The sequence below is a fragment of the Oncorhynchus masou genome, chromosome 1 (assembly GCF_036934945.1).
Source record: "Oncorhynchus masou masou isolate Uvic2021 chromosome 1, UVic_Omas_1.1, whole genome shotgun sequence".
NCBI classification, from domain to species: Eukaryota; Metazoa; Chordata; class Actinopteri; order Salmoniformes; family Salmonidae; genus Oncorhynchus; species Oncorhynchus masou.
In genome coordinates, this window is record NC_088212.1 from 40,654,484 (window position 1) to 40,725,676 (window position 71,193).

The following is a 71,193-nucleotide window of genomic DNA, read 5'->3' on the forward strand; positions in this document are numbered from 1 at the left end:
GTAACTGGGACGTTTTGGAGTGCCAACAGAAGAAGATCTTCAAAGGTAAGGCATATATTATATTGCTATTTCTGACTTTCCTGTCGCAACCCCCTGGTTGACAATGATTTGTTATGCATTTGTGTGCTGGACGCTGTCCTCAGATAATCGCATGGTTTGCTTTCGCCGTAAAGCCCTTTTGAAATCTGATTAACAACAAGTTAAGATTTATTTTTATGTATATCACTTGTGATTTCATGACAGTTTAATATTTATAGTAATTTAATTTGAATTTGGCGCTCTTCCATTTCACCGGATGTTGGCCAGGTGGGACGCTACCATCCCAAGTATCCATAAGACGTTTTAAGAGCCTTCCTCGCCTCAGCGGCCTCCTGTGCTAGATACTACACGTTCTCCCACTACACAGACACCAGACAATAAAACCAGTGAAGTAGTTCCCCCACTACACAAAAAAGCAGTGAAGTAGTTCTCCCACTACACAAACAATAAAACCAGTGAAGTAGTTCTCCCACTACACAGACACCAGACAATAAAACCAGTGGAGTAGTTCTCCCACTACACAGATACCAGACAATAAAACCAGTGGAGTAGTTCTCCCACTACACAGACACCAGACCTTAAAACCAGTGGAGTAGTTCTCCCACTACACAGACACCAGACTATAAAACCAGTGGAGTAGTTCTCCCACTACACAGACACCAGACAATAAAACCAGTGGAGTAGTTCTCCCATTACACAGACACCAGACCATAAAACCAGTGGAGTAGTTCTCCCACTACACAGCCCCCGGACATAAAACCAGTGGGGTAGTTCTCCCACTACACAGACACCAGACCATAAAACCAGTGGAGTAGTTCTCCCACTACACAGACACCAGTCCATAAAACCAGTGGAGTAGTTCTCCCACTACACAGACACCAGACCATAAAACCAGTGGAGTAGTTCTCCCACTACACAGACACCAGACCATAAAACCAGTGGAGTAGTTCTCCCACTACACAGACACCAGACCATAAAACCAGTGGAGTAGTTATCCCACTACACAGACACCAGACCATAAAACCAGTGGAGTAGTTCTCCCACTACACAGACACCAGACAATAAAACCAGTGATGTAGTTCTCCAATACAATACAGCTGAGCCAGCAGCACTGGTGGAAAGATCTTTACAGCTGGACGACTGACCATGAGAGACATTGGAAGAAGTTAGAAGTTCCTCTTAACCAACAGTACTTCAATTTGTGTCATTACGGTATAGAAAATGTCTATTAAATTAAAGCCATGCCTATTGGATGGAGAGTAATCAATACATTGTGTTTTCTGCATACACTTGATTAGGTCAGTATCTCAAATGGCATCCAATTCTCTATATAGTGCACTACTGTAATTTTGACCACAGAGGGCTCTGGTCAAAAGTAATGCACTATTAGGGAATAGGATGCCATTAGAGACACTGCATACCGTAACCTTGGTTCATTGATTTGATTGTGTGGCCTGACTGACTGAAGAATTATGTGCTTTGAGAGACTAGTCAAGGACCATATCACCTCCACCCTACCTGACACCCTAGACCCACTCAAATTTGCTTACCGCCCCAATAGGTCCACAGACGACGCAATCGCAATCACACCGCACACTGCCCTAACCCATCTGGACAAGAGGAATACCTATGTAAGAATGCTGTTCATCGACTACAGCTCAGCATTTAACACCATAGTACCCTCCAAGCTCGTCATTAAGCTCGAGAACCTGGGTCTCGACCCCGGCCTGTGCAACTGGGTCCTAGACTTCCTGACAGCCCCCCCCCAGGTGGTGAGGGTAGGTAACAACAACACCACCCCGCTGATCCTCAACACTGGGGCCCCACAAGGTTGCGTTCTCACCCCTCTCCTGTACTCCCTGTTCACCCACGACTGTGTGGCCATGCATGCCTCCAACTCAATCATCAAGTTTGCAGATGACACTACAGTGGTAGGCTTGATTACCAACAACGATGAGACGGCCTACAGGGAGGAGGTGAGGGCCCTCGGAGTGTGGTGCCAGGAAAATAACCTCACACTCAATGTCAACAAAACAAAGGAGATGATCGGAAACAGCAGAGGGAGCAGCCCCCTATCCACATCGACGGGACAGTAGTGGAGAGGGTGGCAAGTTTTAAGTTCCTCTGCATACACATCACAGACAAACTGAAATGGTCCACCCACAGAGTGGTGAAGAAGGCGCAGCAGCGCCTCTTCAACCTCAGAAGGCTGAAGAAATTTGGCTTGTCACCAAAAACACTCACAAACTTCTACAGATGCATAATTGAGAGCATCCTGTCGGGCTGTATCACTGCTCTGCACATAACCATAAGGCTCTCCAAAGGGTAGTGAGGTCTGCACAACGCATCACCGGGGGCAAACTACCTGCCCTCCAGGACACCTACACCACCCGATGGCACAGGAAGGCCAAAAAGTTCATCAAGGACAACAACCACCCGAGCCACTGCCTGTTCATCCCGCTATCATCCAGAAGGCGAGGTCAGTACAGGTGCATCAAAGCGGGGACCGAGAGACTGAAAAACAGCTTCTATCTCAAGGCCATCAGACTGTTAAACAGCCATCACTAACATTGAGTGGCTGCTTCCAACATACTGACTCAACTCTAGCCACTTTAACAATGGAAAATTTGATGTAATAAATGTATCACTAGCCACTTTAAACAATGCCACTTTTTACAATGTTTACATACCCAACATTACTCATCTCATATGTATATACTGTATTCTATACCATCTACTGCATCTTACCATCTTGATGTAATAAATGTATCACTAGCCACTTTAAACAATACCACTTTATATCATGTTTACATACCCTACATTACTCATCTCATATGTATATACTGTATTCTATACCATCTACTGCATCTTTCCTATGCCGTTCGACCAACACTCATTCATATATTTTTATGTACATATCCTTATTCATTCCTTTACACTTGTGTGTATAAGGTAGTTGTTGTGAAATTGTTAGATTACTTGTTAGATATTACTGCATGGTCGGAACTAGAAGCACAAGCATTTTCGCCACACTCGCATTAACATCTGCTAACCATGTGTATGTGACCAATAAAATGTGATTTGATATGAGCAGCGTGCCACCGTCATCACCACATCTTAATTACTCGGGGGCCAATTGGCCATTTATGCTGCACATATCGCATGTGAGCCAGAGGGGCTCTCTGACTGGAGCTGCTTGCTGCTGTGCTGTGACCCACATACCTGCCTGGCTGCCTGAGGGAACTGCTTTGTTTTCCCCTTAAAAATTGATGATATGGGAGGCTGTGATTTGGAGGAGAAGGTGGAGTTTGGGAGGCTGTGATTTGGAGGAGGAGGGACGGGGGATGAGGAGAGTGCTGTGAGGATGGGGGGGGGGGGGGGGGTGGCACATCAGATAAATAATTATTTGAAAACGGGAGGAAGGCGGGCCACAAAAAAAAGTAATATTGCTAGCTATCGCTACTGCTCTCTCAATCATTATTTTTTTACTTTCTCTACCAGGGGTTCTGTATGGACTTTATACGCTTTATGATCGAGTGTGTTTCTCTTTCTTCTGAAGGCTGACATACAGTATTCACACCCCTTTTACTTTTTTCACATTTTGTGTCACAGATCTACAGAGATCTGATCCCGATGCAGCTGCATCTCAGTGCTATAGGCGTCACTACAGACCCTGGTTCAGTCCCGGGCTGTATCACAACCGAATGTGAGAGGCTGGTCTGAGGGCTTGTAGGCGGCATTGTCACAGCATCATCGGACTGAGCCTATTGTCAATACAGGCAATCTCAATGCTGTGTGTTACATGGAAGACATCCTCCTCCCTCATGTGGTACCCTTCCTGTAGGCTCATCCTGACATGACCCTCCAGCATGACAATGCCACCAGCCATACAAATCAAATCAAAGTTTATTTGTCACTTGCGCCGAATACAACAGGTGTAGAACTTACAGTGAAATGCTTACTTACAGGCTCTAACCAATAGTGCAGAAAAGGTATTAGGTGAACAATAGGTAAGTAAAGAAATAAAACAACAGTAAAAAGACAGGCTATATACAGTAGTGAGGCTATATACAGTAGCGAGGCTACATACAAACACTGGTTAGTCAGGCTGATTTAGGTAGTATGTACATGTAGATATGGTTAAAGTGACTATGCATATATGATGAACAGAGAGTAGCAGTAGCGTAAAAGAGGCGGGTGGTGGGACACAATGCAGATAGCCCGGTTAGCCAATGTGCGGGAGCACTGGTTGGTCATCCCAATTGAGGTGGTATGTACATGAATGTATAGTTAAAGTGACTGTTCATATATGATAAACAGAGAGTAGCAGCAGCGTAAAAAGAGGGGGCGGGGAGAGGGGAAGCACACACTGTTTGTTCTGTGCGTGATTTCCTGCAAAACAGGAATGTCAGTGTTCTGCCATGGCCAGCGAAGAGCCCGGATCTCAATCCCATTGAGCATGTCTGGGACCTGTTGGATCAGTGGGTGAGGGGAGGGCTAGGGCCATTCCCCCAGACGTTTCCGGAAACTTGCAGGTGCCTTGGTGGAAAAGTGGGGTAACATCTCACAGCAAGAACGGGCAAATCTGGTGCAGTCCATGAGGAGGAGGCGCACTGCAGTACTTAATGCAGCTGGTGGCCACACCAGATTCTGACTGTTACTTTTGATTTTGACCCTCCCTTTGTTCAAGGACACATTATTCCATTTCTGTTAGTCACATGTCTGTGGAACTTGTTCAGTTTATGTCTCAGTTGTTGAATCTTGTTATTTTCATACATATACTTACACACTTTAAGTTTGCTGAAAATAAACGCAGTTGACAGTGAGAGGACGTTTCTTTTTTTGCTGAGTTTATATATACAGTATACACACACACGCACGCGCACACGCACACGCACACACACACACATTATATTCTGACATTTCACATTCTTATAATAAAGTGGTGATCCTAACTGACCTAAGGCAGGGCATTTTTTACTAGGATTGAATCAAGAATTGTGAGAAACTGAGCTTAAATGTATTTGGCTAAGGTGTATGTAAACTTCTGACTTCAACTGTAGTGCACTATAAAGAGAATAGGGTGCGCCATTTGGGATGCAGCCTTAGTTTGGTTATTTCCAGATATAGAAGCTCCCTAGTCGCTGTATCACCTGCCTCAACCAGTTTCGGACTCTATGTTTCACATTGATCTACTCCATGCATGACCCAATTACAGTATTATATTATATTGACCCCTCAGTCACATACCAATCCATGTCTCCATCTCTCTGATCCAATTTCACCTAAATAACTGTCTATCTAATCAAAGTTCTGTTTGTATTGTGTGTTTTATTCCTGAGGGGGAATCATTAGTTCTGTATGTTTATAGCCTTAAAAACAATGGGAATATCAAACCGAGCCATTAAGCAAGATGACCACTGCCCCTCCCGTACTCTTCTTTCAACTCCCCTACTAGTTCATCTCATCACCAGATTCTTTCATATTCAACCACGGTTCCATATCCCCCTCTCCGTCTTACACACTCAACATTTCAGAATGTTCTGCTTAGTGCCACCACCCAATGGTTTATGAGAGGTGCAATCTCACACTATCACACTCCAGCGCACTGTTTTTCCACGGTTTGAATATATCCCAGATTATGTATTTTATGAATTGCTGTGTCAAAGTTTGTAAGTGTTACCTAATTGCAGAGAGGGCGGAGAGATTGTAAAAACATAACTTTGTATTAACTAGACCTTACTCTAATCTCCCTGATCCTTAACATAGCAGTAAGAAACTCAGGTATGAAGTAGACAACAAAGAAAGTCATAAAACCAAACTATGAGTCTGTTTATTATTCCTCAGCCTTACTCCCTGTAGGATGTAGAGGGCCACAGCTGTCAGGCTGTCTGGTCCTTCTCTCTGAAACATGCCTCTAGCTCTTCTTGGTGCCCCTCGGGGCTTTCTTGGGTTGGTGGGCCTCGATCAGATGGAGACTGCGACGCTTGATCTCCTCGCGGGACAGGGCGCAGTCCTCCTCCAGACTGCGGAACTGGAACGTGTCTGAGACAGAAGAAGGGAGCAGGTGATAGAGGAGCTATTAGACACAACAAACCAGAAAACACTATTAGCAAAGCACTAAACAGCCATTATGCAGACATGCAGGAATGGATACCAGCTGTTAATAAGCTGTTGTTTACAATAGACTTAAAGCCATGCAGAACAATACATCCAAGAAAAAAAAACATACCTTCTGAGACGCTGTTGTACACTGGGCTGCTGGCCCTTTTGAAGTTTCTGGGCTCCATCATCATGCTCTGCTCCAGGAAGCTCCACACCTGAGGTGAGAGGGATGAGACCAGAGGGGTGAGACCAGAGGGGAGAGACCAGAGCGGTGAGACCAGAGGGGTGAGACCAGAGGGGAGAGACCAGAGGGGAGAGACCAGAGGGGAGAGACCAGGGGGGTGAGACCAGAGGGGTGAGACAAGAGGGGAGAGACCAGGGGTTTGAGACCAGAGGGGAGAGACCAGAGGGGAGAGACCAGAGGGGAGAGACCAGAGGGGTGAGACCAGAGGGGAAAGACCAGAGGGGAGAGACCAGATGGGTGAGACCAGAGGGGAGAGACCAGAGGGGAGAGACCAGAGGGGAGAGACCAGAGGGGAGAAGGGTGAGACCACTGGGGAGAGGGGTGAGACCAGAGGGGAGAGAGGGGACCAGAGGAGGAGACCAGAGAGGAGAGACCAGGAGGTGAGACCAGAGGGGAGAGACAGAGGGGAGAGACCAGAGGGGAGAGACCAGAGGGGAGAGAGGGGAGAGACCAGAGGGGAGAGACCAGAGGGGAGAGACCAGGGGAGAGACCAGAGAGAGACCAGGGAGGTGAGACCAGAGGGGTGAGACAAGAGGGGAGAGACCAGGGGTTTGAGACCAGAGGGGAGAGACCAGAGGGGAGAGAAGGGGGTGAGACCACTGGGGAGAGGGGGGGGGTGAGACCAGGGGGTGAGACCAGAGGGGAGAGGGGGGTGAGACCAAAGGGGTGAGACCAGAGGGGAGAGACCAGAGGGGTGAGACCAGAGGGGTGAGACCAGGGGGAGACCAGAGGGGTGAGACCAGAGGGGTGAGACCAGAGGGGGTGAGACCAGGGGGTGAGACCAGAGGGGAGAGAGACCAGGGGGTGAGACCAGAGGGGAGAGACCAGAGGGGAGAGACCAGAGGGGAGAGACCAGAGACCAGAGGGGTGAGACCAGAGGGGTGAGACCAGAGGGGTGAGACCAGAGGGGTGAGACCAGAGGGATGAGACCAGAGGGATGAGACCAGGGGGGTGAGACCAGGGGGGTGAGACCAGAGGGGAGAGACCACAGGGGAGAGACCACAGGGGAGAGGGGTGAGACCAGAGGGGAGAGGGGTGAGACCACAGGGGAGAGGGTTGAGACCACAGGGGAGAAGGGTGAGACCACAGGGGAGAGGGGTGAGACCAGAGGAGTGAGACCACAGGGGTAAGAACAGAGGGGAAAGGGGTGAGACCACAGGGGAGAATGGTGAGACCACAGGGGGTGAGAGGGGTGAGACCACAGGGGTAAGAACAGAGGGGAAAGGGGTGAGACCACATGGGTGAGGGGTGAGACCACAGGGGAGAGGGGTGAGACCACAGGGGAGAGGGGTGAGACCACAGGGGAGAGGGGTGAGACCACAGGGAGAGGGGTGAGACCACAGGGGTAAGAACAGAGGGGAAAGGGGTGAGACCACAGGGGAGAATGGTGAGACCACAGGGGAGAGGGGTGAGACCACAGGGGTAAGAACAGAGGGGAAAGGGGTGAGACCACAGGGGAGAGGGGTGAGACCAAAGAGGTGAAGCCAGAGGGGAGAAGGGTGAGACCACTGGGGAGAGGGGTGAGACCAGAGGGGAGAGGGGTGAGACCAAAGAGGTGAGACCAGAGGGGAGAAGGGTGAGACCACTGGGGAGAGGGGTGAGACCAGAGGGGAGAGGGGTGAGACCAAAGAGGTGAGACCAGAGGGGAGAGACCAGAGGGTGAGACCACTGGGGAGAGGGGTGAGACCAGAGGGGAGAAGGGTGAGATCACATGGGAGACAGATAAGGGATGAGATTGAACTGAGACCACAGTATCTGAGGTGAGACCAGAAAGAAAAAGTGAGAACTCGAGCTTTGAGGGGAGAGTTGAGAGACTCGGACTCAGAGAAGAGATAGACAGAGATGAGAGCTAGGGGAGGACAATCAGAGCTAAGGAAGGAAATTAAACCAGTGTCACCTTCTCATGGTCAGCAGTATTTTCCTCAGTCTTCTCTGAAGCGGTGGTCTGCAGTGTGAGCAGACGGACACCGATTTCCCTCAGCTTCTCGGTGGCATCCAAATCCCCCAACTCCCTGGGAGAGTCCTAAAGCAAGATAAAAAACTTTTGCTTTAGAATCCTCTCTATTCCTGAATAACATCACCAAGGGCTACAGAGCCTTGAGGAATGCCCAAAAACATTTTCTGGCTGATAGGTGACCAGGGGAATGTTTTTCTTGGTGACCACGAAAGGGCCAGATGAGACTGAGCTGTCCATCTAAAATGACTACCATGACATGCACACAGCTAATCCTGAAGAACAGGTTGTTGACACCCTGCTCCACGCCATACAGCACAGATTGGGCCTTGCCCAGCTTGGCTTCCCATTGGCTGCAACGATCCTCTTCCTGCTCAAGCTCCACCTGCATTTCCTCCTTCAGCTGCTCAAACCTTGAGAAAAACACAGAGGGTGAATCTCAATTGTGTTTCCTCGATTCCTCACATGCCCTCTCCTCGCCTCCTTTTGCAAAACCCATTGGAGAGGAAGGTCTGAGGCCTGAGATCTGAAGGACCTTCAGATCTTCTCCTCTATTTCTATGGATGATACAGAAGTATTTTTTTTCTGCTGTGGCTCGACTGTACCTGTCGGAAGCGGGTCCGGCGCTGAACTTGAGTTGGGCGTACTGGAACTCAAGGGTAGCCAGGGTCTCCATGCTCTTTCTGATCAGCTCCTCACACTGGGTTATCTGGGTGTGCAGTTGCTCCCTGGTGGCCTTCTGAGAGGCCAGCCGTGTCTCCAGCTCCTAGACAGACAGGGTGAAAGGTAGACGACACATACTCAGCTCAGAGAGACTACCGGCACCAGTATTTCTAATATTGAGTTGCAGCCCCCTTTTGCACTCAGAACAGACTCAATTCATTGAGGCATGGACTCTACAAGGAGTCGAAAGCCTTCCACAGGAATGCTGGCCCATGTTGACTCCAATGCTTCCCACGGTTGTGTCAAGTTGGCTGGATGTGCTGTCGGTGGTGGATCATTCTTGATACACTCGGGAAACTGTTGAGCGTGTAAAACCCAACAGCGTTGCAGTTCTTGACGCACACAAACCGGTGTGCCTGGCATCTACTACCATACCCAGTTCAAAGGCACTTAAATCTTTTGTCTTGCACTTTCCCCCACTGAATGGCACAAATACACAATCCATGTCTCAATTGTCTCAAGGCTTAAAAATCCTTCTTTAACATGTGACATCAATAAGGGATCATAGCTTTCACCTGGATTCCCTGGTCAGCTATGAAAACTCAACTGACATTTACTCCTGATGTACTGACCTGTTGCACCCTCTATAACCACCTTGATTATCTATGAACGCTTGAACATCTTGGCCATGTACTCTTATAATCTCTACCTGGCACAGCCAGAAGAGGACTGGCCACCTTTTAGAGCCTGGTGCCTCTCTGGCTTTCTTCCTAGGTTCCTGCCTTCCTAGGGAGTTTTTCCTAGCCAGTATGCTTCTACATCTGCATTGCTTTCTGTTTGGGGTTTTAAGATGGGTTTCTGTATAAGCACTTTGAGACATCTGCTGATGTAAAAAGGGCTTTGTAAATAAATCTGATTTGAGTCAGTCTATGCTGTGGATAGCGCACATGCTCCTAATGTTATGTACACCGTGTATATATGCAGTTAAAGAAAATGACTTTTTACTCCAAACATTTTCCCCGACACCCAAAAGTACTCGTTACATTTTGAATGCTTAGCAAGACAGGAAAATGGTCCAATTCACGCACCTATCAAGAGAATATCCCTGGTCATCCCTACTGCCTCTGATCTGGAGGACTCACTAAACACAAATGCTTAGTTTGTAAATTATGTCTGAGTGTTGGCTGCCGGTAAATAAATAAAAACGAGAAAAATCTGGTTTGCTTAATACAAGGAATGTGAAATTGTTTAGACTTTTACTTTGATACTTCAGTATATTTGAGCAATTACATTTACTTTTGATACTTCGGTACATTTGAAACCAAATACATTTAGACTTTCACTCAAGTAGTGTTTTGCTCAGTGACTCACTTTCACTTGAGTCATTTTCTATTAAGGTATCTTTACTTTTACTCAAGTATGACAGTTGGATACTTCTTCCACCTCTGGCAACGTGTGGATGACCTTTTTGTTCAGCGAGACTGTCAGGTCAGGTACCATGTCACGTTCTGACCTTTATTTCCTTTGTTTTGTCATTATTTAGTATGGTCAGGGTGTGAGTTGGGGTGGGCAGTCTATGTTTGTTTTTCTATGATTTGGGTATTTCTATGTTTTCGCCTAGTATGGTTCTCAATCAGAGGCAGGTGTCATTAGTTGTCTCTGATTGAGAATCATACTTAGGTAGCCTGGGTTTCACTGTGTGTTTGTGGGTGATTGTTCCTGTCTCTGTGTTTGTTTTCACCAGATCGGTTGTTTAGGTTTTCTCACGTTTATTGTTTTGTAGTGTTCGTGTTTATCTTTTTTTATTAAACATGAATCAATATAACCACGCTGCGTTTTGGTCCGCCTCTCCTTCACCGCAAGAAAACCGTTACATACCAGGCCTAGGGTGTGTTTGAATACCTTTGTATTTTCTGTAATGTCAAACCTACCGTAAGTGCTCCAATATATTACATTTAATAAAAACTACAACACCCCAGTGTGGTTGACATTACTGCAACATAACTCAACAAAATGAAACAACAACATCAATGCGTCATGGGAAATAACAAAGGGCTGTTTGCAACAGTGGCTTATATTAAACCGTTAGATGAATGATAGGCAACACAACATTAGAAGTTGTGTATATAGTAGGGCTAAATGATCCACGTGGACCACCATACCTGCAGATCAGTGCAGCTGAGGGCTTCTCTCAGAGCATCAATATCCTCCACCAGTTTGAAGACGGGCTGTGTCGTAATGGGGGCCGTGACGGTCTGCTGGGCTGCAGGGGAGAACACAACACAGGCACACATCATTTCAGCATCAATCCCAATGCAGAACATGGGGAAATACAATGTGAGCACCTGAAAACCGGCAACACGATGAATATGGATATACTGTAATTTCGTTTTGCCCCTTGACATATTGCAGGCTTTGATATAAAACTGTATTTTTTTTCCATAAAGTGAAGAATAAACATGCAAAGTTATGTATGATTCAGCCAAAGTTAATACTTTGTAGCGCCAAATCCTTTAAACTGCTGCGACTGTCTTTTGCACATCGAGAGACTGAAATTTTTCCCATTCAAGATAGAGTACTATTTGGACATTGGTGAACTGATATTTACTGTATTTATTTTAATACATAAGTGTCTGTGGTGTAAGATCATCTGATGTAATACCTCTGATAGGGGCTGTATCTTCAGCCAGTCCTTCTCTGGTAGACGACCCTCTCCAACCCTATAAAACAACACTCACTGACTGCAATAGGCATTTAAGTGTCCCTCTTGACTAACATGTTCACTTTCAATCTTTTCTTACATTCTTCTGTTCTCTCGCTGTTTCCCACAGGTCCATTCCTCTAACTCTTTATTTCTCTCTCTCTCTCTTTGTTTCTCTGTTCCACACAGGCCCATCCCTCTCCTTCCCTTTCCCTCCCTATTTCTCTCTTCCTCCATCTCACACTCTCTCCCTCCAGCTCCCCCTTCCGTCTCTCTCTCCGTCTCTTCATCTCTCACCTGCTCTTTCAACTTCTGAGCGACTCTGCTGCTCCGTCGCTCTCCCTCCCTCTCTCTCTCCAGCCGACCCTCCACCTCCTTCTCTTTCGCTCCCCTCCTTTCAGTCAACTCTTTCTCCATCATTCTGCGTTCCACCATTAGCTGCCTCTCCACGTGAACCAGCTGACTCTGGTGACGAAAGACAGACAGACAGACACGTCATACAATTGTAGTGGAAAAATACATACTGGAATTCATGAAGAGTCATGGCTGGTATTCAGATGAGCCTGACCTTTTTTCTCTTATTTTCTTCCCAATCATACAAAGACATGTAGCCAATGTGTGTAATAAAATTGATAGCACTTACAAGTAAACAGCACACAGTGGGCAAGTGGGAGCTAAAAGTTAACGGTCCCCCAGATTTGCCTTACCTTAGTGCAGTCCACTGCAGCCACTGCGGTGTAAGACATGTGCGCCACCTTTCCTAGCTCTGACTGCCCGCCGACCACTGAGTTCTGCAGCTGATCCAGAGCCATGGGCATCTCACACACCTCCTGAACCAGGAACAAATGACCCAAACACGGGTCATAGTGGAACTAGATTTGTCTGCTTCCCAAATAAATTATATTCCCTATATAGTGCACTACTTTTGACCAGGGCTCATAGGGCTCTTGTCAAAAGTAGTGGGGTCCCATTTGAGACACAACTGTGCCAGTCCTACATAGTCACACTAACTGCAGCATATCTCCCAAGGGAGACTTGAATTCAATGTTGACAATTTAATTAGATTTAATGTCCACAAAGAAGGGCTGATATCTGTGAATGTGTAAGTGTTGCACACCCGATGTAGGTGGTCGCAAACTCGCAGGTAGGTTTTTTGGATCCTCTCAGCCTCTGTGATTTTGATGGTCATCTTTTCTAGGCTGTTCTCCAGCTGTCTCACACGCTACCAGGGGACAATAGAACAGAAACGTCAACACACAAGACAAATCTTAAACATGATGTCTAGGATCTAGGATCCAAGCTTTTAAACTGCTCAGACTGAGCAATTTAAAAGCTTGGATCCTAGATCCTAGACATTATTCACTTGAGTCTTGAAATAAGTCAAGGTCACTCAATGTCAACTTTAAGCACCATGGACAAGGCCATTCTCACACTAACTCCACTAAGCAGTCAAAACTGTGTGTGGTGCTGTCCATGGTTCTGAAAGTTCACACTGCTTGCTTCCACAGTAGGTTTTTGGGAACAATTGAGTCTGTGAGATGCTAGCTCTTTAAAGGGGATGTCGCAAATGGCACCCTGTCCCCTATATAGTGTCACCTGGTCGTAGTGCTGCTCGTCATCATCCAATATGGAGTCCAGCTCCAGGGCCTTCATGTCCTGCTCCATCTCCAGCAGCTGTGACTCCTTGGCCCTGACAGCAAACCTCAGCCTGTTGTGCTGCTCTATCAGACTACACTGTCGACACTTCTCCCGCTCCACAACACTCTACACACACACACACTGGCATATTATATACAAGTTGGCCTGTACAACTGGGATATTACAAAAATTAGATGCCTTCACAAAACTAATATTGTCTATGCACGGGTCGCTACAAGCTCGCCACCTCTCTCTCTGCCTGAGCTCAAGTTATGTAGGCCTACCTCCATTGATGGTCCAGGCTTGGGCAGTGACCTGCCCTGGGTGCATCTACCTTGTGGAGCTTTCTGATTATTCTCTAAGATCTCCTTTGCAGCATGGTACTCTGCCTGGGTCTGCAGCTCTGAACCCAGGTGGATATCAAACAACATACACAAGAGGGGTGATAAATATAATCACTGCAATCTATAGAGCATTTCACGGGCAACAGAGTACATTTTCTGTATCATATATTCTGCAATACAATGATGTCAAGGTGTGACTGATAGCCATTCTCTCTCATATACATACAGTGCCTTGCGAAAGTATTCGGCCCCCTTGAACTTTGTGACCTTTTGCCACATTTCAGGCTTCAAACAAAGATATAAAACTGTATTTTTTTTGTGAAGAATCAACAACAAGTGGGTCACAATCATGAAGTGGAACGACATTTATTGGATATTTCAAACTTTTTTAACAAATCAAAAACTGAAAAATTTGGCGTGCAAAATTATTCAGCCCCTTTACTTTCAGTGCAGAAAACTCTCTCCAGAAGTTCAGTGAGGATCTCTGAATGATCCAATGTTGACCTAAATGACTAATGATGATAAATACAATCCACCTGTGTGTAATCAAGTCTCTGTATAAATGCACCTGCACTGTGATAGTCTCAGAGGTCGGTTAAAAGCGCAGAGAGCATCATGAAGAACAAGGAACACACCAGGCAGGTCCGAGATACTGTTGTGAAGAAGTTTAAAGCCGGATTTGGATACAAAAAGATTTCCCAAGCTTTAAACATCCCAAGGAGTACTGTGCAAGCGATAATATTGAAATGGAAGGAGTATCAGACCACTGCAAATCTACCAAGACCTGGCCATCCCTCTAAACTTTCAGCTCATACAAGGAGAAGACTGATCAGAGATGCAGCCAAGAGGCCCATGATCACTCTGGATGAACTGCAGAGATCTACAGCTGAGGTGGGAGACTCTGTCCATAGGACAACAATCAGTCGTATATTGCACAAATCTGGCCTTTATGGAAGAGTAGCATAGAGGAAAGCCATTTCTTAAAGATATTCATAAAAAGTGTTGTTTAAAGTTTGCCACAAGCCACCTGGGAGACACACCAAACATGTGGAAGAAGGTGCTCTGGTCAGATGAAACCAAAATTGAACTTTTTGGCAACAATGCAAAACGTTATGTTTGGCGTAAAAGCAACACAGGTCATCACACTGAACACACCCTATCCCCACTGTCAAACATGGTGGTGGCAGCATCATGGTTTGGGCCTGCTTTTCTTCAGCAGGGACAGGGAAGATGGTTAAAATTGATGGGAAGATGGATGGAGCCAAATACAGGACCATTCTGGAAGAAAACCTGATGGAGTCTGCAAAAGACCTGAGACTGGGATGGAGATTTGTCTTCCAACAAGACAATGATCCAAAACATAAAGCAAAATCTACAATGGAATGGTTCAAAAATAAACATATCCAGGTGTTAGAATGGCCAAGTCAAAGTCCAGACCTGAATCCAATCGAGAATCTGTGGAAAGAACTGAAAACTGCTGTTCACAAATGCTCTCCATCCAACCTCACTGAGCTCGAGCTGTTTTGCAAGGAGGAATGGGACAAAATTTCAGTCTCTCGATGTGCAAAACTGATAGAGACATACCCCAAGCGACTTACAGCTGTAATCGCAGCAAAAGGTGGCGCTACAAAGTATTAACTTAAGGGGGCTGAATAATTTTGCACGCCCAATTTTTCAGTTTTTGATTTGTTAAAAAAGTTTGAAATATCCAATAAATGTCGTTCCACTTCATGATTGTGTCCCACTTGTTGTTGATTCTTCACAAAAAATACAGTTTTATATCTTTATGTTTGAAGCCTGAAATGTGGCAAAAGGTCGCAAAGTTCAAGGGGGCCGAATACTTTCGCAAGGCACTGTATATATATATATATATATACAGTGGGGCAAAAAAAGTATTTAGTCAGCCACCAATTGTGCAAGTTCTCCCACCTAAAAATATGAGAGAGGCCTGTAATTTTCATTATAAGTACACTTCAACTATGACAGACAAAATGAGAAAAAAAAATCTGGAAAATCACATTGTAGGATTTTTAATGAAAATCACATGAATTATATGTGTATATATATATATGTGTGTATGTATGTATATTATATATGTATATATACACATATACATATAAATATACACACATATATATATATATACAGTTGAAGTTGGAACTGTACATACACTTAGGTTGGAGTCATTTAAAATTGTTTTTCAACCACTCCACAAAATTACTTGTGTCAAGCACAAAGTAGATGTCCTAACCGACTTGGCAAAATTAAAGTTAAAGTATTGGTTCAACTGATCGGATCAAATGCATTAAGAAGGAAAGAAATTCCACAAATTAACTTTTAAGAAATGGATTCCTGGTTACTACCTCATAAAGTTGGTTGAGAGAATACCAAGAGTGTGCAAAGCTGTCATCAAGGCAAAGGGTGCTACTTTGAAGAATCTCAAATATAAAATATATTTAGATTTGTTTCACACTTTTTTAGGTTACTACATGATTCCATATGTGTTATTTCATAGTTTTGATGTCTTCATTACTATTTGACAATGTAGAAAATAGTAAATTAAAGAAAAACCCATGAATGAGTAGATGTGTCCATTCTTTTGACGGGTACTGTAAATATACACAGTATATAGACTACAATGGTTTGTGATAGGACTTCACGACTAGTAGAGTAGGCCTTTTATATTTTCACTGTGGAATATTACATCACTAATTCTTAATTCTATTATATGTACACTAAACGTGTCCTTTATAGAACTATTCGAAATACCGGTGGACATAACTAGCTATGACTTTACCTAATTGTTGTACGCAGAGCCGCTGCTCTTGCAGAGTCAGCATCTTTGCCTTTGTATCCGCCGACTGCATATTGTCCTGCCTTTCGCTGTAATATGCATTTTTGTTTTATCGGCGCTTTTCAATAGATTATTGTCACGCATAGAAGAACCGTGTCATGGATTGATATAATTCTTCGACGTCATAATAAAACATAGATACGTTTTATTACCTCCGGCACGTGAGGTAGTCATTTAAAGAAAACAGTTGCCTATTGGCACGACTTCCGCCGAAGTTCTCTCCCCTGCCTGTTCGGGCGGTGCTCGGCGTTCGTCGTCGCCGTCCTACTAACCGCTACCGAACCCTTTTTGGTTTGTCTGTTGGTTTTGTCTTATTAGTTTCACCTGTGTTTATTTTGGTTTAATTAGCTTCCCAAAATGTAGTAGTTTGACCCGCCTTTGCTTTGTGCGGGATTGTCTTAATGTTACGCGTGTGCATGTTAGGTAGTGGTGTATTTTCTTTTCTTTACACCCTGTTGTTTTTGGGTTGTCTTTCATTGTGTCCTGTATTTTGTTGGGATTATTATTTTGGTGTGCAAGAGTAAAGCACTTCAACTCAGTTACTCTCTCTCTCTCCGTCGGATTCCTGCACCCACCTAGCCCCGCGTGACACCCATCTTTAAATTGTATTATATATCAGCATATGACTAGAACTTGAGCACTAATAGGAATAAGGATAAGTAGAAGTCAGTGCAATTTATTAGCCATTACATATCTCACACATGAATACTAAATTGGCTACTGACAGCTTTATCTCATTCCCAGACACCTTTTCCCAAATGCGCAATAGCCCGAGGAAGAGGTTCCTGGCAGCATAACATAGTGAAAGGCTTTAAACAGAGTAACAGTCTATCGTTCGACATTGATTGTTAACTCGTTTTTGTCACTAATATATCAAGGTTTTATTATTAGTTAGTCTGCCTTGTATACAATCGCAGCTAAAAGCTGAATTGCAGTAGACAAAAAGACATAACAGTTATTTGAAGAAGAATCGCCCATTCAGTCAACCAGTAATTAATTAATAATGTAATGAATTCATAATCAAGTCATTATTATTTGAAATCGGTTTTCAAATCATAAAAGACTGAATCCACTGGTCACAGATGTCAATTCAACCACTATTCCAAGTAATTTCAATACAATTTCATTGAAATTACCTGGACATATTGTTGATTCAACCAGGGTGAGCTCAGTAAGAAGCGTGTCAATAAAATACTATCAAAGTACGATCTATTTTCTGATACTCCTCCACCTTTTCTTCTTAGTTGTGTACCACAGATATTCCATAACCCTGACTAGAATAAACACATACAGTATGGTATCACTGACACATCCCTGCTAATACGGCGCTCACGTTTCCTCCTAACAATGCAAATAACAATACTTCTGCTACATTCCTTAAAGTGACAACTAGGGCTGTCAGAGTCAGTCAGTAATAACTGATAACATTTACTAATCTATTACGTAAAGTGACGAGGACATACATACACTCTGAACAACAATAACATCACAATACTATACAATATGATTGTTTTGCAACCCAATCTAATGAGATTGATTGTAATAAGGAAATATTCAATCAAATCAAATCACTATCAATCAGTCAGTCAAAAAAAAAGGAGCTGTTCTGTAAAAACCAGAAATGTGAAAGGCACATATGGCAACTGAAAAAAGGGAGTATAATTAAAGATGCATGGATATGCTTGCGTGACCATGATCATCTGGAGTTCATATAGTTTCACGTGTAACCACAGTATACTGAATGAAATGTAAATGCAATGACCTTGATCATAATACAACCTAACCTAAACATATCGGCTGAGAAATTATAAATAGTGTAGCGACCTTAACCCGACACCAAGAGCCTACCCCCGAATTCGCTACAATAGGGTTTTGATCAACAGCATGTGCAAACAGCAGCACATTAGAGAAGTGCTCTCACTGTGTATGTGCAGGTGGGTTTGTAAGGATGGGACCCAGTTTATCATGGTATAATACAGTTGAAGTCGAAAGTTTGCATACACTTAGGTTGGAGTCATTAAAACTTGTTTTTCAACCACAACACACATTTCTTGTTAACAAACTATAGTTTTGGAATGGTGGTCAGGACATAAAAAGAAATCAGCCAAGACCTCAGAAAAAAATTGTCGACCTCTACAAGTCTGGTTCATCCTTTGGAGCAATTTCCAAACGCCTGAAGGTACCACGTTCATCTGTACAAACAATAGTACACAAGTATAAACACTATTGGACCACGTAGCCATCATACCGCTCAGGAAGGAGACGCGTTCTGTCTCCTAGAGATGAACGTACAAAAGTACCTATATCCACAGTGAAACGAGTCCTATATCGACATAACCTGAAAGGCCGCTCAGCAAGGATAAAGCCAGTGCTCCAAAACCACCATCAAAAATAAAAAAGCTAGACTACAGTTTGCAACTGCACATGGGGACAAAGATCACTGGTCTGATGAAACAAAAATTGAACTGTTTGGCCATAATGACCATCGTTATGTTTGGAGGAAAAAGGGGGAGGCTTGCAAGCTGAAGAACACCATCCCAACCGTAAAGCAGCACATGGGTGGCAGCATCATGTTGTGGGGGTGCTTTGCTGCAGGAGGGACTGGTGCACTTCACAATATAGATGGCATCATGAGAATGGAAAATGATGTGGATATATTGAAGCAACATCTCAAGACATCAGTCAGGAAGTTAAAGCTTGGTCGCAAATGGGTTTTCCAAATGGACAATGACCCCAAGTATACTTCCAAAGTTGTGGCAAAATGGCTTAAGGACAACAAAGTCAAGGTATTGGAGAGGCCATCACAAAGCCCTGACCTCAATCCCATAGAACATTTGTGGGCAGAACTGAAAAAGCGTTTGCGAGCAAGGAGGCCTAAATTCCTGACTCAGTTACACCAGTTTCTGACCCACTGGAATTGTGATACTTGAATTATAAGTGAAATAATCTGTTTGTACACGATTGTTGGAAAAATGTATTGTTTCAAGCACAAAGTAGATGCCCTAACCGGCTAAAAACTATAGTTTGTTTACAATAAATTTGTGGAGTGGTTGAAAAACAAGTTTTAAATGACTCCAACCTAAGTGTATGTAAACTTCCGACTTCAACTATATGACTTGTGCTTATTTTGGCTCCCCTACATGAACTCACAATTCACATTGTACATTCCACACCTCCCCTCTAGGTGTGTATATGATACGATATTAGTGATATAATATAAATCTCTGCTCCCTGATTGGGAAAATCCTTTTTGATGTCAAAGAGGACAAAGTGTACATTTGTCCTTCATTCATGTTTGGACATACTGTAGAGCATCTGCTAAAATAATGTTTAAAAATAGTGCATTTTGAAAAGTCTAGACTGGCATTGAGGACCACTGCTAACTGGACGGATGCATCATCAACACAGTCTGACGGTTTGGTGACATCGGACCTTGATCTGAATCTCTTCATCCTGAGAGAGAGAGAGAGAGAGAGAGAGAGAGAGAGAGAGAGAGAGAGAGAGAGAGAGAGAGAGAGAGAGAGAGGTAGAAAGAGAGAGAGAGAGGAAGAAAAAGAGAGAGAGAGGTAGAAAGAGAGAGAGAGAGAGAGAGAGAGAGAGAGAGAGAGAGAGAGGTAGAAAGAGAGAGAGAGAGAGGTAGAAAGAGAGAGAGAGAGAGGTAGAAAGAGAGAGAGGTAGAAAGAGAGAGAGAGGTAGAAAGAGAGAGAGAGGTAGAGAGAGAGAGAGAGGTAGAGAGAGAGGTAGAGAGAGAGGTAGAGAGAGAGGGGTAGAAAGAGAGAGAGAGAGAGAGAGAGAGGTAGAGAGATAGAGAGAGGTAGAAAGAGAGAGAGAGGTAGAAAGAGAGAGCGAGAGAGGTAGAAAGAGAGAGAGAGAGAGAGAGAGGTAGAGAGATAGAGAGAGGTAGAAAGAGAGAGAGAGAGGTAGAAAGAGAGAGCGAGAGAGGTAGAAAGAGAGAGAGAGAGAGAGAGAGAGAGAGAGAGAGAGAGAGAGAGAGAGAGAGGTAGAGAGAGAGTGAAAAAGAGGTGAGTGGTTAAAGCAGCCTGGTCTCTGTCTACTGTAGAAGATCAAACAACACAACATCTCTGGAAGATTCCTTGGTATATTGTTTATTTACTAGTTAGCATAATTTCCCTAAAGGTAATCCTGGACCCTGCTTCAGTGGGTATATGTGTGCGTCCCAAATGGGAATAGGGGGCCATTTGGACTTCAACCTTGTACATACTGTGTCTGCAGTCTCCTCCCCCTCTGTGTGTTCCGCTCCACTGTTGGGATTAGACATGTCAAAGTCAGAGAGAGCACTCTCTATAGCCTCCTCATCATAGTCTGTTTGGTATTCATCTGATAACTCTGAGGGAGAAAGGAAGACAGAGAAGGTGTAGAGAATAACACAGGAACCAAATAGGTACAGGAAGTGTGTGTGTGTGTCCCTCTCACCTGCCACCAGGACTGGTTTGACAGGCTCAATTCGAGAGACAATCTCTGCCAGGTCAGTGAAGGAGGCATTGGGACACGTGACCACCTGAAAAACACACACACACACAGACACACACACACACACACACACACACACACACACACACACACACACACACACACACACACACACACACACACACACACACACACACACACACACACACACACACACACACACACACACACACACACACACACACACACACACACACACACACACACACACAAATGCCAGTCAACAGTCTAAAGGAACATTTATTGGCAACTGTAAATTAGGAAATTGCCACAGTCCATTTCATAACTGCTAGTATTGGAAGCAATCAGTCAAAAACGACACACAAAAAAACATGTTAAAAAAAATCCTGAACCAATGAGATGTGCAACCAGGGCTGAAGTGGGATTGGAATAGCTGCTGCAACATCTGAAATAGAAACAAGGTGTGGTGCAGTTGAGAACTGGTCTGTGTAACTAGCTAACTCACATTGCCGCTCTTCGTGTTATGAAATTCCTCTTGATGTCTGTCTTTCATCATCTTGTCCACAACTCCACTACGACTCCACATGTCAAACACTGTCTTGCAGTGCTGGTAGCCCACTTCCTGAGACAGAGAGAGCGAGAGACAGAGGGAGAAGGAGGGGGGGGGATTAGGTGAGATTATGATGAGACAAGACAGATGGAGAGCCATGGAGACAGTGTCTGGGTCCCCAATGGCACCCTTTTCTCTATATAGTGCACTACTTTACGGGTTGTGGTCAAAAGCAGTGCACCATATAGGGTATCATTTGGGACGCACACAGTGAGAAAAAGAGGGCTACTCACGGCGATCTCATCGAACTTGCCAAACTCTAAGGTGCCGTAGTGATCAATGGGTGGCCGGATGTACTCGCAGTACTCGCTGTCTTTAACTAACTCCAGCTGACGAACGCAGCACACATACGCAAGCCTGGTCTGGATCTCAGCCATGTTCAGGACCTTATAGAGGATTAGAAGAATCCAGAAATAGATCTGAGTTCAGGTAGGCCTCCGTGCCTCAGCAAACAAAGGAGAGTAGCAGGGGTCCTCAACAACAATAGGGCTTACCCAGGAAAAGTATCCAAAAAGGACTAATATGGTCAACAGGAGTTGGAGCACTCTAAAACAGGCTAGATAGATCCGTTGTGATCAGCAGATATTAATCATTGTGAACTAAATGACCACAAGGTATTCTCGGTTGTGAGCATGATTTTTTTTTACATCCTCCTGACTCACCTGGACTTTCTTTGCCAGGGGGTTGAAGCGTTTCCATAGCAGCCACCAGCCAGACAGTGAGTCACCGTAGTTGGTGAGGTTAGTCTCGTCCTGGCTGCCCACATCGATGGCTATTACTACTTTGGCTCCCATGGAGCGAGCTACATCAGCTATATAATATAAATATATATATTATAAATAAAGTGAAGGTGAGAGAGAGAGATAGAGTGACAAACACTGACCAATAGCCATGGCATCTACTGTGTACATCACATGCAAGGTAATGTCTCTAACTTGTACAGTATAACTATTCATGTATGCTGACTTTTAACGTCATGTTTTATAGTTGTTTGAGACATGGCATATACATACTGACCAGGTAGGTTATTTATGTAGCCACCGTCCATGAGTAAGTGTCCGTCTTTGGGGTCACAGAGGGGTGGCAGGTACCCAGACAGTGACATGCTGGCACGCACATACCTCCATAGGGAACCTACAAGAGGAGGGCATGCTGAGGTTCAATACCTCAACAGAGTCAAAGGTCCCAAATGGCAACGTATTCCCTACATAGTGCACTACTTTTGACCCGTATCAAATGGCCTCCTTTTCCCTATCTAGTACACTAGTTTTAAACCTGAGCCCTACGGAACCCTGGTCAAAAGTAGTACACTATATATATAGGGAATAGGGTGCCGTTTTTGACATTGAGAATAAAGCCAGACAGACCGTCAGTGTGAACCCTCATGGATGAAGCAGTGATATCTGTGGTGATGTTGAAGTAGGGGATCCACAGGTCCTAGGAGAGTAGCACGCGGGGGAAAGAGAGAGAGGAGAAGAAATGTTTAGCTGATGAAAATAAACTATGAGCTGACCCGGTATTGTCGAGATCATGTTGAATGGATGCCATAAGCCAGCAGTCATAAGTATGGGTCAAATCTAGGGATGAATAAATAATACGGATTTTTAAACTGATCACTGAGGCCTAATTAAAACCATCACTATTCACAATGGGATCCTGTCAAGTGGAGTGTGGACTACAACCCCCTGTCCTCTCACCTCGATCTGTTTGCCCTTAAATACAGCGCTGACGCTGTTGTTAAAGGAGGCCCCAGAGAACATGGAGGTCACCGGGTACGTCAGGTCGAACACCTTCTTGAAGATGGACCTCATGTCCTGGTGTTGGAGAGAGGTGGAGAGATACCTTACGATCAACTTCTCTGGAGCCAAAGACAACGGCTACGTCTTAAACCCTATTCCCTATTTAGTGCGTTACTTCTGACTAGTGCCCTGGTCAAAAGTAGTGCACTACATATGGAATAGGGTACCATTTGGGATTAGGAAAACATCCTCTTATGCAGTGAGCCCAGCTTCGGCCGTCCTGTATCTTCTCACCATGGCCCACTCGCGTGCGCGGACCCTCATACGGCTGTTGCTCTTCTCCTCAGCGTACAGCGCCCCCATCAGGGAGCCGATGGAGGTGCCGCCCACCATGTCCACAGGGATGCCCGCCTCATTGATCGCCCGCAGGATGCCAACCTGACAGCAACCCCTGGAGGGACACGGACCACAGGTAGGTTACACAAGAGTCCAAAACATGACACTGGACAATAAAGCACAGTCTGTGTGTGAGTATAAGAGGGGGGACGTTTAGCCTAAGGAAGCGTTTTAGTGGACAGTCAGAGGGAGCAGTGTTGACGGGACTAGAGAATATACCCACCGTGACCCAGCTCCTGGACATGCCAGAGCAAAAGGGAACAAGAACAGAAAGCAGAAAAGAAAGACAGAAAAGCCATTATCGAAAGACAGAGGCCTCATAGCAAGGTAGACAGAGGAAAGAGGCATCCAGAGAGAACAAGGACACAAAACAGCCACACACTCTCTATACTAGAAATATGAAAATGATTTAAAGTTGGGCAAAAAACAGGAAAACCAAAACCAGGGACTATAATCCTACAAGAATGTTTGAATAATTGCAGTTGTAAAAATCTGCGGCGTAAAAATCGTAATGTGACGACTGCAGATTCCAGATCTAATCCGCTAAAAAGTTACTACTGATTGTGCAGCATGTTACATCGGAGTGTGAGGTCTGGAAAGAGATTAGCAGCACCTTGCACCCCCTCCCCCCAGCACCAGGGCGATGGTGTTGCCTGTCAGGACTCTGGCCAGACGGCTGAAGTCAGAGTGGCGGTCTGGAGGCTTCTGGAACACACGCTGGTACATCTCTCTCTGAGGACAACCACAGCAGGACCACAGGAGCACAGCACCACAGGAGCAGAAGTAGAGGGGAAGAGTCAGCAAATGTGTGATTCGTCTCAATTGGCACCCTATTCCCGAGTGCACTACTTTTGACCAGAGAGCTATACATTATATAGAAAATAGGGTGCCATTTGGGAAGCAGCCTAGGTCAAGATTGTTTTCGGAAAGCTCAGTAAATGTTATCTAAAGGCTTCCTTCTGAGACGTGCATCATACAGAGGCAGAGTGAACCAAGCTACAGGTCAAAAGCCAAGATTGAAAAGGTAGGTTGAATACTGTCTAGTCAGTGAGAGGAGCTATGACTATTCTGGCTGAGGTGTGTGTGTACTAGCATGGACAGGCTACTACTGGAAAATACCACATTTGGGTAGGACGGTGGTGTATATATGTGTGCCTTCCTGTCCGCGTGTGTGTGCGTGCCTGCCTGTCTCTGTTCCTGCCTGCGCATGTGTGCGTGCCTGTCTCTGTTCCTGCCTGCGCGTGTGTGCGTGCCTGTGTATGTGTGTGTATATAGGGTACCAGTTTAGGCAGACTCCTCTTGGAGAAGACCCTGTGTGGACAGGAGAGGTGCAGGTGTCTGGAGATCCAGCTCCTCATGTTGAGCCACTCCACAGTGCCCTGAGGCGGGGGACCGTCCTCCCTGTGCAGCAGGATCAGCTGCTTCTGGGCCCGCACTGCACTGCCCTCCAGCATCCGCTCCAACTAGGGGACAGAGGCCACAGCACAGGGACAACAGCGTCACACCCCCAGTGAAGGAGGCCTAAATTAAGTGTTAGTCCCAAATGGCACACTATAAGTAATGCACTGTAGAAGAGGGGATTGGGTGTCATTTGAGATTTGTCCTTCATGTCAATCAGACAGCAGAGTCTGAAAGAGACAAGCCTTGATTCTCTTCTTCCTCATTAAGCTTCAATCATTTAACCCCTAATAAACTGTCTTACTAATAGGGGTTCATCCTAGCGAAGCTAATTAAGAAGCTTAATCCCACATACACTCAGTAGGCCAGTTATCCCACTTCATAGAGACTGCATAAAACAAAGTAAGCCCTCGACTTTCCTAAAACCCATTAGGCAGATAGGGTTCTACAGCTATATGTTGTTTCTTATCGAGCTGCCCCTGTTGGCCAGGTCTCCCTTGTAAAAGAGGTATTCTGACCTCAATGGGACTTCCCGGATTAAATAAAGGTTCAAGAAAAAAGGCAGAGGTGTTGGTGTGCATTTTTTAAACGTTATACCTCGCCCACGGTCGGCTCGGCCTCTCCCAGTCCCACTATGATGATGCAGTCGGCCTGGCGGATGCAGCGCTGTGTCCAGGGGGTCAAGGTATCGTCTGATTGGTAGAGAACGATGCGGTGGATATCCTCCTGCTGCCCCAGCCAGCTGGACAGGCGGTACTCATGCACACTACAGAGGAGAGGGTTGAGATGTGTGTATCCTTTCAAATGTTTCCTTCAACTATGACAACCAGCTGATCTTGACACAAATATGCTAACGCAGACAACAGCGTGCATGCCTGAAATGATTACGTCATTCCTACCTGTCCAGTGCGGCAGCACCCAGTCGCTGTTTGATGATGTCACTGGTCAAGAGTAAGGTGGGACCTAAAAGTCCAACAGAAATAAAATAGTACATACTGAATGTAGACCAGCAAGCTATAGTGAAAAATAATTAGTAGTCGTAGTTCACTTTTTAGTCCAACGACATCTGCTGTTTGTGTCACCGGGAGTGGTGAAGCAGGACTAGTAGTAATGATATGTACCAATGGCACTGAGTGCATGCTGCAGCTCCAGTGTGAAGGCTGTAAGAGGCACCTCCTCTGACACAGGCAGGATGGTCACAGTGGACAGGTTAGAGGCCGGGCTCCCTGAATCCCACTTACTGCTGGGGGGTTGTAGCGTCAGACCACGGGCTACAACAGAGGCAGGAAGACAGAGGCATCGCTGATACACCATGGGTGGTTGACACAGACAGAATACAAGAACACACACACACACACACTATCCCCCTGACACATACATTTTAAATCTACACCACCGTTCAAAAGATGTGGGTCACTTCGAAATGTCCTTGTTTTTGAAACAAGAAAAGTCCATTAAAGTCCGTTAAAATTGATCCGAAATACAGTGTAGACATTGTTGATGTTGTAAATGACTATTGTAGCTGGAAATGGCTGAATTTTTTATGGAATATCTACATAGGCATACAGAGGCCCATTATCAGCAACCATCACTCCTGTGTTCCAATGGCACGTTGTGTTAGCTAATCCAAGTTTATAATTTTTAAAGGCTAATTGATTATTAGAAAACCCTTTTTCAATTATGTTAGCATAGCTGAAAACTGTTGTTCTGATTAAAGAAGTGATAAAATTGTCCTTCTGTAGACTAGTTAAGTATCTGGAGCATCAGCGTTTGTGGGTTCGATTAGAGGCTCAAAATGGCCAGAAACAAAGACCTTTCTTCTGAAACTCGTCAGTCTATTTTTGTTCTGATAAATAAAGGCTATTCCATGCGAGAAATTACCAAGAAACTGAAGATCTTGTAAAACGCTGTGTACTACTCCCTTCACAGAACAGTGCAAACTGGACAAAAAAAATGTGATTTTCTTTCCAAAACAAGGACATTTCCAAGTGACCCCAATCTTTTGAACGGTAGTGTACACTAACCTGCCAAGGGGCCGTGAACCTGCTGCATATTTCCAAGGATCTTCTGTCCCAGCAGATGGATGAGTCTGGTCACTACCTGCGGATACCTCCTCTTGATGGAGCTGAGGGCCCCCTCAGGCAGCTTGGCTAGCTCAGAGTCCCTGATGGCGTGCACTGTAGTGGCTCGGTTCATGTGGGTCAGGGCCTCCACCTGAGGACACCACACAAGTTCTATGAATAACAGTTAATCAATGGTTCCATCTCTTGAAGTTAAATTAGCCTGGTCCCAGATTTGTTTGTTCTCTTCCCAACTCATTGTCACTCTTTGTCAAGCCACGACAATGGGTGACAAGGAATTTACATGATAGCACAAACAGGTCTGGGACCAGGCTAGAGTTAAATACATCAACCATAAAGAATATGGGATTATAGAGCACTCACCACCCCTATGAGGTCACCGCGACCATACTCTCCGGCCAACTCCTTCTTCCCATCATCCTTTGCGATGACAGAGCGCAGGCGGCCACTGAGGACGATGAAGGTGCTGTCCGACTTGTCTCCCTGCCTAGAAACGGTTGGATGCAGCAGTTAGACAGAGAAACAGATAGGGTCAGAGTTGAATAGTCTAGTCTATGTTTTCTGTTCTACCTGATAATTCATTGCATCCACCTGAAGTCCCAGGTCTAAATCAGTCCCTCATCAGCGGGGAAGAATAAAAATTTAAAAAGCATTGGAACTGGTTTCGAGGTCCAGATTCAAATTTGAGGGAGATAGAGGATATGAGACCATTCAGCATAGAGATCCTATAATTCCCTGACCAAGATGGATGTTTTTTTGTCATGTTGCTAGGATGCCTATGTCCATTCTAGTGTTCTATATGTACTTCTATGCTATTCAGCAGGTACCTGTAGACAGTGCGGCCAGCCTCCACAGCCATCCAGTCCAGAGCAAAGTCTATCTGCCTGACGAAGCCTGACACCCTCTTCACCACGGTGTGAGCCACATTCAGCACCACCCGTGGCTCTTCGCGCATGATCCTACATAGACCCACATTCACAGATTCAGACAGCAACTACTGTGCACAAAAACATGCACACCAACAGGGTGTGGGACAACAAGGTCTGGGACAAATATGAGAATTACAGTAACAATACTGTCATCAGCCATCGAGTGTGTGTGCGTGTGTGTGTCTCTGTGCCTGCATCTGTGTGTCTGTGTCTATACACAAGGAAAACGGCATACTCATAGAAGGCAGCTTTAGAGATAGACAGGAAGGTGCAGTCCCTGTGTGCTCGGACGCTGAAGATGAGGGGTTCACCAGTCAGCACGGCCAGATGACCCACCATCTCCCCTGGGTGAGTCAGAAACAGCAGGGTGTCCTCCTCGCGGTCGATCGTCCGCTGGTACACATGGAGCGCCCCCGAGATCACAAACTGCACACTTGCATCCTACCAGAGGGAACAGACGGCCCAGGGAGATACAGCTATACATAATGTCAATGGGCGAGTCCCAAATGGCACCCTATTCTCCATATAGTGCACTACTTTTGACTAGAGCCCTGGTCAGAAGTAGTCCACCCTATAGGGAATAGTGCCTTTTGACACACATAAATGAACCACTTATAAAATGATGCAAAATAACAAATGACGTTGACTGTTTCTGGCCGTGCTGCTGACAGGGAAGAAGCAGATGTTTTACTGAGGTGAGCTCTAGCCTCAGGGCTAAAGGCTATGTCTACCACTACCAGGCAGCATGCAGACAGACTGACTGACCTGGTCCCCCTGGCTGTTCAACACACAGCCAGCTTTGACCTGACGCAGAGTCACCCTGCCCTCCAGCAGACTGGGGTCCTGACAGAAAGCGGGAGAGAGATAGGGAGGTAAGAAGAGGGTCAGAAAATATGTCAGGAATGTCCAAACTCCTGCAGTGTGTGCAGCTTCTGTTCCAGCCCAGCTCTTTGGCTCTCCGGGGCCACATACATTGGCTCTCCGGGGCCAGCCTGCTGGATGTGTTCTAGTTTATACGGAGACCCAGAGAGAGCCATCCAGTACCTGTAGTTGTATGAGGCGCTGCAGGTCCTTCTTGGCAGCCTGAAAGATGGCGTTGACCTTGCTGTGGTGGATGTGACATGACTGACCTCCTCCAGCCTCAGAGTAGTGAAAGACAGCAGAGGGAGTGTGCACCATGGTCACACTCTTCTTCAGAATGGACTGATGAATGAAAGGGAGAAAGGGGAGGGGGGGGGGTGAGTATGGCCTTGCTATTGAGAGAGGCTGCCATAGCCTATCTTCTCTTGAGAGCCAAGTCTGCCTATGTGCCCACTGCCCACAAAATGACGTGGAAACTGAGCTGCACTTCCTAACCTCCTGTCAAATGTATGACCAGATTAGGCACACATATTTCCCTCAGATTACACAGACCCACAAAGAATTTGAAAACAAATCCAGTATTGATAAACTCCCATATCTATTATGTGAAATACAAGTGTGCCACCATAGCAGCAAGATTTGTGACCTATAAATAAATCAACTATACGTATCTCCTTATTTATTGTTACAACACTGTTACATAGCCAATAATATAACGTTTGAAATGTCTATATTATTTTTAACTTTCGTGAGTTTAATGTTTACTGTTGATTTCTGATTAATTAATTTCCCTTCTTCATTTCCCTTTTGTTTAATTGTCAATTTCACTTGCTTTGGCAATGTAAACATATTTTCCCATACCAATAAAGCCCTTTGAATTGAACTGAATTGAGAGAGGAAGAGTCAGAGAGAGAGTCAGAGACATAACTAGGAATGTCTCTGACTATGTATCTTATGGACGTTGTTACACTGACATGTGTCTGGTAAATCTGCAGTGCATCACAGACCTTGTGTGGGACCTGAGGACTTGGTGGCGGTGTGTCTGCTTTAGCTGCTTCTTCTGTTATTCTGGCTCGCTGATATGCCATGTTGAGGTCAGCCGATGTGGCACCTCAAGAGTGTGAGGAGAGAGACAAAAAGCATTCAGACACACGGACCAGGGCTTGTACAGTACAGGGCCGGATTCACAAAACACTACTTATGCAAAAACATAACAAAAAAAAGAAGATTGTTTGTAAGTGCAATTCCTCAACAATATCTTAAGATTTACAGTACAGGACAGGCCACTACTATGTGGTCTGACCAGTGTGTGTGTGTGTGTGTGTGTGTGTGTGTGTGTGTGTGTGTGTGTGTGTGTGTGTGTGTGTGTGTGTGTGTGTGTGTGTGTGTGTGTGTAATGTATGCTTACTTGACACTGCCAGAGGAGTGGACTGGGAGCGAGACCTTTTTCCTTTAGTGGTTGGGCTGCTATTTGAAAGACAGGACTTCCTCTCTCCAATTTCTGAAACAACACCATACAACTATGCCATGAGTATGTCCTGCTTTCCAGCAAGCCATCATTCTTCATAGTGACATAACATAACAACCTCCACACTTATCCATCTGGATTCATATTTTCATGATATGGTAATCCAAATGTAATCAAGACATAATGCAGACTAGGGTTGCACATTTCCAATAACTTTCCCCAAATTGCCAGGTTTTCCAGAAACCCCACTTGGAGGATTCCCAGACATCCTGTTAATTCCCTCCTGATTCCAGGAATCTTCCAAATGGGATTTGTTTTTTTGGGGGAAAGTTACCGGAATGTTTGGAACTGTATGCAAAACCAAAGCTAGAATTAACATTGGTTTCTATGCTGGCATTTACCAGTGAGATGACCATCCCATAATAACTGACCTGTGTCGCTGGGCCCCTTCTCATGGCCAGACTCATCAGATCGAGATTGATGTCTGTCTCGACCCCTATTTGGGTTGGCTTCACCTATCACACTGTGTACTGCCACAAGGGGGATCGCCTGTCTCTCCTGAAAGACACACATGGAACACACACACAGAACCATCAGGAGTATACATCCCCTTCAAAGATGAAATACCCAGTCGTGTGTGTGTGTATGTGTGTCATACTGCATTGAAGAGCTCGGTGGTAAGGCCTAGGTAGTTGTGAAGGGCTAGGAAGGTGACTCTCTGCAGGCGTACCATGATGATCTAGAAAGGACAATAACAAAAAAGCAACAAATGACTCCACTGTCTTTGTAAAGAGAGCAGAACCCTGAAAATGTCTGAAAATACAAAATCCTCAGTGATTTAGTTTTTTGGGTTTAGCTGTGTAACTACAGAATAATGTCATAGTTGCCTACAAACCAGGCAGGAGGTGTGATCTCCAGTATTTGAGTGATATTATATAATGGCTGATTTCCCTGGGTACAGACCACATCCCAAATGGCACTCTATTCCCTTTTTAGTCCATTACTTTTGACCAGAACTATATGGGCCCTGGTCAAACGTTGTGCACTTTACAGTGCTTATAGAAAGTCTACACCCACTTGAACTTTTTGCACATTTTGCTGCTTTAAAATTCAATCTAAAAAGGGATTAAAACAGATTTATGTCCTACAGATCTACACAACCTACTGCAAGACAACATGGCAAATAAATTAACTTTTTGGCTTAAATTTAAAACTACAGGGTTGGGTCAAATCCAATATTGTGGTGGTGGCAGCAACATGTTATGGGTATGCTTGTCATGGGCAGGGACTGGAGAGTTTGTCAGGATCAAAATAAATATGAAAGGAGAAAACCTGCCTCTGTCTTCTGAAAACCTAACTTTGGGATAGAGTTTTTTTTTCAGTGAGACAATAACACAAATTTGAATGCAAAAAATACACACCAGAATGGCTTTCTAAGAGGTGTTGAGTGATTTAGTCTCAGTCCTCAATTAAATCTGCTTTTTAAAATTTATTTAACCAGGCAAGTCAGTTAAGAACAAATTCTTATTTTCAATGACGGCCTGGGAACAGTGGGTTAACTGCCTGTTCAGGGACAGAACGACAGATTTGTACCTTGTCAGCTCAGGGGTTTGAACTCGCAACCTTCCGGTTACTAGTCCAACGCTCTAACCACTAGGCTACCCTGCCTCTTAAAGAAAAAATCAGAGACAAGGTTGGAATATTACTGTCCATCAGAGATTCCCAACCAAATATTATGAGCTTCAGCAAATTCGACAAAAACAATGGATATATGTTGCCCTAAGAGTTGTGCAAAGTTGGTCAAATCTTATTCCAAATGATTCACAGCTGTAATGGCTGCTTAAGGTTTTTCCACCAAGTATTAACTCAGGGGGGCGGAGATTTATCCAATTAAGCTATTTCAGTTTTTATTTATTTTTTATTAATTTGAAAACACTTTGAAAATGTGGAGTAAGTTGTGTAGATCTGTAAGAAAAAAAATCTAATTTAATACATTTTTAGATAAGATTTTAAGGCAGCAAAATGTGAAGAGAAGAAGTTCAAGGGGGTCTAGACTATCTATAGGCACTGCACAGGGAATAGCGCACCATTTGGGATGTATCCTAGGTCAGTCTGTCACTGATAGTAACAGTACCTGGATAACACGGACCAGGGTCTCTGGGTATTTCTCAAACACAGAATGGAAGGCAGCAGCTGGAAGACGCAGTATGGTAGAAGGGGTTGCAGCTCTGGCAGATACAGTCTTGTAGGGGGCTGAGTGACCCTAGGATGCATAGGGGGGTAGAGGACGAGAAGTGGTGGCTGGTCTCACTTTAAATCGGAGGACAGGCTCATTGTAATGGCTGGAATAGGATAGTCTCAAACACATGGTTTTCCATTCCAGCCATTACTACGAATCGTCCTCCCCTCACCAGCCTCCTGTGTCTTAGGTACTTATCAGAGTGCAGTGGACAAATAAACATGCACTAGCTGAATCAGAGGGTAAATGAGAGTGGAAAGCGTAACGTACAGTGATGACATCCAGGATACTGAGCAGACTGTGGACACTGTCTCCTGGAAACACCTCCTTTACCACCACATCTGTCCCATCCTATAACAACAAAATACATGTTACTTTCATTTGACTATCAAACTTCAAGTACATAATACAAGTAGTTGTAAATGCAGCGTAACGGGTGAGACCACGTCCCCTCATGATCTTTTGGGCAAAACTTTTGTCAAAGATGGAAAACAATTTCCTTTCTATCTGAGTGCGGGCCTTCTTCATTTTCCTATTCATGATAAGGTTGCTTCAGCAACAGATAGATATAGCATGTAGGGATCTTACACTCTCACGTATGCAGAGCTCCAGACGGCCGTCTTGCACCACATAGATGCTGTCGTCGATGTCCCCGGGACGAAAGAGTGTCTCCATCTCGTGGAGCTGCACAAACACCATGTGACGGCACAGCTCCAGGAACAGAGGCTTCTCAAAGTGGCCCAGGACCCTGGTCACAGCACACAGACAATAGTGGGATAGATTACACAGGGGTTATCATTTATAGGGCTTGCTAAAACAACTGTTGGTAATGCAGCGCCTTACAACATGCCAACCCATCATTTACTCAGTCTAGGTGCGGGACACTCAAATCTGAACCTCGGGTCCAGTTACACTTCTGGTTTTAGTTTTTACCTGGTAGTTAATTGCACTCACCAGGTATCCTGGGTCTAAATCAGTCCCCGACTAAAGGGTAAGAATTAAAAATCATCAGTGGAACTAGACTGGAGGTCCATATTTGAGTGTCCCTAGTCTGGGTGTTTACGGTTACCTTACCTGACGTTCTTAAGCATGTAGAGCACCTCAGAGGGCAGGTGAGAGTTCTGCACGTCAAACTCTGTGAGGTCAGCCTCCAGCAAAGAGGGAGGGGGCTCCTTAGCCACCAGGGTGGGGGGCTCCCTCCTAATGCGCAGTATTCTGGGACACAAAGTGTTAGGGTGGTGTTTAAATGTATCCTTAAAACATACAAAACCCGTACAAACCTTTCACCATCAGAAAAAGAGAGGTTATCACTACAGGTATCATCGGAATACAGTGTAGTCATGACTCACTTTCGCGCTATAGACAGGACTTTAGTTCTCTTCCTGATTCGCTGCTTCTGTGACTCGGAGGTAGAGGTAGGGGTTGAGGTAGAGGACAAGGTCTGCACCTGGTACGGTAAAAAACAGGGAGAGATGTTTTAATTTAAATCAATTCAGTATAGCTAGCCTTGTGAAACCAGCCTGATCTCGTGATAGCTCACATTCTAACGAGTGAAGTGAAATGAAACCTGGTCAGTCTGCTTAACCAGTGGTCGGTCTGCTTAACCAGTGGTCAGTGAAACCTGGTCAGTCTGCTTGACCAGTGGTCGGTCTGCTTAACCAGTGGTCGGTCTGCTTGACGAGGCTACAGTAGAGCCTAACATACAGGTAATTTACTGTATCTCTATGTGCTATTTATATTGAAAATGACACAAAACAATTATGGGAGACACGCTAGACAAAATGTGCGAGGGATTGCCTGATGGCGTGGAACTGACCTTTCTCATGATCTTTCTGCCATAAAACATAACTTTGTCTCTTTTCCTGAAGCGATAGTGAGGCTGCTGCTCCTCTGAAAAAAAAACATACAGCACATACTGTCATGACACATAGGCCTATATGGCTATTAAAGCTAAATGACTTTCTTTGTTTTATTACAACTTGACGAACTTGAACAATGTTCACTATTTTACTGGTTTGAAATATTTGCCTGTATATATTATTATTATTATTATTTTATAGATAAAGGTAGGTCGGTACACCAACTGATTCTAAATAAACACAAACAAATAAATCAAATAGTTCTTCATTTATGAGAGAATGGAGGCAGGAAGTACTGACTGTACTGTTTGTATCGTCTGTAGAATAAAAACACAACCATGCCGATGAGAGACACTGCCAACACAGTCAGTACAGCTACGACCAGCACACCAGTCCACTGGGAGGGCAAAAGAAGATGATTATTAGACGTGGACCAAACCACAGCCACAATGACATCTAATATATTGACTAGGAGTTCATCCCAAATGGCACTCTATTCCCTATATAATGCACTGCTTTGGGCCAGAGCCTTAGTAGACCAACACTTTATAGGGAATAGAGTGCCATTTTGGATGCAGCCTCAGTGGGCTGCTGGCATGGTGATCTAAGAACAGTCACAACAGCACTGTTCACAGAGTCAGTGCTGGAGAGGAGAGTGCTGGGTAGCTACCTACCAATGGCAATGGCATAGCAGTCTCTGTTCTGTCCTCCATCCAATGTTGCATCCTGGCCTTAATTTCACTGCCAAGTGGCACCAGGCTCTACAAAACAAGCAGGAAACCAACATTCAACAGATGTCTATTCATGACCAGGCATCAAGAAGGTTAAGCCTAGATGGAGAAATGGAATCGGACACTGTGTAATAGACAGGGTAGTAGACCTATTGAATTGGTGGGAGACTTAGAACGGGTTTTATTACCGGGTATATACTGCAGCTGTCCTCATCTTTGTTATCCACCTTGTCATCCATTCCTAGCCAAAAAAAAGGCAAACCGTATACATGCATTTTCCAAATCACAGTGGAAGAGACTGTAAAAAATAAAATAAAGTATTCTTCACACGGTTTGAGAAATGGTACCAGAGGGCAATGTCCTAATTATTCCACACACTGATAGGCCTAATCAAAAGGAGCACTATGTGAATTCTTGAAACCCTAAAACCAATATGCCAAAACATCCCCTAACAAAACAGACACAAATGAGAAGAAATAAATATTACTAATGAGAACACTGGATCACTCACAGACTGTAGTCACAGAGTGTACTGCCAGTGTGTCTGTCTGCACCTGGTCTGCACTCTGTAACCAGAGACACCCACTGGCCATTGCACACGCATACTTGAATAGACTCACCCACAAGCAAGTAGAAAGTCTAGGCTACTACACTACACACCCTGAACCTGTATGTGTGCGTTAGAGACATCTCGCACAGATATAGGTTCATACACACCCCAGTAAACAGATTGTTCATGACAGGAATCAAATAGGGCCTAGAATCCTGAGTATATCAAATTTGCCTGATCTAGCCTAGATCATTAAATACTGAGCAGGTGCATGGCCGGCTTGATTTCAAGATCTGGATGTATGATATTTTCCTCTAACTGTGCCCTTATATTGATAAACAAACCCATCACGGACAGACACACAGTCAATTCGCACCGGTATGACATTCTACTAACGTTGCCTTAAATAGCTATAATGTATCTACGACATAAATATGGAAGACTACGAACACATTTCCAATTAATTACGTTTAATCACAGTTATTAAATTGGTGCTCATAGGTTCAGGCAGTCGACGGTTATATGGCTAGATTTGTATCACTGTCACATAGAGCTAAATGGGCTGACAGGCAAACAGACAAAGTCCCGTTATTCTGACATGCCCAATGCCCAATGATACCCCCGTCTGCATCCATGCAGTCAAATAAACACAAATTATTTACACTGCACTACAAGATTAAATGGAAATATTAGCTACAATAATATACTTACTGGCTCGTATTACCTAACGTTCCACTATCTCCACTGTCAAAGTTTTATGTACACATGCATGTCTTTCTATCACTGATGACTCGCTGCCAGTATCTGGAATTCCAATTGGCTACCACTGACTGAATCAAACCAATCGCAAAACGTTTTATTCTGACGTCTGGCTCTTCGAATGTGTCTATCTTGTTGTTGGCGCTGCTCAAGGTGAGTGTAGCTATAGATTTGACACATAGTATCGCTAAAGTTATATTAATCGCCATGTAGTGCTTATCTTGCTTTCTACTTCAACAATGACTGTACAGCTATATAGAAACGGAGAGTCAAAGTGTCGTTGACCCATGTGTTTTGCTAGCTAGCGAACTACTGTAGTGCTAGCAAAACACATTGGTCCAAAACCAAGCTAATTAACCTTAGCTAGCTAACAACAGCTACCAACAAAGCTATGCGTAGACAACAATGCTCAATACGTTTTTTGCGATGAATATGTCTTCAGGTAGCAACAATTACAACATGTTTAATGTGTCACGTTTACAATAATATTGTGTATAAACCCTGGCTTGTTAATTAATGCTATATATTGGCCAGTGATAGGCTTTGAAACTACGGTATTGGCACTCTCCAGAAGAAGCCCATGTTGACTCCAATGCACCCTCTATAGGAATTAATGTAATTCTACACTATTTCAATTAGTGGCAATATGTAACTTTTCGGTCGACCTGGTCAAATCTGCATAGACATTTTAGTTTTAGATAAATCATTCTACTTGAAAGCAAGTCTAGCTGTTCTATGTTCAGTATTTCTATGCTACCGTTAAGTTTTGTTTTTGCTCTTTTACCTTTGTACACCAGCTTCAAACAGCTAAAACAATGTTTTTGGTTATGGAAACTATATTTCACAGCGGTTTAACTGGTACAATGATTATCTACACTATACTAGTTTATGTAGTGTAGTGTTGTGATGTGTGTGTTGTCCAATATTTTTATAAAAAAATATTTTCATCCCATCCCGCAGGAGGCGTTTTTGCCTTTTGGTAACCATCATTGTAAATAAAAATGTGTTATCTATATCTTGCAACAGTTTGACTCACAGTTTCAAATGGTCAATAGTTCAAATGCTTATTTTAATCTGTTTCTTTATCCCAGTCTCATTTTACTTGATTGAAACTAATGTGAAAGAACTGATAGAGGTAGGTTCCGAGCAGTGAGGAAATAGTGAGTTAGCTATGTTTACTGTTGTTAGCTACCAAAGTACCCATTGTTATCTCACCCATTTCATTGACTCCATACAGATTTGCCCAAAAGTTTGAGTCCAAAACTCTTCGATGCGATGGGTGTATTGAATGCTCTTCGACGGGGCATTGTGAGAGGAGCTGATCGTATGGCTGAATTCACCAGCAAACGTGGCTCAAGGACTCACTACAAAGGCAGAGGGGCACAGCCAACAGGAGTACTAACCTCCAGCAGAAAATTTGTTCCAATACAGGCAATGATCCCCCAGTTTGTGGTGCCTGACTTGGAGGGATTCAGACTCAAGCCCTACGTGTCGTACCGCACCCCGGTTGGAACGGAGCCCGCTGTCACCCCTGAGGGTCTGTTCTATGAGGCTGTGGCCCAGCAGATCCAGAAAGACTTTGAGGAAGGCTCCTTTGATAAGGAACAGCTGGAGAAATATGGATTTGAGCCCACGCAGGAGGGAAAGTTATTCAAACTATACCCAAAGAACTTTATACGATAAAAAGGCCACCCAATCTGATATATCTGGAACTCTGGCTTAGTATCAAGGATCGTTAACTAATTTTGTTTGTTAACTAATTTTGTAAATGGTTAGCAAGTAGTTGCTAACCATTTGAGACCGCTGAGCTGATCATATGTTACTGGACCGTGGTGTATTGTGAATGTGCTTGCTGAAAGTACTAGTATGTGGTATTCTAATTAAAAACAAATGTATTATATGGAGTTTTACTACTTTATTTATTTGATTATTTATTTTTTAAACAATCAATACACATGTTGGATACATGTTATTGGATGGGTTTTGCACTAAGCAAAATCATTATGGTCAAATGATCATAGTACAGATATATACGATGATATCCAACGAAGCTTAGATGTTTACCAAATAGGCTTTCACAATGTTAACAGAACAAGAGAAGCCTGGTGATCCAAATACAGTAAATGCCTTGTTCAAAAATGATATACAGTGCATTCGGAAAGTTACAAGTTACAGCCTGATTGGAAAATGGATGAAATATTTTTTTTCCTCATCAATCTACACACAATACCCCATCATGGCAAAGCAAAAAACAGTTTTGATAATTTTACAAATTCATGAAAACATTTAAAACAGGGAAAAAAAGTTTACATAAGTATTCAGACCCTTTACTTCAGGCTTGGACAAAGGCCGGCCCCCGGAATCATGCTAGGATCACAAAATAATTTTGTTATGGTAATGTTTTGAAAAACGTATTTGTTGTTCAAATTAAAAGGCCAATGAATACTTGCCTTTGTGTAATGATTCAACTCCCACCGCTTGTGGAACATTTATTTTGAAGGCATGTAAAAAAAAATAACTGCACATGGACGGACGGTGACTTCACGGTCTGACACGTCAGTTAGAAATAGCTAGCTACAAATTGCGCAAAAAAATGTTTTTCAAAGAAAGGGAAAGTAGACACTGACCGTAGGGTGTTCCAGCAAGAGTGAACATTGAAATATGTCTTTATTGAGGAATCAGGGAAAGCTGTGTGCTTACTATGCAAAGAGAGCATCGCTGTCTTGAAAGACTACAACTTGTCCCGACACTTCCAGACGAAGCATCCAGAGAAATATAGGAGTATATCTTCTGAGCAGAGCGCAAGTGCATCGAAAGAGTTGCTTTCTCAGTTACAAAAGCAGCAAGGACTTTTCACAAAACTGCATTCAGAAAACAACGGAATTGCGAGAGCTAGCTATGTACTGTCCCACAAAATTGCTAAACATAGCAAGCCATTCGCTGAGGGCGAATTCATTAAAGAATGTTTAATTGACTGCAGCAATACTTTGCCCACCAGGAAAGAGCATGTTGAGGTGACACGGCGTGTTGAGGACATCGCTGAGAATATGGAACAACCGTTGAAAGACATGGTAAAGGATTTCACCTATTTCTCTTTGGCACTGGATGAGAGCAGTGATGCACATGACACGGCGTAGTCGATATTCTTACGAGGCATAACCCCAGATTTTGAAGTTACAGAGGAGCTTGCTTCAGTGCAGTCAATGAAGAGCACAACCACGGGGAAATATTTATTGGAGGTTAATAAGTGTGGCAAAGCGGGGACTGAGTTTTGAAAAGTTATGCAGTGTGACCACTGATAGGTGCCCAAACTTGACAGGAAAAAACCATTTGCCTTTTGAAAAAGATCCAAGATCAAGTAGCTGAGCTGAACCCAGATCAGAATATTTTTTTTCCTGCGTTGCATTATTCATCAGGAGGTGATCCGTTAATGTGTTCTGAAAATGAGCCATGTTGTGGATACAGTCACTAAAGTTGTAAACTTCATTAGCAAAATCTTTAAATCACAGGCAGTTTGTCTCACTGTTGGAAGAGACTGAGTCGGCTCATGCAGATCTCCCCTACCACACAAACGTGAGGTGGCTGAGTTTGGGGAAGGTGCTTAAAAGAGTGGGGGACCTGAAGTCAGAGATTGCTGAGTTTTTGCAATTGAAAGGAAAATATGTGAATTTCCCTCAACTGCAAGATATTATTAGCTCAGGCCTGCTTTACTTAGTACATTTGCATTACATTTACATTTAAGTCATTTAGCAGACGCTCTTATCCAGAGCGACTTACAAATTGGTGAATTCACCTTCTGACATCCAGTGGAACAGCCGCTTTACAATAGTGCATCTAAATCATTTAAGGGGGGGGGGGGGGTGAGAAGGATTACTTTATCCTATCCTAGGTATTCCTTGAAGAGGTGGGGTTTCAGGTGTCTCCGGAAGGTGGTGATTGACTCCGCTGTCCTGGCTTCGTGAGGGAGTTTGTTCCACCATTGGGGGGCCAGAGCAGCGAACAGTTTTGACTGGGCTGAGCGGGAACTGTACTTCCTCAGTGGTAGGGAGGCGAGCAGGCCAGAGGTGGAAGCACCTTTGGCAGCGATTACAGCTTTGGGTCTTCTTGGGTATGACGCTACAAGCTTGGCACGCCTGTTTGGGGGGTTTCTCCCATTCTTCTATGCAGATCCTCTCAAGTGCTGTCAGGTTGGATAGGGCGCGTCGCTGCTCAGCTATTTTCAGGTCTCCAGAGATGTTCGATCAGGTTCAAGTCCAGGCTCAGGGACATTCAGAGACTTGTCAAGGATCTCTCTGTACTTAGCTCAATTCATCTTTGCCTCGATCTTGACTAGTCTCCCAGTCCCTGCCACTGAAAAACATCCCCACAGCATGATGCTGCCACCACCATGCTTCACAGTAGGGGTGGTGCCAGGTTTCCTCCAGGTGTGATGCTTGGCATTCAGCCCAAAGAATTCAATCTTATTTTCATCAGACCAGAGAATCTTGTTTCTCATGGTCTGAGAGTCCTTTAGGTGCCTTTTGGCAAACTCCAAGCGGGCTGTCATGTGCCTTTTACTGAGGAGTGGCTTCCGTCTGGCCACTCTACCACTCCACAGAGGAACTCTGGAGCTCTGTCAGAGTGACCATTGGGCACCTCGTCACTTCCCTGACCAAGGCCCTTCTCCCCCGATTGCTCAGTTTGGCCGGGAGGCCGGTTCCAAACTTCTTCCATTTTAAGAATGATGGAGGCCACTGTGTTCTTGGGGACCTTCAATGCTGCAAAAATGTTTTGTTACCCTTCTCTAGATCTGTGCTTAGACACAATCCTGTCTCGAAACTCTACCGACAATTCCTTCAACCTCTTGGCTTGATTTTTGCTCTGACATGCATTGGCAACTGTGGGATCTTTATATAGACAGGTGTTAGTGCCTTTCCAAATCATGTCCAATCAATTGAATTCACCACAGGTGGACTCCAAGTTGTAGAAACATCTCAATGAGGATCAATGGGAACAGGATTCACCTGAACTCAATTTTGAGTCTCCTAGCAAAGGGTCTGAATACTTATGTAAATAAGGTATTTCTGTTTTTTTATTTGCAATACATTTGCAAACATTGTCGTTATTTGGGTATTGTATATAAATTGATGAGGAGAAAAAAGTATTTAATACATTTTAGAATAAGACTAATATAAACAAATGTGGAAAAAGGTAAGGGGGTCTGAATACTTTCCGAATACCAATGCTTTTCCTGGAACATCATTTCTCAGCACAACAGTTGTAACAAATCCATGATGCACTCATCAGGGAAGCCTAAGTTCAAGGGATAGTTCACTCAAACATATTTTAGTATTTTGTTCATTTGTCCACTGTTGATATGGTTGCCAACAATGGGGCCATGTCAGAAGTAATGCCTCCAAGATATAGCACTTTCAGTAAAAATATACATGTGAATATGTATTTTCATCACTCTTTTTGCTTTTTACCAAAAGTGTTCCATCTTGAAGATTTGACATTTTCAAAAATGCAACAAAAAAAATAATTGGTGCTGGTTGTTTTGTGTTGGTTTTTTTTAAACATTGAAATAAGCGAGGCAGTTAGGGTTGTGTGATATATAATATGCATTCTTCTGCCTCTGCCTCCAGAGGGGTATACTACAAAGTGGGATTAATGAGTTAGCCAGCTAACTTGAATAAATATTCGGAAATCACTTTTTATTTTTTGAAAACTAACTTGATATGGCCATGGTTGAAGTGACCCATCCAAAAGCACATACAATGCCGTCAAAGTATTCAGACCCCATGACTTAGTCCACATTTTGTTGCCTTACAGCATGAATTATAGATTCATTAAATGCATTTTTGTATCACCCATCTACATACAATAACCCATAATGAGAAAGTGAAAATATGTTTTTAGAAGAAATGTTTGCAAATTTCTAGAAAAATTAATACAGATCTCTCATTTACATAAGTATTCACACCTGAGCCACTACTTTCTGGGTATGTCTCTAAGAGCTTTCCACACCTGGATTGTGCAACATTTGCCCATTTTTTTTCTTTTAAAATTTCTTCAAGTACTTTCAAATTGGTTGTTGATCATTGCTAGACAACCATTTTAATTTCTTGGTAAACTGGTCCAGTGTAGATCTGGCCTTGTTTTTAGGTTATTGTCCTGCTGAAAGGTGAATTAATCTCCCAGTGTATTCATCTAGGATTTTGCCTGTGCCTCTTGATACTCCCCATCCCGGATCCGGGATCGTGAATAAAGCCTCAGGCTCATTAGCATAACGCAACATTAACGATTTCTGAAAATCTCAAATAAAATGAAAATAATGCGCCTGCTCTCAAGCTTAGCCTTTTCTTAACAACACTGTCATCTCAGATTTTCAAAATATTATTTTGAACCATAGCAAATCACTAATTTGTGTAGCGTATGCTAAGCTAGCTTAGCATTTTGAGTAGCATTTAGCACGCAACATTTTCACAAAAACCAGATAACCAAATAAATAAAATCATTTACCTTTGAAGAGCTTCGGATGTTTTCAATGAGGAGACTCTCAGTTACATAGCAAATGTTCAGTTTTTCCTGAAAGAATCTTTGTGTAGGAGAAATCGCTCCGTTTTGTACATCACATTTGGCTACCGAAACAAACCGAAAATTCACTTACCAAAACGTCAAACTTTTTCCGAATTAACTCCATAATATCGACCGAAACATGGCAAACGTTGTTTAGAATCAATCCTCAAGGTGTTTTTTCACATATCTCTTCATTGATATGCAGTTCGTGTAAGCCTGCTTTCCCCTCAGAATAGCATGGAAAAATACCAGCAGCTGAAAAAGACGCACCAATTTCGACGGAGGACACCGGGCGGACACCTGGAAAATGTAGTCTCTTATGGTCAATCTTCCAATGATATGCCTACAAATACGTCACAATGCTGCAGACACCTTGGGGAAACGACAGAAAGGGCAGGCTCATTCCTCTCGCATTCACAGCCATATAAGGAGACAATGGAAAACGGAGCCTCAAAAATCCTGCTGGTTTCCTGGTTGCCGTTTCATCTTGGTTTTGCCTGTAGCTCCCGTTCTAGGGCACCCACAGACAATATCTTTGCAGTTCTGGAAAATTCAGAGTGTTTTCTTTCCAAAGCTATCAATTATATGCATAGTCGAGCATCTTTTTGTGACATATCTTGTTTAAAACGGGAACGTTTTTCATCCAAAAATGAAATAGCGCCCCCAGAGTTTCAAGAGGTTAAACTTCATTCCGTTTCTTTTGTTATCATTAACGATTACAAGCATTATTTGGGCTTGCCATCACAAAGGGGTTGAATACTGTTTACTTTGTAAAAACATAATCCCATATTGTGTTTGTGTAGGCCAGTGACAAAAACATATACATTTAATCCATTTTAAATTATGGCTGTAACACAGCAAAATGTTGAAAAAGGTCAAGGAGTGTGAATACTTTCTGAAGGCAGTAAGTTTATTTTTTTCTGGTTGTTTGTTAAAGTTAGCTGGCTAACTCATTGATCCTGCGTTATTATACCCCTTTGATTTTGTGTGCTTGACCAATGACACAAAACAAGTCTCAAAATAAGCCTGGTGGTGGTGCTCCTGCCTGGCAATCGTTGCCCTCGTCCGTTGCTCCTCTCCCTCTCTCATCCCCTGGGCCTTCACGGTGCAGGCTACCTCCTTTGATGCAGGCTACCTCCAGTACCAGCGCCATACATGAAGCATGTGGTCATAGAATGAGCAGCTGGCTATTAGGCAGGACACTGCAGTGCTGTCTTCTGAAGGGTTGGAATAAGGAGGTGGGCCTCCCACAGAGCTAGCAGGTGGCGGGGATATGCGCCCAGGTATGTAATGTCCTGCGTCATCCTCCAAGGAGGTGTTGAAGCTGGGAGCTGGAGATTCATACCTAATCCTCATGGCTCTCTGTCTTTGCTCTGTGGTCTACAGATGGGAGCAGGGAAGGAGGCTGTTCCAGGGACAAGTGAGACCAGTCTGCCCCCGTAGGCCAGGTAGTTGTGTAGTAGGCTAGGACGGAACATGCTCTTATGCTGCCCTCTAGAGGAACAAGTGAAAAATCCATGTTTGACACAATGACAAAACATTACCAGCTCTTAAACTACAATTAGTTCTATAAACCTTTTCTGTTGGATTGCCCCTTTTAAAAAACAATCAGACATGGTAGTTGTAAAGGGTTAAGTTTTCATGTGAGTATCATGTCACTGTCTAGCCTCAGCTCTCACGCTTCGCTCGAATGTGTGGTGAAAGCCTGTGCAGGCTAGCCCCGTTCAGACTCCCCAGGGCTTGCTTGCCTGACAGTGAAGGATGTGGCAGTCGCAAGTGCTCATGGGTAGGATGCCACTTCAGTCACCACACTCCTCCACCCAGGGCATTCTCACTGAGATGCTAGCATGTGTTCCTCTCGTCCCACAGCAACACCTGCTTGTCATAGATACAGATACAAGATCATAGAATACTATAAGCTTACTATAGAAGACTTACACTGAGTGTTCAAAACATAACAACCCCCCCCGCCACCAGATCAGCCTGATTTCGTTGTGCCATGGAGTCTACAAGGTGTCAAGAGTTCCACAAGGAAGTTAGCCCATGTTGACTGTATTGCTTCCCACAGTTGTGTCAAGATGACTGGATGTCCTTTGGGTGGTGGACCATTTATTTTTATACACACGGGAAACTGTTGAGTGTGGAAATACCCTGGAGTGTTGCACAAACCGGCACACATATCCAATCCATGTCTCAAGGCTTAGAAATCCTTCTTTAACCTGTTTCCTCCCCTTCATCTACACTGATTGAAGTGGATTTAACAAGTGACATCAGTATGAAATCATACTGTAGCTTTCACCTGGATTCTTCCGGTCATTCTATGTCATGAAAAGTGCAGGTGTTCTTAATGTTTTGTACACTCAGTGTATAGTTTCCTATAGGAATCCCATAGTGCTTTTTCGTAAGGGAAGTTGCGTTTTGATGAATTAGCATATTTTGTTGCCACCAGCAGCTACCTTATGAATGAAGACAATAGTATTTAACCACAAGATTGAGATAATTAACTATTTCCCATTTTAGAAATACTGATATGTATTTTGCAATTACAGTAAATTACAGTAATACAAAAATACATTACAGATGGGCTATTGTCAAAATGGTCCCTTAAATTGACAAGACACAAGCACACAAACCTCAGCCATCTTGATCAAGCACTTCCCAACTCAAGTTCTGCCATTGACCTACCACACTCTGCCTTTTGATGAACTGTGGTTCAGGGTGACAAAATGGCACAATATTCCCTGTTATCCATGGATAAAATGGGTCCACAAGGAAAGATGTCAAAAGATCAGTGAATCAACTGTCATATGATGTGATCTATGTGGGAATGTTGGGGAGAGTGTGTGAGAGTCAGAATAGATTATTCCCAGATGTTAGGTCGCCTGTAAATTACACTTGTTTTCTTGTTTGTGCCTGCTGCATACAAGCACTTGCATTGGGCAAATGCGTGGGTTTGTCTCTTTTTTTCCATTTACTATAGTCTCCTTGATGCATTCTTAAGAATGCCAACATGCATTTTCAAACAGTACAAATAAAGCAGTTAAAGTCCGTGCCTGTGCACAGCTGTGTCTTCTTCAATGTGCTGGTGAAACTGAGTATCCGAGATAGAGGTTGACCGATTAATCGGAATGGCCGATTAATTGGGGCCAATTTCAAGTTTTCACAACAATCGGAAATCTGTATTTTTGGGTGCCGATTTAAAAAAAAAAAAAAAACATTTTTTTTAGACTCGTCCTATTCCCAGTTGTGATTCCTGGCAATCATGGCTGTTTTTTTTCTCCAATGTAACTCATGTCAAAATAGCTTACATACAGTCCATACCATATGGGTAGCACTAAGGATTTTCCCAGAAAGTTGTCTTGATTCAGCAAGAAGGCAGCTGGTAGGAAATGCACAAGAGCCTTTCTACTCTAACTCAGTCATCTGAATTTGGTACAGAGAGGCAGAGACGACATCTGACAAATTGCATGCTTGGTACTAAACTGAAAGGGGAGGTGTAGCTTGATTTGATGTGTGTGTGTATTTGCTTTGTGTAGCCTACAGGAGAGGTGTGTGTGGGGGGAGTGGCTATGGATTGTCTGTTCCCCCTGACACTCCCCTGTGTGTATGTCTGGGCTGAGGAATTGTGTTGTGGTCAGAGCAGACGTACACATTCTCACACACAGGCCGAGTTTGTTGTTGCAGCCAGACAATCTTAAAGAGCCAGTGGGTCTGCCATGGATTTAATAGAGCTGTTCTTTGTCTGCCTTGGTGCTGCAGTCGTAGTATTTTATGGAGTGAAAATGGTCCGCTTCGCTAAGATGCTTTATCCCAGAGTTTGCTTTCCGCAGCCAGATTCCTTCTTTACATCAATGGGAGAGTGGGCAGGTGAGCTCTCTCTCTCTCTGTGTGTGTGTGGTTGTGTTGTGTGTGTGTTTACCCAGAATAAATAACTGACATGCGCTGAAGTTACATTACTGATTATAAGTAAATTATTAGGAAGAAGAATCTGTAAACATGTTTCATGAGGTTTTACAAACGAATTATGTAAATTCAATCTTTGTATGAGCACTACATGACAGTCCTCCTTCAGTCCCTGTTCCACCTTGTGGTCTCAACTTGCTTCTAAGGTATTGTACTGAATGTAATGAAATGTGGCAACTTGTGACCCCACTGTGCAAATTATACTGAAGAACAAAGAGTTCTATCTGGAACGGGATTAAAGCCCATTATTAAAACATTTTCCAGATCGTTAAATGTCTGGGAAACACTCGATAAGGTCACTCACAGCTGGGTGGATCAGTAAGGAGGCTTTATAGAATATAGGTGGGTAAATGGTTTGTTTTTTTTACACCACAGCTATCAATGCCATTTTATTATCACGTTGATGTTATGTTGACACGCTGTATTATCTGGCGGGGATGAAGTGTGTCATCTGACAGGGTCACCTGGGGAGATTACTGAACTGACTGACATAGAGCCCAGGAAAAGCAAGCATGATGTCTACACACTGTTAAGATACTTTAAACTAAGTGTAAACGGTGTATGGCAGGGGTCTTCAACCTTTTCCTACCCAGGCAAACCGGCGACCCATGGACCCCCATCATATTATCCAGTGAATGATGATATGTAATCAATATTTTCAAATGAAATTTGTCAATAGTTTTTCATTGTTTTGATCTGCCAACATTAACATTGAAAGAAGTGTAAACTCTAGCATACCTTTCTAGCTAATAGGCTAACTCCAAACTAGGGCTGTGACGATTATGGAATTTTAGGTCATTCATAATTGTCATGTAAATGCAAAAAAAATAAAAATAAATGGAGCTTGTAATGCATCTTTGAAAGACATACCTAATGAATACAACACAGCTTTGATGACACAAGTGTCTCAGAAAAAATAATGGTTTTGACTGTTTATAGAACTTTTGCAAATGAAGCTTCCCCTTCAACTTTACCAACTGCTCTTGGTTAAACCATATCTACTTGAATTTAATGTTGACTCCCCCTTCTCCTAAAATGAATGTATTGAGATGATGATTATACAATAATTGTGCCAGCCCTACTCCAAACATGTTAAACCAGCTAAACAGCTGCAATTAGCGAACAAAGGTTAGCAATATGTTGGCAAAAAATGTAATTCCAAGTTAAGAAAGAGTGCCAGCAGACAGCGTAATTAAACCATGACTGGTACTCGCGGCTACTTTTTCAAAGCCTATGTCAGATACTCCAGTGAGTGTAATTTGCTCAGTATTAGGAGGTGAAACAAAGTTATCATTAGAAAGAAGATATTCCCCTCTTTTCTACTGTTGGCAGAGAGGAAGAGGCAAAGGGAGAGGTTTCACTCTTGCCAAAATCTGTCCAAAATAAACCCAATGTGTTTTTATGGGTTTATTTTGGACCTAATCTTGTAGTCTTCTTTTCCGCCTTTGGGACAACGACTCTCATTGTTAGGGCGGAGACATAAGCATCTCGCCATTATATTATACTTTTTTTTAAATGTATACAGCACCAGTCAAAAGTCTGGGCACCTACTCATTCAAGGGGTTTTCTACATTGTAGAATAATAGTGAAGACAAACTATGAAATAACACATGGAATCATGTAGTAGCCAAAAAAAGTGTAAGACAAATCCAAATATATTTTTACAAATGACAGATTTCCACCAGTCTAATGTCCATTGCTCGTGTCTCTTGGACCAAGCAAGTCTTCTTTTTATTGGTGTCCTTTTTAGTAGTGGTTTCTTTGCAGCAATTCGACCATGAAAGCCTGATTCACCCAGTCTCTGAACAGTTGATATTGTCCTAAAACATTAGGATCACCTTCCTACTATTGAGTTGCACCTCCTTTTTCCCTCAAAACAGCCTCAATTCATTTGGGGCAAGGACTACAAAGTGTCGAAAGCATTCCACAGGGATGCTGGCCCATGTTGACCCCAATGCTTCCCACAGTTGAGTCAAGTTGGCACAAGAAACTGTTGAACGTGGAAAACCCAGCAGCATTGCCGTTCTTGACACACTCAAATCCAAAAAAAGTATTTAGCCAGCCACCAATTGTGCAAGGTCTCCCACTTAAAAAGATGAGGCCTGTAATTTTCATCATAGGTACACTTCAACTATGACAGACAAAATGAGAAAAAAAATCCGTAAAATCATATTGTAGGATTTTTAATGAATTTATTTGCAAATTATGGTGGAAAATAAGCATTTGGTCACCTATAAACAAGCAAGATTTCTGGCTCTCACAGACCTGTAACTTCTTCTTTAAGAGGCTCCTCTGTCTTCCACTCGTTACCTGTATTAATGGAACCTGTTTGAACTTGAATCAGTATAAAAGACACCTGTCCACAAACAAAATTGTAGACCTGCACCAGGCTGGGAAGACTGAATCTGCAATAGGTAAGCAGCTTGGTTTGAAGAAATCAACTGTGGGAGCAATTATTAGAAAATGGAAGACATACAAGACCACTGATAATCTCCCTCGATCTGGGGCTCCACGCAAGATCTCACCCCGTGGGGTCAAAATGATCACAAGAACGGTGAGCAAAAATCCCAGAACCACACGGGGGGACCTAGTGAATGATCTGCAGAGAGCTGGGACCAAAGTAACAAAGCCTACCATCGGTAACACACTACGCCGCCAGGGACTCAAATCCTGCAGTGCCAGATGTGTCCCCCTGCTTAAGCCAGTACATGTCCAGGCCCGTCTGAAGTTTGCTAGAGAGTATTTGGATGATCCAGAAGAAGATTGGGAGAATGCCATATGGTCAGATGAAACCAAAATAGACATTTTTGGTAAAATCTCAACTCGTCGTGTTTGGAGGACAAAGAATGCTGAGTTGCATCCAAAGAACACCATACCTACTGTGAAGCATGGGGGTGGGAAACATGCTTTGGGGCTGTTTTTCTGCAAAGGGACCAGGACGACTGATCCGTGTAAAGGAAAGAATGAATGGGGCCATGTATCGTGAGAGTTTGAGTGAAAACCTTTTTCCATCAGCAAGGGCATTGAAGATGAAACGTGGCTGGGTCTTTTAGCAAGATAATGATCCCAAACACACCACCCGGGCAACGAAGGAGTGGCTCCGTAAGAAGCATTTCAAGGTCCTGGAGTGGCCTAGCCAGTCTCCAGATCTCAACCCCATAGAAAATCTTTGGAGGGAGTTGAAAGTCTGTGTTGCCCAGCAACAGCCCCCAAACATCACTGCTCTAGAGGAGATCTGCATGGAGGAATGGGCCAAAATACCAGCAACAGTGTGTGAAAACCTTGTGAAGACTTACAGAAAACGTTTGACATCTGTCATTGCCAACAAAGGGTATATAACAAAGTATTGAGATAAACTTTTGATATTGACCAAATACTTATTTTCCACCATAATTTGCAAATAAATTCATTAAAAATCCTACAATGTGATTTTTTTTCCTTTTCATTTTGTCTGTCATAGTTGAAGTGTACCTATGATGGAAATTACAGGCCTCTCTCATCTTTTTAAGTTGGAGAACTTGAACAATTGGTGGCTGACTAAATACTTTTTTGCCCCACTGTACTGCCATATCCCAGTCAAAGGCAGTGAAATCTTTTGTCTTGCCCATTCACCCTCTGAATGGTACACATACACAATCAATGTCTAATTGTCTCTCGGCTTAAAAATCCTTATTTAACCTGTCTAGGACTGCGATTCCACTAGCGGAAATACAAATCAACAGAAATCTCATGAATCAAATTTCTCAAACATACAAGTATTAGGCACAATTTTAAAGATAAAATTCCCATTAATCCAGCCACAGTGTCTGATTTAAAAAATGCTTTACAGCAAAAGCTCCACAAACGATTGTTAGGTCACCACCAACTCACAGAAAAACCCAGCCATTTTTCCAGCCAAAGAGAGGAGTCACAAAAAGCACAAATAGAGATAAAATTAATCACTAACCTTTTGATCTTCATCAGATGACACTCATAGGACTTCATGTTACACAATACATGTATGTTTTGTTCGGTAAAGTTCATATTTATATCCAAAAATCTTATTTTACATTTGCATGTTATGTTCAGTAGTTCCAAAACATGCAGTATTTTTGCAGAGGGAGACATGAATTTACAGAAATACTCATTATAAATGTTGATGAGAATACATTTGTTATACATGGAAATATAGATAAACTTCTCCTTAATGCAACCGCTGTGTCAGATTTCAAAACAACTTTACGGAAAAAGCATAATCTGAGTACGGTGCTCAGAGCCCAAAACAGCCAAAAGAAATATCCGCCATGTTGCACAGTCAACATTAGTCATAAATAGCATAAATATTCACCTACCTTTTGATGATCTTCATCAGAATGCACTCCCAGGAATCCCAGTTCCACAATAAAAGTTTGATTTGTTTGATAATGTCCATCATTTATGTCCAAATAGCTTATTTTCCAAACACGCGTTCAGGTTCAGTCGGACGGAAACTTCAAAAAGTTATAATACAGGTCGAAGAAACTTGTCAAACTAAGTATAGAATCAATCTTTAGGATGTTTTTATTCTAAATGTTCAATAATGTTCCAACCATAGAATTCCATTGTCTGTAGAAAAGCAATGGAACGAGAGAGACCTCATGTGAACGCGCGACTGAAAACGAGGCTGCTGCCAGATCCCTTAATCAAACAGCTCTCATTCGCTCCCACTTCACAGTAGAAGCCTAAAACAACGTTCTAAAGACGGTTGACATCTAGTGGAAGCCTTAGGAAGTGCAAAATAACCCATATCCCACTGTGAATTCGATAGGGGCTGAGTTGAAAAACTACAAACCTCAGATTTCCCACTTCCTGTTTGGATTTTTTCTCAGGTTTTTGCCTGCCATATGAGTTCTGTTATACTCACAGGCATCATTCAAACAGTTTTAGAAGCTTCAGAGTGTTTTCTATCCCATATAATAATAATATGCATATATTAGCATCTGGGACTGAGTAGGAGGCAGTTTACTCTGGGCACGCTATTCATCCAAAACTGAAAATGCTGCCCCCTATCCCAAATAAGTTAACCTGTCTTCCCTCCTTCATCTACACTGGCTGAAGTGGATTTAACAGCTGATATCAATAAGGGATCATAACTTTCACCTGGTCAGTCTATGTCTTGGGAAGAGCATGTTCCTAATGTTTTGTACACTCAGTGTATATTTTCAAACACCACCTGCAGGACCCCCGGTTGAATACCCATGGTGTATTAGTATTGTCCTTTCCTATCACATGTAATTATATACTGTATACCCCATATCCCTCCAATTCAAATCTGGACCTCGAAACCAATTTGACTGCTTTTTGTCATTCTTCCCCTCCAAGGGATGGATTGAAATTTACAGAATGGTTACCTAGAGGAAAATGGGGGCGGGTTAGTAGGCTACATATCAAGTGTGCCCGATGCCGCCCCTCATCTCTGATTCTCCACTGGGTGGGCAATATCAATTGTAGGGTGGTCTCAATCAAATGACCTATACCCTATAGGCTATGTAGGGCATGCATGGAGAAGCACAGAGCAGCTATATTTCTAATATAGCTGCTGGGATAGTGTAAATGAAACTAGGCTGGATATTCCAACCCTGAGCCCCGGCCTGCTATGCTCTTGCTGATTCCAAACTTTTTTGTGTGCTGGCTAACTAATGTCTGTGCTGTGTAGGCCTACGGTGGCCGTTCTGGAGGAAAGGCAACGGTTTCTTCTGGAAATAATTTGGGATTAGGCCTACTGTAGTCCAAATAGTCTTGCGCGCGGACTAGCCTAAAGCCTATATAGGCTAGTCCGCGAAGATGAGGAGGAGGACCGGAGGTCAACTTTGATAGCTTGCTACTACTATAATTTATTTTATTAAAAACAATGTTTCTTGCCCATGATGTATTTATCAGAGTTATTGACCTCACAATAAACCAGATTCAAGTAACTTACATTGTGCTGCTGAAACTTGAAGCAGCAGCCGCGGCACAATCAATCGGAAATAGACAGCTCATGGTGCTGAAAGTAGGCAAATTCAAGTATGCATAATTCATTTAAACCATCTTCATTTTAATTAGACTTTACTAACAACAACAGGCCTTTATGTTGGAGCCTATTTCTTCCTATTTAAAAAACAAGAGGTGGGCCTACGTGTTTGACAGATGAAATTAGGGCTGTTCAGTTAAAACCAAGACTCAAATTCAAATAAAATGTTATTGTCACATGCGCCGAATACAACAGGTGAAATGCCGTGAAATGCTTACTTACAAGACCTTAACCAACAATGCAGTTCAAGAAATAGATTTAAGAAAATATTTACTAAATAAACTAAAGTGAAAAAAACTAAAAAAGTAACAACAAAATTACACAACAATAACTAGGCTAAATATAGGGGATACCGGTACAGAGTCAATGTGCGGGGGTATAGGTTAGTCGAGGTAATTTGTAAAGTGACTATGCATACATAATAAACAGTGAGTAGCAGTGGTGTTAAAACAAGGGGGTGGGGGTCAATGTAAATAGTCCAGGTGGCAATTTGATTCATTGTTCAGCAGTCTTATGGCTTGGGAGCCCTTTGGTCCTCGACTTGGCGCTCCGGTACTGCTTGCCGTGCGGTAGCAGAGAGTCTATGCCTTGGGTGACTGGAGTCTTTGACAATTTTTTGGGCCTTCCTCTGACACCGCCTAGAAAATATGTAGATCCTGGATGTCAGGAAGCTTGGCCCAAGTAATGTACTGGGACGTACACACTAGCCTCTGTAGCGCCACACTAGGCGGTGATGCAACCGGTCAGGATGCTCTTGATGGTGCAGCTGTCAAACTTTTTGAGGATCTGGGGACCCATGACAAATCTTGAGGGGGCATGAGAGGGTATGCCATAGGCCTACCATTTTATTAAAGAAAAGGACACAAAGCATAGGCCTACCCCATTCTTAGCCTGTTATTTCTGTAATTTGTGTGGTATTAAAAACAATTCTGCAATTCTGAAATTATGGAGAATTGCATGAAATGTTTATAAAAAGCTTTTTTATCTCGGACCTGCAAACACGATGATAGATTCATGCAATGCTTTAACTATAAAGGAGATATTTCCATCCCTACTCTTGTCCATGGTGGTCTGGAAACCCGCAACCTAATGACTCATAGCCCTGTGCTCTAAAAATACCTGTGTTGCCATGTAAGGCTTACAGGACGAAGAACAGTTTCTAAAACTGCATATCTAAGACTCTGGTCTGTCCAAGAAGTGAGGGTAAATGGTAGGCATGTTCTCTGCTATCCACTATGTTTTAATTATTATTTTGGGTATAGGGGAGGGTCATTTATTTTTTCTCCCCGAGCATTCAGGGAGCATTTAAATCAAAATATATTTTGCTGAAGGGAGGGCCATCAAATTATTATTTCAGAGAGGTCTGATTTTCTCCATGTAACCCTTAATATAAAATAATGTTCACTCCCTAATTTAGACCTGGAACACCAGGTGTGTGCAATTAATTATAGGTAGAACAGAAAACCAGCAGTACTCCGGACCTCATAAGGCTTTAATACCCCTGCCCGTGTAGCCTACGTGTGAAGTCTGCTGTATCAAATAAAATCACATTTTATAAGTCACATGTGCCGAATACAACAGGTGTATTGGTAGACCTTACAGTGAAATGCTTACTTATAAGCCCCTAACCAACAATGCAGTTTAAAAAAAAAATGGATAAGAGAGTAATTAAAGAGCAGCAGTAAAATAACAATAGCGAGACTATATACAGGGGGGATACCGATACAGAGCCAATGTGCGTCGGCACCGGTGAGTTGAGGTGGTATGTACATGTAGCTAGAGTTATTAAAGTGACTATGCATAGATGACAACTGAGAGTAGTAGTGGTGTAAGGGGGGGGTGCAAATAGTATGGGTAGCCATTTGACTAGATGTTCAGGAGTCTTATTGCTTGGGGGTAGAAGCTGTTTAGAAGCCTCTTGGACCTAGACTTGGCGCTCCGGTACCGCTTGTCATACAGTAGCAGAGAGAACAGTTGCCATACCAGGCATGTTGACACACCAGCATGACATTTATACCGAGGTCACCAATGATGGCCAGCCCTCTATGGGAGGCTGAAAGCACAGATAAATGTGAAGCATCCGCTTAGCGTTTCCACTCACTAACAAATATGGTATTGATAGGAAGCCCACTGGCCGGCATTGGGAGAAGATGGAACGAGATGGATTTTGGCTGACATTTTGCACATATTCTCATCAAAGTTTTCTGTTCCCATAACTAAAATCTGTTATGAACAGAGTGGACTAAGTTTTATAGACTTTACCCTTTGCGAAAGTTTTAAAAAAATAGCGTTGTACAGGCGAAATGCACAGGCGAATTGAGTTATTGCACATGGCCACTTCAGAGTAGGCGTTCCCTAACGGAAATTTGCAGACATATGCTAGAATGTGCCAATAGGCTCTCGCTACCTCGTGCTTGGATCTGCCCACCTTCTTGCTTGTTCTGCCCACTATGACTCATTTGTTCCCATTGGATACAACAGGCTATGGTCCATTTTGGTTTAGTTATACAAGTCTTTGCTGAAAATCTCAGAGTCACTTTCCTATCAGATCATCTTCTGGGCAACGCAAACAAAACATAGACACGGACACAAACACACACTAGAGGCTACACAAACATACACACGAACACAGACTGAAGGTTAAACAAACACACATCAACTTCCTGTGTTCCTGAGGCAGCAGTCTCCTGGTGTTACTGGGCCGTCTTCTTCTCTGAGCTGAGCTGTTCCGCCTCCCTCAGTGCTAGCTAATGCTGTGGTGTTCTCTTTCACCATGAAGGACCAACAATACCCAGCATGACGGCCTCCTTTTTCCCAAGCTCCACTTTCATTCCATTCCAATCAAGTACATGGGAAAAAAGCCTTTAGAACAGTATGTTCCGGGTGAATTATTCCTTTCTTTCACCTTAACTTGGAGGAGTCTTTCCAGCTCATTGGAAATCAAAGGAACATGAGTGTGTTTCTCTTTCCTTTCACAATCAAGCCTTTTTCAGTGTTAGGTTGGAGTGTGTGTAGCCTTCAATGTGTGTGTGTGTGTGTGTGTGTGTGTGTGTGTGTGTGTGTGTGTGTGTGTGTGTGTGTGTGTGTGTGTGTGTGTGTGTGTGTGTGTGTGTGTGTGTGTGTGTGTGTGTGTGTGTGTGTGTGTATTTCGTTGTGTAGTGTCCCATACCGTGTGATTTCTAATTTGACTGTGGGAGGTTTCTGGTGTGCTTTGCATCTGTTCTTACTTCAGCTCTCTGCCCTGAAGCGATGCAGGAGAAGACTAGTAGTAAGAGAAGAATAGACATTCCTAACACTGTACAGTCAGAGGCTAGATAACCACATCTTGCTATTGAGAGAAAAAGAGACACCGGCTAGCTTGGATAGCCCTGAGACCACTCAGCTCCAGCCAAACACCACAGTTTTCATATGCTGCTGCCTTTGTTATAATAGGGTCACTAACCAATGCTCCCTTCAACACCCCTCCCTTCCCCTCAGAGAAGAACATTCCAGGGCTTTCGTGTTCCATTCGGTTCCATCTCGAAGGTTGTTATTCTGAACTTCTTTGTTCACTATCCAAAGCTACAGCCACAGTGTGTGTCTGTGTGTGAAGTTTACCATGTGGTTGGCAGTGGGTGCTGCTGAGGGGAGAACGGCTCATAATAATGGCTGGAACTGAGCAAACGGATTGGTATCAAACACCTTGAAACCATTTCATATCATTCAGTCATTACCACAAGCCCATTCTCCCCAATTTAGGTGCAACCAACCTCCTGTGGCAGTTGGATTTTAACCGTGAGGAGGCAACAATGCAGAATTGTTTTTTCTTACCAGGGTGAGGCTAAAACAGCCGGCGACTTGTACAATTACTTACAAAAGAAAAGAAACTGGACTGAGCAACAAGGAACATTAAACCAAATAAAAAAATGGGTTCAAAAGAAAACCCAGGCTCAATCATGCCTGAAAAACCTGTCAGCATACAAACCCGTTCCCGGTCCTGTCTCTCAAACAAGGAAATTACAGGGTTTAAATAGGACCCATCATGCATCAGCCAGTGAGAACAAGCCAATTGACATCATGATGAATTGGGACAGTTCATTTTGCATGGCCAGGGCCCCGAGTGGGTGGAGTGACCAATGGAATGGCACCAGGCCATGCATTTACCAGGCCATGCATTTACCAGGCACCGGCCTGGTCTCATTTTACTAGACGTAACAGTAAAAATAAATTCAGTGCACTCAAATTAGTATGATATGTTAAGCTTGGTATGGTTACATAAAACAGAAGGTTACTTAAGGAAAAAACTGAAGAAGGGTCAGGCGTATAACTTGAATGTCTAGCAACCAAAATGTTGCGTGTTTGAATTTCATCACTGACAACTTTAGAGAGGGTGGGGGTCTGGGGGGGGGGGGGGATTCTATCAATTTAATCGTTTTTTCCCCCTATCATACCTACCCTGATTGGATAAACTAATGGACAACAATACTTCTACTGCGACTTACAGCTATTTTCTCTCACATCTACGGTACCTGTAGTTAAATAATTATACATATGTTCCTAATTTCTTCTTTCTTCAAGTGCTGGATTTTCACCCACAGCGGCCAATCCACCATTATGATCTTAACTCCAACCCTCTAATGTTCACAGATTCACCCATCTTTTCCAGTATAATGTCATTTTGCTATTTCCATTTGAAATTACAGCCCTCCATTTCACAATGATGTCTTATGAGGGACCTGAACCTCCCCATTTGTAGCATTTCTACTAATATTGCTCTAAAAATAAATACTTTACCCAAGAGAATAATAATATTTCCCATTGACGGATTGTGGTTTTTCAGATCCCGTAACAATACAGTCTGCAGGTTGATCTGAACCCTGATATTATGACATAACAACCATGCCTGGACCTGACTCCAAAAGCGAGCCACCGATTGACAGTACCAGAACATATGTTATATTGATTGTTTTCTCGCGGCAGAATCAATTTAAAGTAAATTATATATAGTAAATGTAAATCCGGAACACTCAAATTAGTATGATATGTTACGTTTAGTATGGTTACAGTGCATTCGGAAAGTATTCAGACCCCTTGACTGTTTCCACATTTTGTTACACTACAGCCTTTATTCTAAAATGGATACAGAATTACAGAAATAATCAATCTGCACACTACCGCATAATGACAAAGCAAAAACAGGTTTTGAGAAATGCTATTAAAACTGAATTATGACATTTTCATAAGTATTCAGACTCTTTGCTCAGTACTTAGTTGAAGCACCTTTGGAAGCGATTACAATCTCGGGTCTTCTTGGTTATGACGCTACAAGCTTGGGACGCCTGTATTTGGGGAGTTTCTCCCATTTCTTCTCTGCAGATCCTCTAAAGCTCTGTCAGGTTGGATGGGGAGTGTCGCTGCACAGCTATTGTAAGGTCTCCAGAGATATTTGATCGGGTTCAAGTCCGGGATCTGGCTGGGTCACTCAAGGACATTCAGAGTATCATGACACAAGGCGAGACCCAGATGCTGACACAGGAGGCAGATGGTTGGAGTCTTACAATGTTTATTAATCCAAAAGTAGTAGGCAAGAGAATGGTCGTGGACAGGCAAAACCAGATCAGAGTCCAGGAGGTACAGAGTGGCAGACAGGCTTGAGGTCAGGGCAGGCAGAATGGTAAGGCAGGCAGGTACAATGGTAAGGCAGGCAGGTACAGAGTCCAGAACAGGCAAGGGTCAAAACCGTGAGGACTAGAAAAAGGAGAAATGCAAAAAGCTGGAGAACGGGAAAAACACTGGTTGACTTGGAACATACAAGACTAACTGGCACAGAGAGACAGGCAACACAGGGATAAATACACTGGGGGAAATCAGCAACACCTGGAGGGGGTGGAGCCAATCACAAGGACAAGTGAAAACAGATCAGTGCGTGACACAGTCTTGTCCTGAAGCCACTCCTGCTATGTCTTGGTTGTGTGCATAGGGTCGCTGTCCTTTTGGAAGGTGAACTTTCGCCCCAGTCTGACTCCAAGTGGATGTCATGTGCCTTTTACTAAGGAGTGGCTTCCGTCTCTACCATAAACACCTGATTGGTGGAGTGTGCAGAGACGGTTGTCCTTCTGGAAGGTTCTCCCATCTCCACAGAAGAACTCTAGAGCTCTGTCAGAGTGACTATCAGGTTCTTGGTCACCTCCCTGACCAAAGCCCTTCTCCCCCAATTGCTCAGTTGGGCCAGGCAGCCAGCTCTAGGAAGAGTTTTGTTGCTTCTAAACTTATTCCATTTAAGAATGATGGATGCCACTGTGTTCATGATGTTCAATGCTGCCGAACTGTTTTGGTACCCTTCCCCAGATCTGTGCCTCGACACAATCCTGTCTCGGCACTCTACAGACAATTCCTTCGACCTCATTGCTCTGACATGCACTTTCAACTGTGGGACCTTATATAGACAGGTGTGTACCTTTCCAAATCATGTCCAATCAATTGAGTTTACCACAGGTGGACTCCAATCAAGTTGTAGAAACATCTCAAGGATGATCAATGGAAACAGGACGCACCTGAGCTCAATTTCAAGTCTCTTAGCAAAGGGTCTGAATAGTTATCTAAATAAGTTATTTCTGTTTTTATTTGTAATACATTTGCAAACATTTCTAAAAACCTGTTTCCGCTTCATCATTTTTAAATTTATTTTACCTTAATTGACTTGCCTAGTTAAATAAAGAACAAATTCTTATTTTCAATGACGGCGTAGGAACAGTGGTTTAACTGCCTTGATCAATGGGGTATTGTGTGTAGATTGATTTAAAAAAAAAAAAAAAATGTTTTAATCAATTTCAGAATAAGGCTGTAACTTAACAAAATGTGGAAAAAGTTGAGACTGGTGTTTTGTGGGTACTAATTAATGAAGCTGCCAGTTGAGGACTTGTGAGGCGCCTGTTTCTTAAACTAGACACTAATGTACTTGTCCTCTTTCTCAGTTGTGCACTAGGGCCAACCCCTCCTCTTTCTACTCTGGTTAAAGCCAGTTTGCGCTGTTCTGTGAAGGGAGTATTACACAACGTTGTATGAGATCTTCAGTTTCTTGGCAATTTCTCACATGTAATTTCTCAGAACAAGAATAGACTGACGAGTTTCAGAAGAAAGTTCTTTGTTTCTGGCCATTTCGAGCCTGTAATCGAACCCACAAATGCTGATGCAACTAGTCTAAAGAAGGCCAGTTTTATTTCTTCTTTAATCAGCACAACAGTAGAGGTGATGGCGGTAGTGCTAGTAGTGGTGGTGGTAGAGGTGGTGGCAGTAGTGCTAGTGGCAGTAGTGCTAGTGGCAGTAGTGCTAGTGGCAGTAGTGCTAGTGGTGGTGGCGGTAGTACTAGAGGTATTGGTTGTATTTTGAGACAGGCTTGAATAAGGTAAGTAGCCAATAGGCAGAGAGTAGCATAATTTGTCTGATTCTCTAATAATGGTATGGGAATAATAATGTATTATTATGTAGGCCTACATTGAACGCCACACATTGGCTGCTACTGTAGACTGAATGATAGAACAGCTATTTCCATATTAAAATGTTATGGGATACATTTTCTCCATTGTTTTTGGTGGTAGGCCACTCTGGAACGTCTATATTATCATCAAATAGCCACCTTATCCTACACTGTCTGAAACTAACTTAAAACAGGTACAGCCTCGGTGTTCACAGTAAACACCTGCTGGAAGTTACACAGAATTGGAAGGAACATTGCCTGAAGCTGTTTGAAACATCTTTGTAGGCCGTAAAAACTGGTCAACCTTAGGCTTATTAAAGCCCACAGCCCTTGTAAGACTGGTTGTTTGCTGTACTCGAACTGAAAGTTGAGGGTTGCACTTAAGCCACTGAACCAATCCACCCCTCCGTGCCCCTGTCCTTTCTTGAACCTTTGCTTGATTCCCATCCCCTCTGCCAGAACGAAGGCGAGTCTTCTCACGTCCCATGATGTTATGCCAAATAAGGTTCTTTCCAATTGTTGAATGTGGTTGAGGTCACTTTCATATGTGGAAGAGAAGACTGGCACCCACCCATTTGGCTGAAGCCTGGATTTTTCACCTCCTTTTCCTCGTTGCCGTAGTGTTCTTGATGGAATGTTGGGCACCCTGGCAGCTCCCTTTAAGATATGCCCATTTTCCATTGCCTTCAGTGCATGCTGTGTTGACTCATTGCTTCAGTCTGTTTTCTTCTTGTATGTTCTCATCTGAAAATAAAAACATTGAATTATATTAGTAATTGTAAGGAACCTTAACCTTAACCTAAGACCTGACCCTTAATCTAACAAATGTCCCCTAATCCTTACACCTAACCCCTAATCTAACAGATGGCCCTTAACCCTATCTACCCCACCCAGAACTGTGTACCTTAAGACTAACCAGTTTCTTTCAAACCACATGACTTAAAGTATTATTAATGACCTACAGAGGGAGAGATTTAAAAGCTCTCTTAAAAACGTAGCTAGCTATCTAGCTATATGACATAAAATGCTGTGTAAAATAACTAAACGGCTTTAGAGTAACATTAACTGTAAAGCTTTCTGTCACTCGTGGAAACATTTACAACTGCAATTAATTATTATCTTTTTGGAATGTATTTTACCTCAGACGATCAGGTAGTAAGGTTGCTAGCTAGCTCTGCTAGCATCTTATGCTAGCTAGCTCTGCTAGCAGCTTATGCTAACTAGCTAGCTGGCTAGCATTTACTGCCAGTAAGGCTACTAACTAGAAAATTAGCATAAACTACCACTAACTGGGGTAGTCATTGTCTAAATGACAGGTAGAAACACATCATAACCATATAGGGGTAACTAGCCCCTAGGGGCCAGTTACCCCCGACAAGGTGGAGGCGAGTTGCCACCAACACACTCATCCAACATATTACTAACTTTACTGAAAAATTATCTAAATGTTTCTCTCTAAACAAGTGGATTATTTATTTTAATGCTTTCCTACTTGTACATCTAACTTCATTGGAATATATCTACACCTTTTTCACTTACAGAGCCGTGGCAGCCAGGGAAAGTGTTTGGTGACATCTCGTGGCTAGTTAACCTCAGGGGACTAGTTACCCCCTAGTAATGGGGCAGCAGGTAGCCTAGTGGTTAGGGCATTGGGCCAGTAACCGAAAGGTTGCTAGATCGAATCCCTGAACTGACAAGGTTAAATCTGTCATTCTGCCCCCCCTGAACAAGGCAGTTAACCCACTGTTCCTAGGCCGTCATTGTAAATAAGAATTTGTTCTTAACTGACTTGCCTAGTTAAATAAAGGTTCAATGAAAAAAAATACACATAGAACCTCAAATATAGAAGACTTCTATATCTGTCGTTTCCATTACACATGTTGCAATTATTATTTTTTGCGACATTGCTTTTGTCGAATACAACTGGGTCAATGGAAACCTGCCTATTAATTGATTTATCAAGACGACTCCTCCAGGCTTGTCTCAAAGCAGAGCGAAATGATCATCTCGGTGACATGACTATTGCTTTAAATTACAGTTAACATTTGGATATGACTTTGGGAGTTTCAGTATAAAACAGCAATTTGATACATGCCTTCAATTGCATTAGCCTACTTTATTCCAATAGTTTCATCATTCAGTTGATCACAATTTAGGTGAGTTTTCCAGTCTCTGTCACCTGCCTCTTCTGCATTGTTCTCAGCAACAGTTTAAATCAATGTACTGTTTTTTAGAAATATGGCTCCTTTTCGGGTTAAAGCTAACTTAATTTCTCTGATATTGGACCGGGCCTGGGCTCGGGTTTCAGTTTACCGGGCTTGGATCAGACTTGGCTCTAACTTTCAGGCCCGATGGGAACAAAACTTCCAAGTGGAGCAGTCCACCCATGCTGTGGTGCATGAAGCCTCTAGTGGTGGGAAATAGTACTGCCTGGATACTTCTATCAGTAGCAATGTGTAAAGATATTTTGCAGTGACATCCTATCCCATCTTGCTCTGTTGCAGTGGTCACTGGTGGGTCAGACGGGATAGGGAAGGCTTACGCCTTTGAGGTAAGTTACCATTGCTGTCTCTGAATGTGACTGTGGCTGTTCATGACATACCACCTGTCCATCCCTAACTGCATATAGTTCTATCCCCCCCATGCAACACCAACTCCATGTGGTTCTATCCCCCCGGTGCAACACCAACTCCATGTGGTTCTATCCCCCCCATGCAACACCAACTCCATGTGGTTCTATCCCCCCATGCAACACCAACTCCATGTGGTTCTAACCCCCCCATGCAACACCAACTCCATGTGGTTCTAACCCCCCCCCCCATGCAACACCAACTCCATGTGGTTCTATCCCCCCCGTGCAACACCAACTCCATGTGGTTCTATCCCCCCGTGCAACACCAACTCCATGTGGTTCTAACCCCCCCATGCAACACCAACTCCATGTGGTTCTAACGCCCCCCATGCAACACCAACTCCATGTGGTTCTATCCCCCCCGTGCAACACCAACTCCATGTGGTTCTATCCCCCCGTGCAACACCAACTCCATGTGGTTCTATCTGTCCATCACTAACTCCAGTGGTTCTGTCCCACCTGTCCATCACCAACTCCATGTGGTTCTCTCCCACCTGTGCAGCTGGCAGGACGTGGGCTGAACGTGGTGATCCTGAGCAGAACCAAGGACAAACTGGACCGGGTGGCACTGGAGATAGGTGGGAGGAATTAACATCCTCCTTCTTCTGGGATGAGCAACATTGTCTTTGAGGGTTAAGATCAGGAGTGTCAGACATACTGTTCGCAGGGGTTCAATCCATCCCGAGGATGGTTTGTGTAAAAACATATATATATATTGTTTTTGAAATTATAATGGACCTACATTTATAGAGTTTCCTGACTGTTTCCAGCTCTCTAATAATCACGGAAAGTAAAGCTACACCGTCAGGGTCGATGAAGACCATATGCGCCCCCCGGTGCATAATGAGTTCGACACCCCTGGTTTAGATGTTAGGTCAATGTATCTCTTGAACTTTTTGTGACCTTTCTCTTTCACAGCAGAAACCACGGGTCAGAAAGTGAAAGTGATCGTAGCTGATTTCACTGAGGATGACATGTATGAAGACATTGAGGAGAACCTGAAAGGCTTAAATATCAGTGTATTAGGTGCGCGCTGTCCTTCATTATTACTCCTTGTTATATTTACTGATCTCTAAAAATAGTAGCCTATCCTATCCCAATAACAGCTGCCGAGTGGCATTAACCTGGTCTTATCCAATTCATGCAGTGAACAACGTGGGGATTCTGCCTAGTCATATTCCCTGCAAGTTCCTGCAGACTAAGGACCTGGAACAGGTGAGAGGAGACATACAATATTGGTTCACCTGCAGATGTAGGATCTTAATTTGAGCCAGTTTGATACAGCAGGAAAAGAATCCTGCAGCAACAGGAACTGTGAATTATTTTGTGTATTATAATTAATATACATTTTTGTAGGGGCTGATGCATTTGACGTTAGGGCAAATCAAGTCTGAAATGTTCAATTGGAAATTACAAACTTTAGAAGCCTTTTAAACCTTGAATACACTACAAGTTTGCAATTCCTGCTATGCACAAATTTTCTTTTCAACAAAAGAGTGATCAAATTAAGATCTCGTCCTCATACCTCACCTGTCCTCTTGCCTGTTCCTCTCACTCCCCTTTCCTCTCGCCCCACCTCACCTTTATCCAACACGCTGTGTGACAGAGTGGAGGCTGCTGAGGAGTGGATGGCTCGTAATAATGTCTGGAATGGAGTCAATGGAATGGTATCAATGACATGGAGATCACATGTTTGATGCCATTCCATTAACTCCATTCCAGACATTATTATGAGCTGTCCTCCTTTCAGCAGCTTCCACTGCTTGAATGGAATAAATGGAACGGTATTCAACAGATCAAACATTGAAACCACGTTTGACTCCATTCCATTGATTTCATTCCAGCCTCTACAATGAGCCCGTCCTCCTATAGCTCCTCCCATCAGGCTCCACTGGTGTGATGTCATAATATGCCAGTTATTACGTTGATGTTGATTCACCTCAAGAATTGCACTTGCATTTGGCGAAAGGCTCGTGACACACATACTCAGGCTGACTGGCTCTCGTTCAGGCAAATGAGAAATAAGTGAACTCAGGCTGTCAGGGAGGCCAAAGTTAGTTACTTTAAGGATCAGTTCTCTCTCTCTGGGTCTAACCCCAAGAAGTTCTGGAAACGGTTAAAGACCTGCAGAATAAACCCTACTCCTCACAGCTGCCCATGTCCCTTAATGTTGATTATGTGGTTGTTACTGACAAGAAGCACATGGCTGAGCTCTTTAATCACCACTTAATTAAGTCAGGATTCCTAATTGACTCAGCCATGCCTCCTTGCCCGTCCAACATTTCCTGATCTCCCACCCCTTCTAATGCGACTAGCTCCGACGCTCCTCCCTCTTTGCCCTGCCCCGCTACAAAGTTTCTCCCTGTAGGTGTTAAGTAAGTCCGAGGTGCTAAAGGAGCTCCTAAACTTGACCCCCAAAAAACATCTGGGTCAGATGGTTAAGACGCTTTCTATCACCGCCAAGCCTGTCTCTCCTCTCTGGGGAGGTTCCCATTGCTTGGAAGGCAGCCACGGTTTGTGCTTTATTTAAGGGGGTGATCAAGCTGATCCTAACTGTTATAGGCCTATTTCTATTTTGCCCTGTTTATCAAAAGTGTTGTCAATAATCAACTGACTGGCTTTCTTGATATCTATAGTATTCTCTCTGGTATGAAATCTGGTTTCCGCCCAGGTTATGGATGTGTCACTGCAACCTTCAAGGTCCTCAATGATGTCACCATTGCCCTTGATTCTAAGCAATGTTGTGCGGCCAAAGCTTTTGATATGGTAGATCATTCCATTCTTCTGGGCTTGGCCTGGTTTGCTAACTACCTTTCTCAAAGAGTGCAGTGTATAAAGTCAGAAAATCTTCTGTCTCAGCCACTTCCTGTCACCAAGGGAGTACCCCAAGGCTCGATCCTAGCGCCCACGCTCTTCTCAATTTACATCAACAACATAGCTCAGGCAGTAGGAAGCTCTCTCATCCATTTAGCTACAGTCTTATTCTCAGCTGGCCCCTCCCCGGATGTTGTGTTCCATGCTCTACAACAAAGCTTTCTTAGTGTCCAACAAGCTTTCTCTGCCCTTAACCTTGTTCTGGACAACTCCAAAGCAAAGGTCATGATTACAGGTGTGATTACTACCTCTGAGGGCTTAGAGCTTGAGGTAGTTAACTCATACAAGTTCTTGGGAGTATAGCTAGACGGTACATTGTCAGCACATATCAAAGCTGTAGACTGAAGTTAAATCTAGACTTGGTTTCCTCTATTGTAATTGCTCCTCTTTCACACCAGCTGCCAAACTAAACCTGATTCAGATGACCATGCTAGATTACGGAGACGTAATTTATAAATCGGCAGGTAAGGGTGCTCTTGAGCAGCTAGATGTTCTTTATCATTTGGCCATCAGATTTGCCAACAATGCTCCTTATAGGACACATCACTGCACTCTATACTCCTCTGTAAACTGGTCATCTCTGTATACCCGTCGCACGACCCACTAGTTGATGCTTATTTATAAAACCCTCTTAGGCCTCACTCCCCCCCTATCAGAGATATCTACTGCAGCCCTCATCCTCCATATACAACACCCGCTCTGCCAGTCACATTCTGTTAAAGGTCCCCAAAGCACACACATCCCTGGGTCGCTCGTCTTTTCAGTTCGCTGCAGCTAGCGACTGGAATGAGCTGCAGCAAACACTCAAGCTGGACAGTTTTATCTCAATCTCTTCATAGACTCAATCATGGACACTCGTACTGACAGTTTTGGCTGCTTTGCGTAATCTATTGTTGTCTCTACCTTCTTTCCCTTTGTGCTGTTGTCTGTGCCCAATAATGTTTGTACCGTGTTTTGTGCTGCTACCATGTTGTGTTGCTACCATGCTGTGTTGCCATGTGTTGCTGCCTTGCTCTGCTGTTGTCTTAGTTGTCTCTTTATGTAGTTCTGTGTTATCTCTCATTGTGATGTGTGTTTTTCCCTATATTTTTATTTTATTTTGTTTAATTTGAATCCCAGCCTCTGTCCCCGCGGGAGGCCTTTTGCTTTTTGGTAGGCCATCATTGTAAATAAGAATTTGTTCTTAACTGACTTGCCTAGTTAAATAAAATAAAAATAAAAATGTTACCTGTGGATGACAAGGAAGGAGGAACACACTTCACTTTTTATTTTTATATTTTTTTTCCCTTCCAGAGAATTACAAAAGTGATCAACTGCAACGTGAAAGCCTTGGTCAAGGTTGGTAAATATTGAAGCCCATCAGTGGAGTTTATGCTTAAAGGGATACTTTGGGATTTTGGCAATGAGGCCCGTTATCTACTTCCCCAGATGAACTCATGGATATGTCTTTTGAAGGAAGTTGCTGACTAGTGCTAGCACAATTACTAACTAACACATTCTCATTTACAGCAACAACCTAGGGAGAGGATGACAGGGGAGAGGATGAATGAGCCATTTGTAAGCTGGGGATGATTATGTGACCATGATGGTATGAGAGCCAGATTGGAAATTTAGCCAGGACACTAGGATTAACAACACTACTCTTACAATAAGTGCCATGGGATCTTTTTGTGACCACAGAGAGTCAGGACACCCTTCTAACATCCCATCTGAAAGATAGCACCCTACACAGGGATTTATTTTGAAACCAGAGGAAAGGTTGCCTCCTACTGGCCCTCCAACACCACCAGGTCTCCCATCCATGGACTGACCAGGACCAACCCTGCTTAGCTTCAGAAGCAAGCCTGCATCCCACCCTAGTCCAATAACTGGAAGTCTATGGTAACTGCTAGTAGATACCATAGACTTCCAGTCATTGTGCTAATGCTAGTTAGCAATATCTCGGCTAAACTACTTCCTTCATACTAAACACAGAGACATAAAAATGGTATCCACAAGTTCATAAGACCGGCATTATGGGCAGACCTTAGGGGGCCTGGCCCGCCCTAACATACCTCATGCCTCGTCCAAATAAAATGTTTAAATATTGATAACTTATTTGACCGAGACACCCGCCAACAGAAAGACCCATCCAGGCAAGCGAAACAGCGCGTCTCAGTATGTGTAGCCCAGGAAATCTGATGCTGTCAGAACTAAGAGTATGGCATGACATTCTCTTTTTTGCCAGTCCGCATCAGATACAGTACATTCGGAAAGTATTCAGACCCCTTGACCTTTTTCACATTTTGTTACAACTGTATTCTAACATGGATTAAATAGCTTTTTTCCCCTTTATCAACAATCTACACATAATACCCCATAATGACAAAGCAAAAACTGGACCATACATTTTTGCAAATGTATTAAAAATAAAAAAAATAAACTGAATAAGTTGCATAAGTTTTCAGACCCTTTACTCAGTACTTTGTTGAAGCACCTTTGTCAGCAATTATAGCCTTGGGTATGACGTTACAAGCTTGGCACACCTGTATTTATGGAGTTTCTCCCAATAGAACGAGCAGGTGACAATTTTACGGGCTTTTATCAGCACAAGATCACTGAGGGAGCAGGCCCGACATCTCAAGCAAACTAATAAAATCATAAACTGATTGCCAATTGACTTTTTGACTTGCTTGCATTATCAACCCATATTCATATTGTCATTATTGCTTATGTGATGATTTTCACTATTATCAAGCACACTTGGCCCTTGTAATGATGTTTATGCTACTGATGTTTTCGTCGTTTGACCATGCATCTTGCTGACCTTGCACTTGGTGGTTGGGGTATTTATTTGCATTTTGTCGTTATAAAAAGAAGCTTAGACCGGGTTCCAACACCAACGCTTACAGTTAATAGTTGTAACAAAGGCACTCCACGAATACAATTTATTGAACACTTAATATTATAAGAAACAAATCAAAAATGACAGTCTACATCCAAATAGGAGGTTCTGTGAGAGAAAAAAAACGTCCCATGGATTTGTTTCTGGCGCCGGTCCTGCTCCTGACTCATTGCCAAAATCCCGAAGTATCCCTTTAATTAAGTGTCTTTGTTTTTAACCGACTTGTCTTTGTTCCACAGATGTGCCAAATAGTCCTGCCAGGGATGGAGAAGAGGTGTTTTTGGAGAGGTTTTCCTCAAGCCAATATTTGAGACTTCACATTGTCAATTGAATTTGAAAGTCCAGTTTATTTTTTACTGAAACTATAATTAGTCTAATCTAAAATCCTGTTAATTACTGGATGAACATATGTTGATGAATGTGAGGAGAGGAGAACCTGAGTAATCCTGACTGTCTAATTCCTCTGCAGAGGGAAGGGAGTGATCGTGAACATCTCCTCTGGTGTGGCCAGTGTTCCCTCCCCCATGTACACCATGTACTGTGCATCAAAGGCTAGTACAGACCTGCTATCTCTTTCTAAGCACAGGATGATCAGTCGGTTGTACGCGATGCTTCTGGAATTAGTCGTTTGTATAACAAATAATAAAAGTGATCTCAATGTTTCTGCCTTGCTGTCTTTGTACAGGTGTTTGTGGAGAGGTTCTCTCAAGGTCTGCAGGCTGAATATAAAGCAAAAAGAGTCATGATACAGGTGCAGTGATGCATCAGGGTGCATGGATCTATTTTACATTCGTATAAAAGGGGGAGGGCCCTCAAATCGTTTGTACAAGTATTGGCTTTGTATGATGGCTAATTCATCCCCCGTCTCACCTGTAACTATTCCCCATGTCATTGCTGTAAATCAGAATGTTTTCTCAGTCAACTTACCTGGTAAAATAAGGGTAGAATAAATAAATGCAAATTGTATTCATTGGTTTGTACAGCAACGCGAATGTGAATTCAGGAGGTGAGCTAAATCAAGAATTGAAAAATCGTAAGGGAAATAAATGGCATTTTACTATTCTTGAATTTTAAGGTAAATTCACTTCCCCACTTGCGTGAATTTAAATGGAACTGGCCTCAACACTGTCTACTCTATATGTCTGCTTTACTCTGTTTCTCTCCTGTGTCTCTGTGTCCAGGCAGTGGCCCCATTTGGGGTGTCCACCCCAATGACGGGCTACCAGAAGTCCAACATGGTGACCCTGACAGCGGAAGACTTTGTCAGGACATCCCTGGAGTACCTCCAAGCCGGGGACAAGACCTACGGCAGCATCTGTCACACAGTACTGGTAAAACGCATCAGAACATTTCGACATATGGAAAGGTGGAGTATTTACCTTGTTTTCAGTCATTGAAACAGGTGTGTGCTGTGTGTTGTCTCTACAGGGTTGGATGGTACAGGCTGTTCCTCAGCAGATCCTCCACAGTGAGACCATGCAGGACAGTCTACTGGAGTATGTGAAGAAAAGAGTGGGGACATAGTGCATGTGTTGATCTCCTATGACCTATGTTATCATCATGTACTGTATGCATGTCTGTAAATAAGATATGATGCCTTTTAAATAACTTTTTCACATGTATGTTTTTCTAAAACAAGAGGACTGTAAAGGCATTTTTAACTCATACTTCTAGTAAATTGAACTCAAAATCAATGTTTATGTGATACTGACTGAAAATGAGAAGTCACACCAACCTTTCCCAGCATGCTCTGCTGTGGGTCGATATTTTGGAATCTGTGTTTAATGTACATTGAGTGATTGATTAATCTTATACTACACAAAGATAAATAACATACATGTTTATAAACTAATCCAATAATTTAGTTTGAATTTTGAACTTCTTACTGAAATGGTTGTTCCAGTTTAAATGGCTTAGGCAGTCTCCTCCCATTGTTCCTAACCCTGCCAGTCATTATCAGGTTGCGGGTGAATACAAATGTTTACTGTTGGATAGCCTAACAAACAGACTTGCAGGTACAGGACAAAATGCATAAAATCACAAGTGCAATACACCAAAATAAAGCTTAACTTCTTGTTTATCCAGCCGCCGTGTCAGATTTCAAAAAGGCTTTATGGCGAAAGCAAACCATGCGATTATCTGAGGACAGTGCCCCATCATACAAATGCATGACAAACACAT

At 43.3% G+C, this 71,193-nt stretch overlaps 4 protein-coding genes across 6 annotated transcripts; 2 read left to right on the forward strand and 2 right to left on the reverse strand.

Annotated features, from left to right (window-relative positions):
• Nucleotides 1–5,874: 5,874 nt before the first annotated feature.
• Nucleotides 5,875–13,131, reverse strand: LOC135522199 (early endosome antigen 1-like). Its single transcript, XM_064948665.1, has 11 exons — nt 13,117–13,131; nt 12,824–12,928; nt 12,414–12,536; nt 12,004–12,171; nt 11,668–11,725; nt 11,168–11,268; nt 8,948–9,108; nt 8,596–8,755; nt 8,286–8,411; nt 6,272–6,359; nt 5,875–6,084 (listed from the first exon to the last, which is right to left on the reverse strand). Exons 1-11 carry the CDS (start codon nt 13,129–13,131, stop codon nt 5,957–5,959), a joined length of 1,233 nt encoding a protein of 410 aa, XP_064804737.1. The 3' UTR covers nt 5,875–5,956.
• Nucleotides 13,132–17,217: 4,086 nt separating this feature from the next.
• Nucleotides 17,218–36,641, reverse strand: LOC135544229 (patatin-like phospholipase domain-containing protein 7). The gene is made up of 35 exons (XM_064971690.1): nt 36,567–36,641; nt 35,494–35,546; nt 35,249–35,335; nt 34,875–34,971; nt 34,532–34,605; nt 34,065–34,162; nt 33,790–33,930; nt 33,304–33,463; nt 32,986–33,066; nt 32,611–32,739; nt 31,135–31,215; nt 30,908–31,034; nt 30,417–30,509; nt 30,016–30,119; nt 29,192–29,350; nt 28,913–28,990; nt 28,383–28,588; nt 28,046–28,177; nt 27,582–27,705; nt 27,162–27,351; nt 26,259–26,408; nt 26,037–26,100; nt 25,735–25,903; nt 25,020–25,202; nt 24,353–24,471; nt 23,638–23,794; nt 23,302–23,418; nt 22,972–23,041; nt 22,622–22,738; nt 22,267–22,415; nt 21,838–21,990; nt 21,500–21,616; nt 20,977–21,061; nt 20,765–20,889; nt 17,218–19,995 (listed from the first exon to the last, which is right to left on the reverse strand). The coding sequence occupies exons 2-35, from the start codon at nt 35,542–35,544 to the stop codon at nt 19,942–19,944; spliced, it is 4,041 nt and encodes a 1,346-aa protein (XP_064827762.1). The 5' UTR covers nt 35,545–35,546; nt 36,567–36,641; the 3' UTR covers nt 17,218–19,941.
• A 47-nt stretch (nt 36,642–36,688) lies between these two features.
• On the forward strand, nt 36,689–38,514 carry LOC135544239 (large ribosomal subunit protein mL41-like). The gene is made up of 2 exons (XM_064971701.1): nt 36,689–36,767; nt 37,852–38,514. Exon 2 carries the CDS (start codon nt 37,890–37,892, stop codon nt 38,295–38,297), a length of 408 nt encoding a protein of 135 aa, XP_064827773.1. The 5' UTR covers nt 36,689–36,767; nt 37,852–37,889; the 3' UTR covers nt 38,298–38,514.
• An 8,253-nt stretch (nt 38,515–46,767) lies between these two features.
• hsd17b3 (hydroxysteroid (17-beta) dehydrogenase 3) lies at nt 46,768–71,096 on the forward strand. Of its 3 annotated transcripts, none has more exons than XM_064971721.1 (11): nt 46,768–47,039; nt 63,127–63,173; nt 63,757–63,832; nt 64,176–64,280; nt 64,402–64,469; nt 67,422–67,466; nt 69,252–69,286; nt 69,482–69,563; nt 69,698–69,763; nt 70,194–70,343; nt 70,441–71,096. In XM_064971721.1, the coding sequence occupies exons 1-11, from the start codon at nt 46,889–46,891 to the stop codon at nt 70,534–70,536; spliced, it is 921 nt and encodes a 306-aa protein (XP_064827793.1). In that variant the 5' UTR covers nt 46,768–46,888; the 3' UTR covers nt 70,537–71,096. The 3 variants fall into 3 exon arrangements, with proteins under 3 accessions (XP_064827793.1, XP_064827801.1, XP_064827784.1); XM_064971712.1 differs by having other exon boundaries at nt 46,770–47,039; nt 64,173–64,280; XM_064971729.1 differs by lacking the exons at nt 69,252–69,286; nt 69,482–69,563; nt 69,698–69,763 and having other exon boundaries at nt 46,769–47,039; nt 64,173–64,280.
• Nucleotides 71,097–71,193: the final 97 nt, after the last annotated feature.

Coding starts and splice junctions, on each gene's coding strand:
- hsd17b3 (XM_064971712.1), top strand. CDS start 46,889: ATGGATTTAATAGAGCTGTTCTTTGTCTGCCTTGGTGCTGCAGTCGTA. Junction 69,287..69,481: donor CTGCCAGGGATGGAGAAGAG/GTGTTTTTGGAG, acceptor ATTCCTCTGCAG/AGGGAAGGGAGTGATCGTGA. Junction 69,564..69,697: donor CCATGTACTGTGCATCAAAG/GCTAGTACAGAC, acceptor GTCTTTGTACAG/GTGTTTGTGGAGAGGTTCTC.
- LOC135544229 (XM_064971690.1), bottom strand. CDS start 35,544: ATGGATGACAAGGTGGATAACAAAGATGAGGACAGCTGCAGTATATAC. Junction 34,163..34,531: donor GCAGAAAGATCATGAGAAAG/GTCAGTTCCACG, acceptor TTACCGTACCAG/GTGCAGACCTTGTCCTCTAC. Junction 30,510..30,907: donor GAAGGGGCCCAGCGACACAG/GTCAGTTATTAT, acceptor GTGTTGTTTCAG/AAATTGGAGAGAGGAAGTCC.
- LOC135544239 (XM_064971701.1), top strand. CDS start 37,890: ATGGGTGTATTGAATGCTCTTCGACGGGGCATTGTGAGAGGAGCTGAT.
- LOC135522199 (XM_064948665.1), bottom strand. Junction 8,756..8,947: donor GCCGGACCCGCTTCCGACAG/GTACAGTCGAGC, acceptor GTTTTTCTCAAG/GTTTGAGCAGCTGAAGGAGG. Junction 8,412..8,595: donor TTAGCTGTGTGCATGTCATG/GTAGTCATTTTA, acceptor ATCTTGCTTTAG/GACTCTCCCAGGGAGTTGGG.